Below are 72,089 nucleotides of genomic sequence, written 5' to 3'. Positions count from 1 at the left end.
ATAAAGACTATCCGTGGATATTGTTGTTAGTGACTCATCGGCCAAACTGTGGAAATTGTAATTGGGTCATTACCACCAATTACAGGCAAGTAAGACGCATTATCTGTTTTGTTGTTATGGTTACTACATTATTATCCCCATTGTCTGTGAATCCGTGAAATACTGTAAGTTGTAGAAAATTGCCCATGATGAAAGCCATTGCCAACGATACTCTAAAATGTGTAGAGGCTTGGTCATTTTCGGGGAGGGTTATTCCGTTTTAGCTATAACGTGGAGGCCCTTGATTCCACCAGCAGCACTTCCTTGCGTGTGTGAAACAGATCAGAGATTGACTTTTGGATTTGGTTTATTTAGAAGATTGATTCCTTCCTCGGGACCCAGGCCGACCTCCCCCAGTCCTCGCCTGACATCTCCATAAAGCAGAGGAGAGGAAAAAGGCATGAGTCAAAGTAACAACGCAGTCCTCCTAGTCGCCACGTTCCAGGATTTATGACCAACCAGTGGGAGAGGCCCCCCTGACTGACTCCCATCCATGGAAGTTCTGCACTCGAGCAAGTCACGCTCCCGTTCCCTGCACAGCACCTGTGTAAGCCATAGCTACACACCTAAGGCCGGCAGGTGGCTGTTTGTGATGACAGGTGTTGTACCCAGATATGCTAACGCCATTGGCTCCTATTGATGATGAATTGAAAAATTGGGTGGTTTAAAGAAATTATGCAAAAGAGGTGGCAAACAAGTCAGGCCTCTCAGCTGATTGGTTGATATACTGTAAATTGAGACATTTTGTGACTAAACTTAACAAAAAGAAGAAGAAGAAATTATATTCCAAACCAAGATAAATGACATAAAACACAATGGAAAAAGACTTTGGAGTACCTTAAATTATAACATGGGAAGAAAACCTAATTAATCGCCATCGTTCATTGAAGATGATGGGTCCTGTTGCTATTGATCATAAATTGTTATTGAAGAAACTCACTAGCTATGGCTTTACATTGCCTGTTAACCCTCGCAAGGCTGCCGGTCCAGACGGCATCCCAAGCCGCGTCCTCAGAGCATGTGCAGACTAGCTGGCTGGAGTGTTTATGCACATTCAATCTCTCCCTATCCCAGTCTGTTGTCCCCACTTGCTTCAAGATGTCTACTATTGTTTATGTACCCAAGAAAGCGAAGGTAACTGAACTAAATTAACTATATCACCCCATAGCACTCACTTCTGTCATCATGAAGTTCTTTGAGAGGCTAGTTAAGGATCTTATCACCTCCACCTTACCCAACACCCTAGACCCAATACAATTAGCATACCGCCCCAACAGATCCATGGATGACGCAATCGCCATAGCAGTGCACACTGTCCCATAGCCGCGGGAAGTAGGGCTGCTGAGGGGGCTGCAGCACCTCCTGATAAAAAACAATAAAAAACATGTAGGGGGAAAAACTTTTGCCCACCAAATTAGTGCACTGGTCCTTTATTACTCCTGTACTAACGGAGCAGAGCAAAATACTAATCAGCAGAGCGAGGAGAAATGCCCCACCAATTGAAGTGGATTTATCAAGTGACATCAATAAGGGATAATCACATGGATTCACCTGGTCTGTCTATGTCATGGAAAGAGCAGGTGTTCCTAATGTTTTGTGCACTCAGTGTGCATATACAGGTACTGACATAGGTACAGTACACTGGGTGTGCAAAACATTATGCTCTTTCCATGACATAGACTGACCAGGTGAATCCAGATGAAAGCTATGATCCCGTATTGGTGTCACTTGTTAAATCCACTTCAATCAGCGTAGATGAAGGGGAGGAGACAGGTTATAAAATGAGACGTGGATTGTGTATGTGGGCAACTCAATAGTAGGAAACTGTTCCTAGTGTTTGGTATACTCAGTGTACAGTGCATTCGGAAAGTATTCAGACTCCTTCCCTTTTTCCACATTTTGTTACAGCCTTATTCTAAAATCGATTAAATATTTGTTTTCCCTCAGGAACCTACACACAATACCCCATAATGACAAAGTGGAAAAATATTTTTTGAAATGTTTACAAATGTATTAAAAATAAAAACTGAAATGCCTTATTTGCATAAGTATTCAGACCCTTTGCTATGAGATTCGAAATTGAGCTCAGGTGCATCCTGTTTCCATTGATCATCTTTGAGATGTTAATACAACTTGATTGGAGTCCACCTGTGGTAAATTCAATTGATTGGACATGATTTGGAAAGGCACACATCTGTCTATATAAGGTCCCACAGTTGACATTGCATGTCAGAGCAAAAACCAAGTCATGAGGTCGAAGGAATTGTCCGTACAGCTCAGAGACAGGATTGTGTCGAGGCACAGATCTGGGGAAGGGTACCAAAAAATGTCTGCACCACTAAAGGTCCCCAAGAACACAGTGGCCTCCATCATTCTTAAATGGAAGAAGTTTGGAAACACCAAGAGTCTTCCTAGAGCTGGCCGCCCAGCCAAACTGAGCAATCGGGGGAGAAGGGCCTTGGTCAGGGAGGTGACCAAGAACCCGATGGTCACTCTGACAGAGCTCCAGAGTTCCTCTGTGTAGATGGGAGAACATTCCAGAAGGATAACCATCTCTGCAGCACTCCACCAATCAGGCCTTTATGGTAGAGTGGCCAGATGGAAACCACTCCTTAGTAAAAGGCACATGACAGCCCGCTTGGAGTTTGCCCAAAGGCACCTAAAGGACTCTCAGACCATGAGAAACAAGATTCTCTGGTTTGATGAAACAAGATTGAAGTCTTTGGCATGAATGCCAAGCGTCACGTCTGGAGGAAACCTGGCACCATCACTACAGTAAAGCATGGTGGTGGCAGCATCATTCCTTAGGGATGTTTTTCAGCGGCAGGGACTGGGAGACCAGTCAGAATCGAGGGAACAATGAACGTAGCAAGGTACAGAGAGATACATCCACCTCAGACCTGAGTGCTTCCAACAGGAAAATGACCCAAAGCAGACAGCCAAGGCAACGCATGAGTGGCTTCAGGACAAGTCTGTGGAAGTCCTTGAGTGGCCAAGCCAGAGCCAGGACGTGAACCCGATCGAACATCTCTGGAGAGACCTGAAAATAGCTGTGCAGAGATGCTCCTCATCCCACCTGACAGAGCTTGAAAGGATCTGCAAAGAAGAATGGGAGAAACTCCCCAAATACAGGTGTGCCAAGCTTGTAGCGTCATACCCAAGAAGACTCGAGGCTGTAATCGCTGCCAAAGGTGCTTCAACAAGGTACTGAGTAAAGGGTCTGAATACTTATGTCTGAATACTTCTTGTTTTATGTTATTGTGTGGACCCCAGGAAGAATAGCTGCTGCTTGGGGAAAAAGCTAATGGGGATCTGAATAAACCAAACCAATAGGGTTATGGAGGAGGGTGGCAGCAGGAGGATTAGGTGTTGGAGAGGGTTTGATCCTTGCCATGATTGAGAGTACTGTTTTGGTCTGCTTGGAGGAAAATGCATGACTACTCCAATATGGTTTGCATGAGTATTCTTGTTACTCCTGACCTTTTGAACTTTCCAAATGTGAGTTCAGACTCTTTCACTCTACGTCCCCTCGTCTCTTCTCCATCTTCTTTCCTCACTCATCACACAGGTCACTGTGACCAGCTACTGTCACTAATAAATAGACCAGCTACTGTCACTAATAAATACAGAGAGCCTTCTGCCCTTATCCTGAGGACGACTCTCACAAGATGCAGACAAAACAAATAGCTGGTCCCTACCATGACATCTCAAATGATGAAAACCTAGACGGTGTGCAAATAAATTGTCTTGGGATCTTCGCATAGTGTGATGGCTGGCTTCACTTCCACACACTCACTCACCTAACAGGAAGGCCATGCGGATCTGTAGCTAGCCACCTGTCTGTGACAGCTAGTGAGTCCTCCCCTATCTCACACTTTCCAAAAGAATGAGAGATTGAATAGAATCAGATCAAATCTGTCCAAGGGCAACCTATGGGAAAGTCTGAGGTTAATTTGTCTTCCCACGGTGCAGCCATTGGCCTAATGCCATGTTTAAAGTGAATCTGAACTTGTACTCAAAACGTCCTCTCTCTCTCTTTATCTCTCTTTGTCCCTCTCGCTTTCCCCTCCACCTTTTTTCTTTTAGAATTTAGGGAAGGGGAAACGCACAGCGGATACAGTTGGTTTCCCTCAAACTGGGCAACCAGGAGATTGGCAGTGACAAAGCAAGCCATTAATGATTGCAGAGGAAATAGAGAAAGTCCAGAAATGACTTCAAAAAACAAGCTGCTGCAAGGGCTTCCAATTTGATGTTAAAATATTTACTTTTGTCCACCCGTGGGAGGTCTCGGTTTCCCGTCCTGTTCTCTCTCTGCGCACCAGCGGTAAATTAAATCCTTGTTTGTTGCATTAATCTGGAACCCCAGACACATTAGAGCAGCCTGGTAACTGTTTTCAGTCCTCATGCAAACGCAGGGGGTCACGCACCACATGTCAGATGGTGTTTATGTTTCGGGGAGACAAATCTAGTGAACTGTTCTAATGTGGGGTAATACACTGGCCTGACCATGTGGCGAGGCCATGATGATATTACCATAGCTCTGAAATTTTGTTTTAAACTCATTCATGTATATAGTACTCTATATCTTGCATAGTAACAGACATTAGGCAATACTTCTCAGCACCTCTCCGTTAGAGTTGTCTGTGTTGAGTTCAGAGCTTCACACTGGTAATGGTCCAGATGATGTGAGTCAATATGTGAAGCTCTAGGGGGGAGCTTGTGAAAAGCACTTCAGAAATGCATTCCATTATTAATAACCGATAGATGTAGTCCCCTGTCTCTCACTTATAAATCGATCTGTGGACACCTTAGATCGAAATGGCTTGTATTGCGCAATAGCCCTGGTTCCCATGGACACAGTAGTATATTTTTTTTAGCCTGGGTGACACACTGTAGGATGTGAAATCTGAAACGACTTGAAGCTGGGATGTCCCTCCTACCATTTCATTCGCTCTTTCGACTGTCCATCGACTCCTGGCTGAACCCTACTTCACGGCCACTGTCAAAACACATGCCTGCAATCATTACATCATAACGTAGCAGCTTCGTCACTAGCACATTCAGAGATCGATTTACAGCCATTAATCTAAAATAATTCATAGATTTGAAACAAAAAAACACTTTCTGTTTGTTATAGACGAACAATAATATGAGATGAAAGGCGAGTTCCTAACGAGTTCAGGAAGCCAAGCTAGAGCTCTGTGTGACATTCACAGTGACGGAAGCAGATGTTTTGATCGAGAAAGGCCTTTACAAAATATGCACATTTTCTAATTTTCTCTAAATACGGTATATTTTACAGTTATAAGGAAGGTGAAATCTTAATTAGTTGTTTTATAATTTGATTATACTGCATTTCAAGCATTATTCTTACAGTTTTTGTTTTATAGGAAATATAAAAATATTTTTAATGTTCATATTTGTATCATATTTGTACTGTGTACTTGAGCTTGCAGCATCTGATTTGGAATTACACACAACATGAAAAAGGTAAAAAAAGCCATGAGTGGAGTATGTGTCTGTAGTGTCCTAATATATTAATTAATTAGGCTACATAAATCCACTTTCACCATAAATGTTTCTTTCTTTTTCTTGGCATAAAACCGCCCTGTTACTTACTGCCCTCTTGTGTGAGGATTGGTTAACACACAATCATTCTGCTGTCAGGGTGGTCGAAATAAAACTACTGGTATAATGTATTTGTATTTCAAGATTAATGAGAAAAGTTGGAACAAAATGCAGGAAATGTTTCACATACAGTTGTTTGTGTACCTTGACACTGTGTAAATATCTCAAGAATATGCACACCTGTCAATCAGGGTTGGATAGGTTACATTCTTCTATAAATGTAATCCATTAGTTACTACTTACCTTTCCAAAATTGTAATTAGTAACGTAACTTCTGGATTACCCAAACTCAGTAACATTATCTGATTCCATTAGTTACTACTTACCTTTCCAGAATTGTAATCAGTAACATAACTTTTGAATTACCCAAACTCAGTAGCATAATCTGATTACTTCTAGTTACTTTTGGATTACTTTCCCCTGAAGAGGCATGAGAAGACGACAAAAAAGATGCATCAAACGCATTTGTTGTGTCATCATAGCGCGGTTGTGGGTCAGACTTGCTCAGGTGGAACAAACTTAAACTTGCATTTTTGTTTTATGCCGAGTTGAATGTCAATGAGAGACAGAAAGGAGTCATAATGTATTTTTTCTGCTTTATGAAGAACCCTACACTTCCTACTGTGCACACCACGTCATTTCAGTGTGGATAACTGGGTACCATTTGGTTGAGACATTGGATCAATGACAGTACAACCTATGTTCACCCACTCAAAAAAACAGCTAAAAGTTTGTTGAATTTCCAATGTGCTATCACTATGCTTTCAACCATCTAAATGCACAACAGAATTCCAATGGTAAAACCAATGTCTGATTTTTGGTTAATGCCTGTCAATATGTTAGGCAGATTATTGTATCAATTGTCAAGATTTCCACAAACCTGTTACAACCTATGCATGGCATGCTATCATGAACATACACTCTTTATATGATTTACATGCTGTGAGAACACATTTTTAGTTACAGTAACCTCAATGTGACCTGGATGTGTTACTCAATTTAAGGTTAGACGTTACATTAGTTTGTTTAAAGGTACAAATTCAACCTATTTTATACAAGGTTTGTCTATTTTATACATGGTTTGTTACCATGATAACATAATGCTGTGTTTGAAATTTCACTCTCAAAACAACAGTTGATGACTTTTTTCAAATCCAATGTATTTTCCACGTGGTTCCCACGGCACAATACATTGACAAATTACATTAAAACAATGCTGATTCAAACAGTTCGTGCCCAGTGGTTTAGAGGTCTTCACGGGTCCACCCGAACCTGAATACCCAATACCTGAACCGCAATAGTGGTGCGTGGGTAAAATGACTGGGGAAGCCAAGCCAGAGAAAAAAGCCATATTAAAACCTATTTGTTGTGATAATTGAATTGTTAACCTGTTAGTTCATATGCCTTGACACCGTGATATATAGGCCTAAGGCCGAGACAATAAGAAGATAGTGGAAGAATACATTTAACCACACCTTTGTTTCATCACAAAACCGGATAGCAACCTCTGCCCTATGTCAAGTCCACAAAGCATTTTACATGTAACAAACAATTACATGACCTTCAGCATGGTCAAGCAAGTTAATGTTTCTGACATTTACAGACCACGAAACAACTATTGATTTAGAACCACAGAGAGTTACCACAAGTCGGAAAGAAAACAGGAGCTGCCTCAACTATTCCAGCACCATTTCAACTTCAACATCTCAACATCAAATCACCTCTGCTTAGTCTAATACAGTGACAACTAATAGATACCAAAAACAATTTAGTCCAATCAACGTAAGCTAAATATGATGTGGCTATCTGTGTGTGTGTGTGTGTGTGTGTGTGTGTGTGTGTGTGTGTGTGTGTGTGTGTGTGTGTGTGTGTGTGTGTGTGCGTGTGCGTGCGTGCGTGCGTGCGTGCGTGCGTGTGTGCGTGTGCGTGCGTGCGTTCATGCATGTAGAAAAAACATGCTAACTCACCCCTACTTGTAGAGAAATGGGAAAGCCATCCTAATTCATGTTGACGAAACGGTCATAGGGTACATGCTTTTATTTTTGTTGTTGTCCTAGGCTACCTGGCTAAAATGCTTGCTCGCTAGCCTAACTTCCTTTCATGGACAAAGTTAACTATTTAACATTAGCCTTCTACATCTAGCTACGTATCTAGCTTCCATCCTCTCAGGCCAGGGGCACAACAATGTATGAATTTATGGATAGATCCGAAAGCGTCTGCAAAGCTGTCATCAAGGCAAAGGGTGGCTACTTTGAAGAATCTAAAATCTGAAATATATTTTGATTTGTTTAACACTTTTTTGGTTACTACATGATTCCATATGTGTTATCTACAATGTAGAAAATAGTAAAAAATAAAGAAAATCCCCTGAATGAGTAGGTGTTTCCAAACTTTTGACTGGTACTGTATATGTTTTCTTTTTTCTTGGTACATTTTTTGTGGAGGCTTTGCTTCCCCTGGCACCTATGAATACACGCCAATGCTGACCCGGTAACTGAGCGGGTCCTGGTCCAAAAATGTAACTTTTCCATCAGGGTTGGGTCCTGTTTGATTGTCATTGGGTGTAGGGTCTATGTAACTACAGCTGATAGACCTGATTGTCGTCGGGTCCATTCGGAGTTTGGGTCTGATTGTTCTACGGTCCGTTTGACTCTGGGGCCATCTTTTTTTATGATAGGTCCTTTTGAGTCCGGGTCTGATTGTCCTTGGGTCCGTTCGGGTCCAGGTCCAACTTTTAAGACCTGATAAGACCTCCACAATGGGTTGCTTAGGTTACATGCTTAGGTTCCGTGATTGCCATGGCACCGTGAGGTTGTGTAGGCAGAGAGCTCTGCAAAATATTTTACACATTTTCATTATTTGTTTATATTATGTATGTTTTTAATACAAAACATTTGAGGGTTGAACTGAAATATCTGGTGGTAACTAATGAAGTTTAAGGCATCTTTTTAGCATGGCACCTTCATGGCACCTTTTTAGCATGTTTTGGTGTTAGAGTTAACATTCCCTAAATGTCAAAAATAACTTTAAATAAAATAATGTTCTCAGAATATCCAAGACAGGTTTCACTGGAAAGTTGAAAGAACATTCCTGTGTCCAGTTTTCTGAGGGTTTGGTATTTTGCTATTTTATTAAGATCCCCCTTAGCTGTTGCGAAAGCAGCAGCTACTTTTCCTGGGGTCCACACACAACATGAAACATGACATATTACAGAACATTAATAGACAAGAACAGCTCAAGGATAGAACTACAAACATGTAAAAATGGCACACAGCCTACATATCAATATATACTGTACACACAAAATATCTAGGTCAAACTGGAGAGAGATGTTGTGCCGCGAGGTGTTGCTTTATCTGTTTTTTGAAACCAGGTGTGCTGTTCATTTGAGCAATATGAGATGAAAGGGAGTTCCATGCAATATTGGCTCTATATATTACTGTACACTTTCTTGAATTTGTTCTAGATTTGGGGACTATGAAAAGACCCCTGGTGGCATGTCTGGTAGGGTAAGTGTCTGAGTCAGAGCTGTTTGTAAGTTGACTATGCAAACTATTTGGAATTTTCAACACATTAATGTTTCTCATTAAAAGAAGTGATGCAGTCAGTGTCTCCTCAACTCTTAGCCAAGACAGACTGGCATGCATACGTTTTTGGTGTGTATGGAACATTTTTGGGATCTTTTATTTCAGCTCATGAAACATGAGACCAACACTTTTTTTTGTTCAGTGTGTATTTATATTCCCTAACTCTGACATTGCTCATTCTGATATTTCTTAATTTATTTAATAACATTTTGGGGATTTATGTGTATTGTTTTATATTGTTAGGTATTACTGCACTGTTGGAGCTAGAAACATAAGCATTTCGCTGCACCTCAAAATAGGTTACATGACAAAAAGTATGTGGACACCTGCTTGTCGAACATCTCATTCCAAAATAATGGTCATTAATATGGAGTTGGTCCCCCCTTCGCTGCTATAACAGCCTCCACTCTTCTGGGAAGGCTTTCCGTTAGATGTTGGGACATGGCTGCGAGGACTTGCTTCCATTCAGCCACAAGAGCATTATTGAGGTCAGGCACTGATGTTGGGCGATTAGGCCTGGCTCATAGTCGGCGTTCCAATTCATCCCAAATATGTTAGATGGGATTGAGGTCAGGGCTCTGTGCATGCCAGTCAAGTTCTTCCACACCGATCTCAACAAAACATTTCTGTATGGACCTCAATTTGTGCACGGGTGCATTGTCATGCTGAAACAGGAAAGGGCCCTCCCCAAACTGTTCCCACAAAGATGAAAACACAGAATCGTCTAAACTGTCATTGTCTGCTGTAGCATTAAGATTTCCCTTTACTGGAACTAAGGGGCCTATCCCGAACCATGAAAAACATCGCCAGACCATTATTCCTCCTCCACCAAACTTTACAGTTGGCACTATGCATTGGGGCAGGTAGTGTTTTCCTGGCATCTGCCAAACCAAGACCGAGCACGCCCCCATTCTCAGCTTCAAGGTCCTTGGTGTCAACATCACCAATAAACTATCATGGTCCAAACACACCAAGACAGTCATGAAGAGGGCACGACAACGCCTATTCCCCCTCAGGAGACTTAAAATATTTGGCATGCTCGGCCTCCAACCGCAAGGCACGACCGCTTAGTATAGGACCTCTATACTAAGCGGTGTCAGGGGAAGGCCCAACAAATTGCCAAGGACTCCAGCCACCCTAGTCATAGACTGTTCTCTCTGCTACTGCACGGCAAGCGGTACCGGAGCGCCATGTCTAGGTCAAAAGGCTTCTTAACAGCTTCTACCCCTCAAGCCATAAGACTCTTGAACAGTTACTCAAATGGCTACCCGGACTATTTGCATTGTCCCCACCCCACCCCCCATTTGTACACTGCTGCTACTCTCTGTTTATTATCCCTGCATAGTCACTTTACCTCTACCTACATGTACATATTACCTCAATTACCTCGACTAACTGGTGCTCCCGTACATTGACTCTGTACCGGAACCCCCTGTATATAGCCTCGCTACTGTTATTTTATTGTTGCTCCTTAATTATTTGTTAGATTTCTATTTATCTTTTTTTCTTAGAACTGCATTGTTGGTTAAGGGCTTGTAAGTCAGCATTTCACTGTAAGGTACCTGTTGTATTCGGCACATGTGACAAATAACATTTGGTTTGATTTGATTTGGTGAATCGTGATTCATCAGTACAGAGAATGCGTTTCCACTGCTCGGGAGTCCAATGGCGGCGAGCTTTACACCACTCCAGCCAACGCTTGGCATTGCGCATGGTGATCTTAGGATTGTGTGCGGCTGCTCAACTATGGAAACCTATTTCATGAAGCTCCCGACGAACAGTTCTTGTGCTGGAGTTGTTTCAAATTTGGTATTTTTTCAATCATTTTGTCTTTTGACCAATCAGATTAGCTCTGAAAAAGCTCTGATATGAAAAGATCTTATGTGATTGGTCAAAAGACCAATTAGTAGAAAAAAATGCAGAACTGGGCTGCCTGTGTAAACGCAGACGTGTGGATTTTAAGAAGACAGTGTAGAGATGCTCAGCTATATAAAATTATTAAGTACTGATATTGTATGAGGTAGTGGAAATGTGGTCATAATTCATGCTCAAGGGGTAATCCTACAGATTCCCATCTTTCAATGAGAAACAGATTTTAATTTGATCAGTTTGGGGTGTTGTACCTGTTGCCATACACCGACATTAACATATATTGCTTAGAATGCCTGAGTAGTGTGAGTACCCTAGCAGGTCTCAAACCCAGGCCACTAGCACCAATGACAGATGCCCTAACCACTGTCCCAATAAGGGATATCCCTAGGAAATGTGCTTATCAGGCCAGCATAGTAAGGTCCTGAAGCAAACACTAACCCCTTCTCCCTAGGCACTTGTGTAGATCTGAAACAACTGGATAGGTGTAAGCAACATGGTGAATGCGCATTGAAGTAAATCTCAGCTGTTAAAAGTACTCAATAATTATTTTTTATTGATCATGGTGATTCAGGATTAACATTAAAACAGGGTAAAAGGCCCCACCAACATTAGACCACTATACAGAAAGCCCTAAAATTGTTATAATAAGTCAATCAAATCAATGATGAGAGAATAGTCAGATGAACTGCTAACTGATGCAGACATGCAGTAAGATCGGAATGCTGTGAACCTAAGAAGTTGTGAGTTCAAATCCCATGTGAAGACATACTGAATAATAATTACTGTATAAATGAACATTTCCAGTCATTTAGCAGACACTCTTATCCAGAGTAATTTAGGTTTAAGAGCCTCGCTCAAGGGCATATTGACAGAATTTTCACCTAGTCGGCGCAGGGATTTGAAACAACAATCTTTCGGTCACTGGCCCAACACTCTTAACCACTGGGCTACCTGCCACCCGCAATGCAATCATGTATGTCAAATAAGTCAATTGAAAACACTGTATGTTAAAAGCGCTGCGTGTGTCCCTAACCTTGGCAACAGACTGAGCACTATGAATGGATCAGTGGTTCACTAATCAGGGCCTTGATGGGCTCTGCAACAGTAAGAAGGTGTGATGTGTAAGAAAACAATTTTTGGGGGGGAGAATGTTTCTTTGGGACCATCAGGTGACGTGTTCTGAGAACATTGGCAACCATGTTCTGTGTATGTTTGGTGGGACGTTGATGGAATATTCTCCTAACCCTCAGAAAATTGGACACAGGAATGTTCTTGCAACTTTCCAATGAAACGTGTCAAGAACATTAACGTTGGCTAGGCTATTCTGAGAACATGATAACCCCATCCTGGGTAAATTCTGTTTGACATTTAGGGAATGTTATCCTTACTCTAATGCCAAAACATGCTAAATAGGTTCTCAGGATGTTTTTGCTAACATACATAGAATGTTCCCTTAACTAACGGAAAACTGGACACTCAAACATGTGGGGAACATTACGGGTAACATTACAAAAACGTTCTCTTTCCCTAGAATTGTTAGCTGGGTTTACAGTGGCTACAAATATCAACATGCTGATATTTAGGCTATTTATTTTTGCCTCCACTTCAGATGTGTTAGAATCGGTTTCAGATGCTAATGAATATCCATGAAGAACAAGTTATTGATCATGTATTATTCAGCTCTACTGATCGTACAATATCATTTCATGAAGTTAATTCATTTAGGTGCCATTGAAACTGTTCAATTCCAGTAGGTGGAGATGTTTCTGTCTCACCATTATATACACAGAGTATACCAAACATTAGGAATACCTAGAAGAAAGCGTTCCACAGGGATGCTGGTCCATGTTGACTCCAATGTTTCCCACAGTTGTGTCAAGTTGACTGGATGTCGTATGGGGGTGGATCATTCTTGATACACACGGGAAACTGTTGAGCGTGAAAAACTCAGACGTTTTGCAGTTCTTGACACAATCCGGTGTGCCTGGTACCTACTACCATACACCCTTCAAAGGCACTTACATTTTTTGTCTTGCCCATGCACCCTCTGAATGGCACACATACACAATCCATGTCTCAATTGTCTCAAGGCTTAAAAATCCTTCTTTAACCTTCATCTACACTGATTGAAGTGGATTTAACAAGTGACATCAATAAGGGATCATAGCCTTCACCTGGATTCACCTGGTCAGTCTATGTCATGGAAAGAGCAGGTGTCCTTAACGTTTTGTATAATCAGTGTATATTTTTTTTAAACAAAGACCATACAGAAATGAAAAATTATGTTTCATTCAGTATTCTGATTAAGTGCATAAAGAACTGTTCACACAAATAACACCTGGAAGGCAGTTTGCCATTAGTTGTTCTTTTTTAAATTTCTGTCATTTCATTGTGTTCACATAACACTGTATGTCATAAGGACACTGTAAGTGTGATCCAACAATCTAATCAATTAATTATTGTGAGGCTGTCCCAGAAAATTAGGAATTAGACTAGTAATGTAATAGTATCTCTATGGTCTGTCCCTTTTTAGGGGGAGATAAACAATTGACCCATTGATCTTCCCATCCCGGTGTTCTACTGGTAGGCCTATTCAGAGTTCACCAACACTACCATCTGAGTCTGTATGCAATGAGTTGAATTGGGATTTGTAGGTGGTGGAACTGAAAACAAAAAAGTTTTTCTCAAATCAAATGAATCAAATTTATTTCAATCAAATGTATTTATAAAGCCCTTTTTACATCAGCCGATGTCACAAATACAGAAACCCAGCCTAAAACCCCAAACAGCAAGCAATGCAGATGTAGAAGCATGGTGGCTAGGAAAAACTCCCTAGAAAGGCAGGGAACCTAGGAAGAAACCTGGAGAGGAACCAGGCTCTGAGGGGTGACCAGTCCTCTTCTGGCTGTGTCAGGTGGAGATCAGTTCAATTATCACTGTTGTCACCCTTGATGGTACATGATGCAAATATGAGGATATTTTCAAAGTTAGTTATATCGTAATTACAGAATTGTCTGTCATCATTCTGTACAGTTGTGTGGTGGTCATTAGCTGCCACAAAGTCATAAACCCCGCCTATTTCGACAATTTCTCTCTATTTTTACGATAAAGCCAATGTTGACTTAGTGGCTGTGTTATCTAGTGGAAACCTAGTTGTGTCTACATGTCACAATTTGACTAGGTTGATTGCAAGGGCCATGGGACGGTGATTTGCCAATGTGCATCACACTTTATTGTCAGACAGCACATCAGCACACAAATATTTGTAACATATATTGCGACAGTAAATATCTATGATTCAACTGATTATGTTTTTATGCGAAAGTACTAACACCAAATGACCAGCAAGTGGCATAATAATTTTAGCATTTTAAAACGCTGCAAATAGAAATAGAATATACGAACTAGAAGTGTTCTGTGTCAAACGTATTAGCGATCCCACGACCGTTCTATGTATTACATTTCTATTTGCAGCGTCCTGCGACGTAACGTCTACTGAACATGCCCCCCCGGTCGTCACTAGTTACCCCAGCCACAAAGTAATAAAACCTGCCTATTTCTACAATTTGTATTCTTCAAATATGATGTTAAACCTAACCACACATGCCTACCTTATGCCTAACCTTAAATTAAGACCAACAATAGAATTTTGGTTTCAATGTTTTCGACATAACTTTGTAGCTGTGGTAACTAGTGGAAACTCCATGCCCCTGGATATGCGATGACGTATGGACAACAAACAGTTGTTGGACTTGAGTAAGCTAACGTTAGCTAGCACAAGGACGAGGAGAAAACAGCATCTTTACATTCAAGCGCTTCTCGGGGAACGTCAATAAGCGGCATGTCTTTGTTTTAAAATAACAACCAAAAAGGAGATTATTGTTCAACAGTTAAATCATTTGGGCACGAGAACGAAACATGCTCCGGACTATGACGCTTGTTTTTTTCCTTGCCTAGTCGAGGATTGTGATGCGAGGTGCTCTGGTGAGACCGCGAACGACATTCGGAAATTATTTTTCTTGAAATAGAATGATTGACTCGAAAACAAAGCATTTGGGTTTACCGAAAGGTGCATAAAACTACACCGGTCTAGATGTCATTGTTGGGCAACTACTTTAGCTAGCTTCATGCACATGAAATAGTATTTTGCTAACGTAATGGAGGCACTGTGGGTACAGTTTTAGCTAGCTGGTCACCCAAAATATAGCTATAACGTTAGCTAGCTTCCACATCCACTTTTAGAGTGTGCTGACCAACAAAATACAGAATACTGTAACATAAAACGGCTATCTATGCACTTTGTTGATATCTATCGTGGTTACCTAGCGTGAAGTTAGCTAGCCAAACAAGTAAACTAGGTTGAGACTAGCAGCAGAATACATTGTTTCTTGGTTACGAGGATTTGTCACGGTCGTTTGACACGAGGTGTTGCCTTTACCTCTTGGTAATTTCACAACAATTTACCGTTCCTGGACATGTGATATGGTCAATTTATCAAAGGTTTTCTGAAATTACAATTTCAGGCTATAAATATTCTGAACTGCAGGCACGCATCACGTGTCAAACAGTTACATTTGCTTGCTTGAAAGTTGTCAATAATATGCGAAATTATCTATTGAAATAGTTGTGTGTGTGTGTGTGTGGGCACAAATAGCTGTTTTGTCAATCAATTACGTTAACACTCAAAAAGCACTTATATTGTCATTGACAAAGTTGTAAACATTCTTGATGAAAGCACTTATTTGACAAATTATGTTAGCTATTGAAGAATCAAAGACCAGCATTCAAAGGCTAGACTGACATCTACTCAGAAGGCATCACTTTAAATATCTTGTGTCAAGTACAGAGTTCTCGAATCCAGTCAATTGCCAACACTATCTTCCTGGAAATGAAAATATGAATGTCGAGGAGCAAGCTCTAGATTTGTGCAATGTCAAAATGAAGAATAATGTTGGTGACAATACTACCAATAACTCGCAAGAGATCCTACCCCGGCTCTCGGAACTGATGGATGGAGATTTGTGTAAGCAAGGCATTGGCAACGAGGCTGCCAACACGTCCTCTCTAGCCAAGCTCACAGACAACCCACGAAGGGAGGACAACCACCGGTCAAAAGAGACACTAGAAATCGACGAAGTGAATGGGAATAAGAACAACAGCGTCCCAGATACCCCTGCAATAGTCAGTTCTGACTTTGAGGTTTATCATGACGACCAACGCCAAGAAGAGAGAATCAAGGATACAACACCATTGGCCCTTATGTTTGCTATTGAGGAAGGGGATGATGGTGGGGATATGGACATTGGTGTGGATTTGAGTCTGGATGAAAGTGGCATCTTGGAGTCAGAACCTACTGACCAGGGACCATCCCTAGCAGAGGAGACATCCTCTAGCAGTACCAATCCAGATTCATCAACTCCAGATGCTGTCACCGACAACGAACCTGAGAAACCCTCAGAACAGAAGGACTCTCCACCTGTCACTGCCCCGGGAGAGGTCCTCTCTCCAGCCCTGGATGAGGGGGATGATAACCACAAAAATGGCAAGAGGGTGACTTTTCCTTCAGATGAGGATATTGTCTCTGGAGCAGTGGAGCCCAAGGACCCTTGGAGACATGGTAATTTCTAACACAGTTTTCTAAGCTATATCTGCTTATGTGACTCATATTTTTAGGCCTTGTTTGTATGGCGTCCTTAGCCTTGCTGTGACCTCAAGCTGGGGATGCCATACAGTGCAGGCTGGTGCTCTTGAACTCTGACTGGCAAAGAGGGACACTGTCACGGTGTAACTTTCTGTTGTCCCTGGCCTAATAGAGGGTTTTGACGCTCACTAGACTTTGCACTTTTAGTGTTGGATTGTAGGGTTGGTGCGATACTCTGAAACATGAAGCGAAAGTAGTTTATTGATGAAAAGAGTCTTAATGTTAAAAACAAACAGTATTATTGTCATCACCTAGAGTTACATTTGTTTATTTTGCAAGCTATAGCACCCACAATTTAACAAAGTAGGTTTTTATAGGGCCATAGAGTTCAGTCTAATTTGGTGTTTTCTTCTGCCTTCCATAGCAACCATTAGACCCCAATCTGCAGTCATACCATTGTCAATTTCATCCCCAGGCAATACATTTCAATTTGAGTCATTTAGCAGACGCTCTTATCCAGAGAAACGTACGGTAGTGAGTATCTAGGGCCTATACAATACCTAGGGTCTATATAAATCTATCAGTCTCCCTTGTCAAAATGAAGAATTTAATCATCTTACACAGATGGCTTGACATGTGAGAATACAAGGTGGGTAATGGTTCCACATGGGTTTCTCCACCAGCTCAAGATGATGTGAGTTCCCTTAGACGTCTCTGTGTGTCTTCCTCATGAGTCAGACCAGGCACTCCTTAAATGCATGCCGTTTTAGTAGTGGGCACTGTTAATTTAGGGAAAACGCCTCAGTATTAGCCTGTGTTGTTGTATGTGGCTTGTAGTGATATTCCTTACATCTGCTATGGGGATGGGGGTGTGTTAGTTCTGAATGGACAATTTGTCTTTCTGTTTTGCATACAGAACAAGTCAAGTGTTTGTATGCCTGTGGGTTTATTTTTATATGGATGCTGCAGTTTGTCTTAATTGAACATTTCCTGTAGGCACCACAAGCACTTGCAGACTAGGGTCATTAATGTAGGAGGGTCAGGTGTGGGTGGGGAGATTTCAGGGGATGCAAAAAAAAAGCAGCAAGGTTGACATGCATTTTCAATCTCAATGTTCAATTGAATTGAAATGATCTGGATAGCTTCATAGTACTTTAACACCAAAATAAACCTACTCCCACCAAACCTACTCAGACAGTCGTGTCCAATGAGGGTCAAGTGGGTGACATTTACCATGTCGCTAACTGAACACAGTTCAATTTGTTTTACACGAGTGTCCAGATAGGGAAACATGAATAGAAATACCCTAATTCGTGCAACTAGATTTCACATCAAAACAGAAATTATCTCGATGGGTTTACTCATGGGGATAATCCACGGCGAAATTGAACTTCATCAGACTGCAGGCGACGTCTCTCTCCCCCCCGTTACATCACGTTAGTTCCTGAGGTTACGGCCATGGTCGACAAGAAGTTATCGGTTTCAAAGGTCCAGTGGCCGGAGAGGGAGGGTGCCCGGGATATCACATGATTCAAGATAACGTTCTGCCATCTAGGGTAGAGACATGACTGATATCTTGATCAGTGTGTGCATTCCTATATTTCTATCAATACAATACTATCAGTCATGTCAGTTACACTGCCAACAGTAAATAGGACAAAATGGTGGTAGGGCTGGGCGATATGGACAAAATATCACATCACGATGTCTTTGACATTTATGATGTTTTTTTAATAATCGTTGTAAATATGCTTTATGCGTAGTTCATGGCCCTAGGGGGGTAACACATAACTTATAAGTGATTTCAATGAGCCTTTCTCCGTTTACCGTGTTCAAGCCTACTCCAAGCAAAAATAATTTTCATACATTTCTGCATTCCCTGCACTTTAATTATAATTCCCACGCTGTGCCACGAAGCATGATATGGGCAAACAATATAGGCCTAGTTAATTGGTGAACTATTGGAATCATGGAAATATAATAATTATTCTTATTCTATAGTGTTAGGTTCTAAATAAACAGAGTAAAACTCACGGACGACTAGTAAAGCTCAAACCAAGTTTATTCACCCGCTGGGCCATGCAGCTGCATAAGACAAAGACATATTTACACAAGCACTGGTATTTAAACTTTCCTCCTATGCGGAGTCTCCTCACAAATCTGGACAGCCAATACATATCTGTTGCTAGACAGGACTTTAGCGATGCCTGTTCTTTCTCACTTCATCTGACTTGACCTCGGCCTAAATTCCTCACTCTTCCGAAACTCACGGCTGTCCTGTTGACTTGTACCCGACTGTGGCCCTTCTCCTCTCCATAGGATGTCTAACAATAACATGTTCTTGACAATGTAAATGTTCTGCATTTCCGTCTCCCACAGTAACATGAATAAGGATATTTCAAGTTTAGAAGTCAGAAACCATCAATGGTTAGAATATAGTGGTCAGCATCTTGAATAAGCCCGGGAGGAATTATTGACAGGGTAAGAACGAATGTCTTGGTCAGTGTTTCCATGTGACCCTAATTAATGTTACATGACATGTTTTCTTACTTTGTGTAGCTAGCTAACATTCATGCTTCGCCTATTCCTCTCTAAGATAAGATACCGTTGTACAAACATGCTTATCTAGGCCTACACCAGCGCTGGTACCAGACAGTATTAGTTAGCTGCGTTTGCTCTGTCTCTTGGAACATTTAGCAATCTAGCAAGCCAGCTAACTAGTGATTAGCATAAGTGGCTAACACTATTTTTAGCAACACCTTGCAAAGAAAAGACAAACAAGCAGATAGTTTGCAGACCGTAAGATACACAAACTAATAGTGTATAGCAGTGGTTCCCAAACTTTTTATAGTCCTGTACCCCTTCAAACATTCAACCTCCAGCTGCGTACACCCTCTAGCACCAGGGTTAGAGCACTCTCAAATCTTGTTTTTTTGACATCATTGTAAGCCTGCAATACACACACTATACAATATTTATTCAACACTAGAATGGGTGTGAGTATTTTTTTCCCCGGGAAATTCCTGCGTAATTGCGCACCCAGCTCACTCGGGTGCCTCGCTATATCACATTTGACATTGTCCGTAAGCTTGAGTTCATTTGCACACAACAAATCATACATTGATGGAAAGACCTGTGTATTGTCCTTGTTAATGCAGACAGAGAAGAGCTCCAACTTCTTAATCATAGCCTCAATTTTGTCCCGCACATTGAATATAGTTGCGGAGAGTCCCTGTAATCCTAGATTCTGATCATTCAGGCGAGAAAAAACATCACCCAGATAGGCCAGTCGTGTGAGAAACTCGTTATCATGCAAACGGTCGGACAAGTGAAAGTTATGGTCTGTAAAGAGAACTTTAAGCTCGTCTCTCAATAAAAAAAAAAGTGTCCATATTTTGCCCCTTGATAACCAGCGCACTTCTGTATGTTGTAAAAGTGTTATATGGTCGCTGCCCATATTATTGCATAATGCAGAAAATACATGAGTTCAGTGTTCTTGCTTTAACAAAGTTAACAATTTTCACTGTAGTGTCCAAAACGTCTTTCAAGCGGTCAGGCATTTCCTTGGCAGCAAGGTAGATGCTGCAGTATACCCAAGTGGCGTACGTGTGTTACCATTCCACTATGTCTCCCTGTCATGGCTTTTGCTCCATCAGTACAGATACCAACACATCTTGACCACCAAAGTCCATTTGATGTCACAAAGCTGTCCAGTACTTTAAAAATATCTTCTTCTTTTGTCCTTGTTTGCAGAAGAGGATGTCTTCCTTAATTGACTCCACATAAACATAACGGACATATACCAGGAGCTGTGCCAGGCCCGCCACGTCTGTTGACTCATCCAGCTGTAACAAATATAATTCACTGGCTTGTATGCGAAGCAGTAATTTTTTCAAAACATCTCCTGCCATGTCACTGATGCGTCGTGAAACAGTGTTGTTTGATCTAGTTTTTTTTTACCTTATCCACCAGCATTGTCCCAGCCATATCTGCGGCAGCAGGAAGAATCAAGTCCTCCACAATAGTATGGGGCTTGCCTGTCCTAGCCACTCGGTAGCTCACCATTTAAGACGCTTCTAGCCCCTTCTTATTAATGGTATGTTGCATTTATACATGTCTTACTACTCGAAAGTTGTATTAAGTCTCGCTCAAATAAACTCCCGTGGCTTATTTTTCAAATTGGCATGTTTCGTTTCAAAATGTCGTGAGAGAGTAACGGTCAATGTGATTGGATGTTAATTGTTTGACTAGGCTACCTGTATTTGACATTGTTGTTATTTCGCTGAACACTAAATGGTTTAATTTTATTTTTGGCAGGGAAACGAGTCTAAAAAAACATCACCCAAATGTATAGCCCCATTGGAAAATCTAAATGGACTTTTTGAAAATGTGTATCAGTTTTATTCGGTGTACCCGCGACGGCATTGCGTACCCCAACTTGGGAATAGCCGGCGTATAGAAAGAACCCTTGTGGAAAGTAGCACGCCACCAACATTGTTTTGTCTTTTTTTATTTTTATTATTTAACTAGGCAAGTCAGTTAGACCGCTGCGCAACTCGGGAGCCCGTCGGTCTGACCATGCAGAGTGAACGGAAAGAAAGTGCTCCTTACTCCGTTGTCGAGCAACTGCTCTCTCCTCGAGTGACAGAGGGCTTGGTGTGGTTAGTGGCATGCAGCAGGAGAGAGAGAGAGATGACTGAAGTAGCAAACAGCGTAAACTATAGAGACTGACATACACGCCAGAGCTGCGTATCACATTTTACAAACCAAACATTGAAATACCGTTATAGAAGGTAAAGTAAAAACTCAAAGCTGTCAGTGCATCAATACCGGTATAGAGTAAAATACGGTATACCGCCCAGCACTAAGTGGTAGATAACTCAGGGCAATGTTAAATGAGTTTTAATCAGGATGATAACCCATCTATAGTAAGTGCTGCAGAAGACTGAGTGATGTTGTCTACTGATGTTTTACTCCCTCAACACGTTCATTATTTCCATTTTCACCATCTGACACATCCAGATCTAGACATCCCAGGAAGTTTGAAGCCTAGTATTCATAACAAGCGTGCAGTGTGCTCAATCCCCATCCAGTATCCTTGTCTGTCTTTGTCTTTCCTTCCTCTTCTTTGATACTGCTTGAAGGAGTAGGCATAGCCCAGATTTCTCGCTCTGTCTCTGTGTGTGTCTTGGTTCAGCTGTCTTTCCCAGGGTCATGTTCACCCATGGAGAAGTGTGTCTTGAGTGGGTGTGATGGGCAGTGACTGAACCAACCGAGGCCCAGGAAATGAAACGCATCTCCCATCCCCGCCCCCAAGCCTCTTCATGGTTCACTTGGACTCATCATCGTCACAATGTCTCCGGCCTGGAGACTTCCTTGACTCACAGGTCTAGGATCAGCTCTTCACTGCCCAAACCTCATCTAAGCAGTCAGGAGGAATAAACTTGGCCTCAAACGGGTGTTTAGTGCTGCTCTCTCCACCTGGAGCAGACCCAGAGACAGGATGCTTCTCCATGTTATTCACACTGTGCTAGACTAGAGGTAGGCATGAGATGAATTCACTAGGTGTTATATTTTCAGTGTTAGACTAAACTGTAGCCTGTTGTTTCCATAGTGGTTTAGGCCTGTTTGTAGTAGTAGCTACAAGTCATGAAATTGTATAGCTTTTCTTTGTCTCACATGCTGACATGTTCAGAATGGTCATAGTTTGTGGCCTCTAGGATAACAGCCTTACGAGGTGGTGTCTGTTTAGTTTCTGCGGCGCTTGTGGATAGATGTCACGATGTAGTTTGCCATTGAAATACACGTCCACTGGGTGTTGTAGAGACTAGCCACGATAACATTGAAGGTGATTTGTAATCTGAACAAATTGATAGATGACACTACTCCCTGTATAGTGTCACCCTGCAGTGAGATTGTACAAGAAGTCCTAGACTCTTGTCCTGTGGCACTTCCCCAGTCCTGGCTGGGGACTGAATGTTGCATAATTTCCTCCAGATTCCTGAACTTCCCATCATGACTCTTAGCAGCTTTGCTTCCTCTCCTCCCTTCTTATTCCCCCTCCCTTTCCCTCTCATCCTTCCCCTTTCCCTCTCTCGTCCATCCCTTCTCCTTCTCTCGGGCATTCGTGGGAAAACCATGTGCTGACTCCTTACATCAGTGGTTCCCAACCTTTACTGTACCACCAACTGAATTTAGCTCTGCCCGGAGTACCCCTGAAGCACCACCTCAAGTGCATTAACATTTTTTACCAGTAAACCTACAGTCTCATTAGTCTTCTCAACTACCCCTGTGGTTAGGCCAAGTACCCCCAGGAATCCTAGTAACCCTGGTTGGGAACCAGTGCCTCACATTATGCTAGAAGCATGTGGGCTATTGTTGGTTCTTCCATTGACGTATCAAACAAATGAGATTAGTTGATATTTGTAAATATTCTGATTCTGTTAGCTACACTGCGTTTTGTTGTAAGTGGAAGCATTTTTCCCTGAAGAAAAGAATAAGTCGAATGCTGTATCATGTCAAAACAAAGAAGGCCCACTTGGAAATTGGCACCAGTAATGACCTGACCCTTGAAGTCTGATTATCCTCTCTAGTGACGTTAGGCTATGTGATGTGCCTCTGGACCAGAGTTGGACCTGACAGGCTTAAACGCTTTGTTGTTGAGCTTGGGCCAACGCTTTTACTTGGCTGCAGTTTGTAGTATGTTTTGTGTACTGTTTGTACTGTCTGTCCTGCTCTGCCCCTGCAGTTTGGGGTCATGGCATGAACCCTGCCCTTTTAACTGTGTGTCTGTCTGAACTTCAGTCATGGATATTGGGACTGTAGCCAGTGTGCTCAGAGGCCACCATTTTGAACAGCGTGTTTACAGGGGGGAGCTGCTCTCCTCCACTTATGAAAACAACATACCTCTAGGAGTTTGCAGTGTTTAAGATGACGACCTTGTTATTGTCCCAAAAACTGTATTCTTCAGCCACCTCCATCCTTCATTATTTGTACCTATTACATTTTTTTGTTGTTGCCTGAGGGATGACTAGCTTCCCACATAAAACACTTATCACCCCTCTTATCTGTTTTAAACAGTGCTGGCCGGCGCTCGTCACAAAATGCCTGCTCACTTATAAATAGACAAATCCTGTGGAGAGCAAGTTCATTTGTTCTGTTTTAAGCCTATGATATCACAATCCCTCTGTGCCTGACAATGCCTCAGCGGCATCACAATTAACGTGAAGCCGTCTTTAAATTGAAATGTCGCTTGTTGTCACCACAATTAATGACAGATCAACACGTCACTAAGATGGAAGAAAAGATTTCTCTTGCCTCCTCAGGAGGAGATGGCTCTTATGACCTGTTATAATGACACATGTTAATTCACTTATAACGGATGTTATGAACTTTAAATTGATGTTAAATGCAACAGTTTGCCTGCATCTGAAGGTGAATTCGCCCCATATGGGCACTTTCTCACTCAGGCAGTGAGAGAAACAGAGGTTTGTCCATTTCCCTCGCATTAGCCTCTCCGTTAAGTGCCCTCTGTTAATTATTGACCAGCAGGCTAGCTCTAAATTAGCACGGAATCGTTTCATAATCACATTCCATGTGATTCTGGAGCACTTGATTCCCTGCTATTGCTAGATTCACATCGCTACCAAATCCAGGACTGCTGACTTCTCAGGCCCCCCTCCAACTTTCTCCCTCCTGAGGCACCATTGTGGTTGTGTTGGTTTCTTCTAGACAGCCTGGCCTGGACATTCTGTTCTTGTTTCTCACAGTCATGTGTCCCTGAGTGAGTGAGTGGGGCCAGACCTGGTCCAGGGGGAAAAGCAGCACTCAGAGGTGGTCAGTCAGCTGCTGGCCTTGGATCAGCCCGGGGATGGCAGTCCAGGTGTGTGGGGGGTGGGGGTGTGTGTGGGGGGGGGGGTCATCTTCCTCATTGTTAAGCTTGGATTAACATAACCTAAACAAAATGATTATATGTGTGCTGGGTGGGTTCCTACCGGGGTATTTGGAAATAGCCACAGGATGGTTTTTCAATACACGCAATACCGTTGGAACTAATTTAATACATTTTCAATAATTTTTTATATTTGTTGCTTATTTTTAAGTAAATAACTTCAGTTGTGCAATACGATGAAGCAGATCGTGTTCATTTCACCTGTCACGTTATTTTACGTTATGAAGCGTACCGTAGTACTCCAAAACGGTTGAGCCCAGTCACGTGTTTGTTTGTAAATAACACAATTGGATGAAGTGGGAGCATGTGAGTCCAGCTGTTTATTGAATGGTTGCGTTTTATATTGAAAACCAACTATGTATTTTTTTCTTCAATTGAGTGATCAGGGACGTGCAACTATAGTTTTCCTTCACAGAAAATACATTATCAAAACACATTCGCCAGAAAATAGCTTCGTTTTCATCAGATGACAGCAGAAGTGCAATGAGTTTACAATGGAAAATCAAATATATTTTTTGCAAAAACGGCCTTACAACCGCAGACCACGTGTAACCACGCCAGCCCAGGACTTCCACATCCGGCTTCTTCACTTGCAGGATTTTCTGAGACCAGCCACCCAGACAGCTGATGAAACTGTGGGTTTGCACAACCAAATCATTTTGCACAAACTATCAGAAACCATCTCCGGAAAGCTCATCTGTGTGCTCGTCAGCCTCACCAGGGTCTTGACCTGACTGCCGTTCTGTGTCGTAACCGCCTTCAGTGGGCAAGAGCTCACCTTTGAGAGCCACGGGCGAACGGTTTGCTGATGTCAACGTTGTGAGCAGAGTGCCCCATAGTGGCGGTGGGGTTACGGTATAGGCACAATTGCATTTTATCGATGGTAATTTGAATGCACAGAGATACCATGACGAGATCCTAAGGCCCATTGTCGTGCCACCATCACCTCATGTTTCAGCATAATAATGCACGGCCCCATGTCGCAAGGATCTGTACACAATTCCTGGAAGCTGAAAATGTCCCAATTCTTCCATGGCCTGCATACTCACCAGATGTCACCCGTTGAGCATGGTTGGGATGCTCTGGATCGACGCGTATGACACTGTGTTCCAGTTCCCGCCGCTATCCAGCAACTTTGCACAGCCATTGAAGGGGATTGGGGCAACATTCCACAGGCCACAATCAACAGCCTGATCAACTCTATGGGAAGGAGATGTCTCGCTGCATGAGGCAAATGGTAAGCACACCAGATACTGACTGGTTTTCTTGTCCACACCACTACCTTTTTTTAATGTATCTGTGAACAGATGCATATCTGTATTCCCAGTCATGTGAAATCCGAGGCATAGTGCGTAATACAAGTATTTCAATTGACAGTTTTCTTTATATGAACTGTAACTCAATAAAATCTTAGAAATTGTTGCCTGTTGCAGCATTTATATTTTTGTTCAGTGTACAGTTCCTATTGTTTGCCTTAAAGTTAATATTGCATTTTACTGGAGAAATGTATGCTGGCTACACCAAGAAAAGTAGCTACACCATCAGTCAGAGCGCTGTCTGCTGATGGAATGCCGTTAGTGAATTCTCATCCGAATGGAGAGGTGCAACTGAAGCACAGTTTGTCTGATGTCTAGCAGAAATGACAATAAGAAGCATTTTAGATCTGCGTCTACAAAACGCAGCAAGATATTTCTTATGCGTTTTGTCTTTTTTTTTTTTTGCGGAATTCTGCATTAACGTGACCCCTAAGTTTAACTTGCTAGTTTTCTAAGTAAGTGGCAGAATTTAATAAGGTGACGGGGCATCATTGTGTTATCTTTCTGCAGTGTTTGAGAAGTCAAATCCCTTTTGCATGAGTTATCTGTATCTCGATTTCCTTTTTTCTCCTCTGTTCTTGGCCCGTCTGCTCCTCCCCCATAGTCTTCGAGCAGAGCAGGCAGGCCCGTTGCCCAATCGACTCCAGACTCCACACAGACACAGCGTGTACACATGCTGCTCTAGAGCCAGTTCTTCCGTCATAAAGCATGAGTCAAAACTTTGTTCATTTGCACTATGTGTCTCGTTCACATTCACTTGTAAATGTCCTAACTCACCAAAAATGACATTCGGTATCTCCTGTGTTTGGAAAGTATTCAGACCCTTTTTTCACATTTTGTTACGTTACAGCTTTATTCTAAAACAGATTTTTTTTTAAACATCCTCATCAATCTACTCGCAGTACCCCATAATGACAGGTTTTTAGACATTTTTGCAAATTTATAAAAAATCAACTGAAATACCTTATCTAAATAAGTATTCAGACCCTTTGCTATGAGACTTAAAATTAAGCTCAGGTGCATCTGGTTTCCATTGATCATCCTTGATGTTTCTGCAACTTGATTGGAGTCCATCTGTGGTAAATTCAATTGATTGGACAAGATTTGGAAAGGCACACACCTGCCTATATAAGGTCCCACAGTTGACAGTGCATGTCAGAGCAAAAACCAAGCCGTAAGGTCGAAGGAATTGTCGGTAGAGCTCCGAGACAGGATTGTGTTGAGGAACTGATCTCGGGAAGGGTACCAAAAAATGTCTGCAGCATTGAATGTCTACCTAGAGCTGGCCGCCCTGCCAAACTGAGCAATTGGGGGAGAAAGGCTTTGGTCAGGGAGGTGACCAAGAATCTGATGGTTACTCTGACAGAGCTCCAGAGTTCCTCTGTGGAGATGGGAGAACCTTCCAGCAGGTCTGAGGGAAACCTGGCACCATCCCTACCGTGAAGCATGGTGGTGGCAGTATCATGCTGTGGGGATGTTTTTCAGTGGCAGGGACTGAGTGACTAGACAGGATTGAGGGAAAGATGAACGGAGCAAGGTACAGAGAGATCCTTGATGAGAACCTGCTCCAGAGTGCTCAGGACCTCCGACTGGGGAGAAGATTCACCTTCCAACAGGACAACCACCCTAAGCACACATTCAAGACAACGCAGTAATGGCTTCGGGTCAAGTCTCTGAATGTCCTTGAGTGGCCCAGCCAGAGCCCGTACTTGAACCCAATCGAACATCTGCCTAGAAGAATGGGAACATCTCCCCATCCAACCTGACAGAGCTTGAGAGGATCTGCGTAGAAGAATGGGAGAAACTCCCCAAATACAGGTGTGCCAATCTTGTAGCGTCATACCCAAGAAGACTCGAGGCTGTAATCGCTGCCAAAGGTGCTTCAACAAAGTACTGAGTAAAGAGTCTGAATACTTATGTAAATGTGATATTTCAGTTTTTTATACATTTGCAAAAAATTCTAAATGTCTTTGCTTTGTCATTATTTGGTATTGTGTGTAGATTGAGGGGGGAAAAACAATACATTTTCGAATAAGGCTGTAACGTACATTTTTTGGGATAAGGTCAAGGGGTCTGAATGCTTTCCGAATGCACTGTATGTATAACTTCATGAGTTTGATTACCTGTCTTTGCAGTTAGTTTTTAGTTTTCACCCGTTAGCATATTTCGCTAGCAGCCTCATAGATATGCGCGCTTGCGTTCATTTTGTTAGCATTCTTGTAGTAGACGTCCAATGGGCTTTTTCCCTGTTTTAACCAATAGATTGGTCAAAAGAACAGACGACTCTAGGTCGACCCAAGATTTAGTTTAGTCGGAAACAGGCCTATCCAGCAGGCATCCGTCCAGGCCACTGTCAGTAGAGCTCTGCCCCGTAGCATAGGCCTTTCTCTTTTTCATGGACCATGCGTTCCTCGCCCCCTGTGACCAGTGTCAGCTGTCATGTGTGAATGACGCTGCTGCCACCCTGTGCAGCGTGGTGGTGTGAAATGGCAGGGATGGGGACGGGGGAGCAGGGCGCTATTTAAGACTGTCTTAACACTCAGTTGTTAAGTAGGCGGTCAGGTCCAGTCCCGGCTCCGCTCGTCCAGAGGGCTCCCCTCATTCCACACAGTCAATGGCCTGTGACTGCTGACTGATTGCTTCACCAGGCCCAGTCCTCCTGTCGCTTCCCTCTGAACCCTACGCCCAGTCCTGGGGACCTCTCAACCCTACAAAATGGCTGCTTTGCCATTTCTACTTCTCCTTGTCCCCTCAATGTGGGGGCCGATCGATACAGGTCACAGGATTAAATGGAGTGTCTATTAAAGAACCTGTGATGTTACATGCCGCTGTGTTGCATGGGTTTTCTTTGAGTGACAAGTGCAGTTCTTCATCAGATGTGCATAGCTCTACTCTTCCTTTCCTCGTCTCCTTTTCGTCCTTTGTCAACCTTGATCATTAAAGACCACCATGCCGGTTGGCATGGCTTAGCATGTTTGTGTCACCATGTCATCAACACCCTGAGTCACAGTCAGTGTTCACCCTTCAGCCACAAATGATTAGCTCAGGTGACTTTCACTTTCCATCGTGCACTGACTATCAGTCATTCATGCTTTGTCTGCCACGCTAATTTGTCGGTCATTGCAGAACGGTAATATTAATTGACATCCAAGATCAAAGTTATCTTTCAGAAGAGATGATTTACCACAGAACATCAAAAGTAATATGATGTTATCGTCAAAGCAGCATTGTCGTACCCCCTCCCCCTCGCTTTCTTTCTTTCCTCCTCCTTCCTCCCATTTGATTGAAAACAACGCTATCCTCTGAAGTCTCAGTCCTACATGCGGTCCGCAGATGACTCGGATGCTCTTGCTAGTGCAGACTATGTTCATCTGTGGTGGCTTGGCTGAGTCAGGGACACCTGAACCCAGTCCTAGTCCCTTCACAGACACCGTGCCCAGCATAGAATTAGAATGAGTAGAATGGACATGTCTCTAAAAATCTACAGGAGATTTCACTGTCTGCTCAATAGAAATGCATTGCTCCACGTGTAGAACTCTGAGAATCAGCCCAGTTCTTACAGGTGTTTGATAAACGAACATTCAAACATTGACACGGCCGGTCCACCTACCACAGAACATTGCTTTGAATCTACCAAATTGAATTCTATGGCACCCAGACTGCTTTCCCTCTCTAACCCAGAGACTGTCCCTCTCAGCACTGAAAAGTGTCTCCACACTCCCCTCTACGCTCCTCCCAGCCGCTGTGGTGAAAGCGGGAAAACTCACAGCACCGATGGCCAGTGTGTGTTTGCATTTTGTTCCCTGTCAACGAGAGAGTGAAATAGAGGAGGAAGGAAGGGCAGAGGGAGATTGACACACAGGGAGAAATTGGGGTCAGACTGCACTTGGATTAATTTAGGATGCAGCTAGCTTGCGCAGTAAACCCTTCTGAAGGAGTAGTAACGTAGACGTACTCCAGAAATGCCATTTTCCCCTCTGTAAAAATATTCAGTAGGGAGCTTTAGGCCGTATCTAGAGGTAAAAGGAGGCATTACTGTCAGCTTAAAGGTCAAATTTGTTTACAGCCTGATTTAGATGACCGCTACAGTGCCATCTGAAAGCATTCACACCCCTTGAAAAAAAAATTTTAAGCCTGAATTAAAATAGATTTAAATTTAGGTTTTGTGTCAGCGGTCTACTCGCACTACCCCATCATTTCAAAGTGGACATATTTTTGGGGGAAATGTTTACAAATTAAAAGTTGAAATGTCTTGAGTAAAGTATTCAACCCTTTGTTATGGCAAGCCTAAATATGTTCAGGAGTCAAAATTGGCTTAAGTTGCATGGATTGTTGAATAACTACCTCATCACTGTACCACATACATACAATTATCTGTAAGGTCCCTCAGTCGAGCAGTGAATTTCAAACACCGATTCAACCACAATACAAAGCGTTGTGTTTGGGGAAAATCCAACACATCACTGAGTACCACTCTTCATATTGTCAAGCATAGTGGTGGCTGCGTCATGTTATGGGTATGCTTGTCATTGGCAAGGACTAGGGAATTTTTTTCTAGGATAAAATTAACCGGAATGGACCCAAGCACAGGCAAAAACCTGGTTGTCTGCTTTCCAACAGACACTGGGAGACAAATTCACCTTTCAGCAAAACCGTAACCTAAAACAAGGCCACTGGAGTTGCTTACCAAGAAGACCATAAATGTTCCTGAGTGGCCGAGTAACAGTTTTGACTTAAATCGGCTTGAAAATCAATGGCAAGACTTGAAAATGGCTGTCCAGCAATGATCAACAATCAACTTAAGAGCTTGAAGACTTTTTCCCCCTATAAAATAATGTACAATTATTGTACAATCCAGGTGTGCAAAGCTCTTGGAGAATTACCCAGAAACACTCACAGCTGTAATCGCTGCCAAAGGTGATTCTAACGTGTTGACTAGGGTGTATTTCATGTTCAGTAAATTTGCCAAAAATAAATAAAACCATGTTTACACTTTGTATTTATGCGGTATTGTGTGTAGATGGGTGAGAAAGAAAAACACTTTTTCATTTTGAATTCCGGCTGTAACACAATGTGGAATAAGTCAAGGGATATGAATACTTTCCGAAGGAACAGTAGGTTTACTGCAGAATATAAAATGCCCACATAGACTGGCCCAGAGCCATGTACAGTGCATTTTGAAAGTATTCAGACCCCTTGACTTTTGACATTTTGTTACGTTACAGCCTTATTCTAAAATGGATGCGAAAAAAAGTATATTTAATCAATTTTAGAATAAGGCTGTAACGTAACAAAATGTCAAAAGTCAAGGGGTCTGAATAGTTTCCGAATGCACTGTGTTTAGATTGGCCCTTCCCTGCTGCCCTACCAAGACCAGAAACACAATAGGGACGACGACTTCTCCGTTCAGGCCCCAGGAGAAGCGAGCGGGTTCTGCCTGTTTCACCAGGGCTCAGTTTAATGGCCTCTAATTCTTTGTCCTCTTCATATGTCAAGGATTATCCCCAGCTAAGGTGTGTGCGCGTCAGTGGATTGGCCTACTCATAAGGTAGCCCTTACCATATGATCGGATGGTTATGATTTGATTAGGATCCCCAGTAGCCGGCGCCAATGGCGACGGCTTGTCTTACTGGGGTCCGACAACAAAAAAACTGACAAAAATACCTTTAATCCATTTCAAACATTAACAGATACAGTGGGGAGAACAAGTATTTGATACACTGCCGATTTTGCAGGTTTTCCTACTTACAAAGCATGTGGAGGTCTGTAATTTTTATCATAGGTACACTTCAACTGTGAGAGACGGAATTTAAAACAAAAATCCAGAAAATCACATTGTATGATTTTTAAGTAATTAATTTGCATTTTATTGCATGACATAAGTATTTGATACATCAGAAAAGCAGACCTTAATATTTGGTACAGAAACCTTTGTGTGCAATTACAGAGATCATACGTTTCCTGTAGTTCTTGACCAGGTTTGCACACACTGCAGCAGGGATTTTGGCCCACTCCTCCATACAGACCTTCTCCAGATCCTTCAGGTTTCGGGGCTGTCGCTGGGCAATACGGACTTTCAGCTCCCTCCAAAGATTTTCTATTGGGTTCAGGTCTGGAGACTGGCTAGGCCACTCCAGGACCTTGAGATGCTTCTTACGGAGCCACTCCTTAGTTGCCCTGGCTGTGTGTTTCGGGTTGTTGTCATGCTGGAAGACCCAGCCACGACCCATCTTCAATGCTCTTACTGAGGGAAGGAGGTTGTTGGCCAAGATCTCGCGATACATGGCCCCATCCATCCTCCCCTCAATACGGTGAAGTCGCCCTGTCCCCTTTGCAGAAAAGCATCCCCAAAGAATGATGTTTCCACCTCCATGCTTCACGGTTGGGTTGGTGTTCTTGGTTGTCCTCATCCTTCTTCTTCCTCCAAACACGGCGAGTGGAGTTTAGACCAAAAAGCTCTATTTTTGTCTCATCAGACCACATGACCTTCTCCCATTCCTCCTCTGGATCATCCAGATGGTCATTGGCAAACTTCAGACAGGCCTGGACATGCGCTGGCTTGAGCAGGGGGACCTTGCGTGCGCTGCAGGATTTTAATCCGTGACGGCGTAGTGTGTTACTAATGGTTTTCTTTGAGACTGTGGTCCCAGCTCTCTTCAGGTCATTGACCAGGTCCTGCAGTGTAGTTCTGGGCTGATACCTCACCTTCCTCATGATCATTGATGCCCCACGAGGTGAGATCTTGCATGGAGCCCCAGACCGAGGGTGATTGACCGTCATCTTGAACTTCTACCATTTTCTAATAATTGCGCCAACAGTTGTTGCCTTCTCACCAAGCTGCTTGCCTATTGTCCTGTAGCCCATCCCAGCCTTGTGCAGGTCTACAATTTTATCCCTGATGTCCTTACACAGCTCTCTGGTCTTGGCCATTGTGGAGAGGTTGGAGTCTGTTTGATTGAGTGTGTGGACAGGTGTCTTTTATACAGGTAACGAGTTCAAACAGGTGAAGTTAATACAGGTAATGAGTGGAGAACAGGAGGGCTTCTTAAAGAAAAACTAACAGGTCTGTGAGAGCCGGAATTCTTACTGGTTGGTAGGTGTTCAAATACTTATGTCATGCAATAAAATGCAAATTAATTACTTAAAAATCATACAATGTGATTTTCTGGATTTTTGTTTTAGATTCCGTCTCTCACAGTTGAAGTGTACCTATGATAAAAATTACAGACCTCTACATGCTTTGTAAGTAGGAAAACCTGCAAAATCGGCAGTGTATCAAATACTTGTTCTCCTCACTGTATATATATATTCATTTAATTTAAAGACAAATGGTGAGGTAGGTGGTGTGGGAAAGGCCGACCTTTGGTTGGTTTGACCACTTGGGGTTTTACGTCAGTGCAACATGACAAGCTATGTCCCATATTCGACACAGTATATTTGATTTTCAGCTTGACTCTTCACTGTGTGCTTTATGTCTCCTCTTCAGTTGTGTTCAGAGGCACGTTTTCAAAGCCACATTTTCCTGTGCTTGTTGAAGCCTAATCGTAAAGTAAAAGAAGAATGTTATGAGAATGCTCTCCCTTTTGGCCTGTGCTTTCGTTCTAGTTCTCCCAACCTGGCTAGTTAGTGCAAAGGCAGTAGTGGAAAAAGTAACCAATTTGTCATACTAGTAAAAGCTTACGATACCTTTTTAATAGATACTGACTTAAGTGAAAGTAACCCAGAACTACTACTTGAGTAAAAGTCTAAAAGTATTTAGTTTTAAATGTACTAAATGTAAGTATCAAAAGTAAATATTATTGCAAAAATATAGTTAAGTGTAAATTATTTCAAAGTCCTTATATTAAGCAAACCAGATGGCATCATTTTCTTGTTTAAAAAATGTATTTACGGATAGCCAGGGGCCCGCTCCAGCACTGACATCGTTTACATCGTTTTCATTTACAAATGAAGCATGTGTTTAGTGAGTTTACCAGATCAGAGGCTGTAGGGATGACCAGGGATGTTCTTTTGATAATTGTATAAATTAGACCATGTTATTGTCCTGCTAACCATTCAAAATGTAGTGAGTACTTTTGTGTGTCAGGGAAAATGTATGGTGTAAAAAGTACATACTTTTCTTTAGGAATGAAGTGGAGTAAAAGTCAGAAATATAAATAGTAAATTACAGATACCCCCAAAAACTACTTAAGTAGTCCTTTCAAGTATTTTTACTTAATTGCTTTCCACCACGGTGCGAAGGGATCAGGGCCAAGTGTCTAACCCTTTCTAGGCTAATTCTATGCCGCACCCTCAGTGGAAATGCCTGCCTTCTACCCTCTTTCTCAGTGCCCTGCCTGTATTCCCTCCATTCTTCACCCCTGCCTCACTTCCACGTCTGCTTACCCTCTGTTTCCCTTCCACCTTTTCTGTCTCCCTCCTTCCCCCTGTTTTTCTCTCCCTGAATTCTGTGCTGTCAGTCAGTTTAGCGGAGCTCCTCGGTCTCTATCCTTCGTTCCTTCCTTTCTTCTTCCCAATCATCCATATCTACCTTACACACCTGCCTGACTGACTGTCGTTCAGTCCAGCCCTCTCCACCCAGTAAGTGGTCATACTGTTTTTCATTACTCCCATCCTCCCTCGTTCCCTTATCTGGTTTCTCTTATTCACATCTGTACTCTGCCATGTAGGCCTACAGTGTGTGTGTGCCCGGACAGACAGTGAAGTGATGGTACCATGTCTCTATGGCAGTGTAGAGTGCCTTCAGAAAGTATTCACACCCCTTGACCTTTTCCCCAAAAATGTGTGTTACAGCCTGAATTTAAAATGTATTAAATATAGATTGTTTCTGTCACTGGCCAACACACAATACCCCCATAATGTCAAAGTGGTATTGTGTTTTTGGAAATGTTTTGATGTGGGTGCCATCTTGCTCCGTTCGTATTTGTGAACCCATTGATGAACCTATTGATGGCAAAGAAACCCCTTTGACTTCAACTTGTTGTGCGATGGTGTTTGAAAAGTGGTATGTTAGATCTTTTTGCTGATGATTTCATCCAAAACGTTGGCTCATCGAGGGCTGTGAGATGCCGAAGGGCAAGTTCCGGCTGAAAAGTGCCCGTTGCCAAACACCCGAGGGTGGATAGCACTTGGATGTGAACCAGAATGACATGTTTGCCTTTCTAAAGTAGGTCTTTCATCCTCGCAAAAAATTGTATGAGATTGGTTTGGAAAACGATATCTGTTGAGCCAGTCTGTATTTTCTGTAAAAAAATAAAAAATAAGTCTCACCTGTCTCTAAAAACATGCTCTCTACTAAATGCATCGTGTGCCAAATCTCCCAGTTGAGCAAGATCAGCCATCTCTCATTCGATTTCCCATTATCCCAGTCTCTTATAGTATTTCAACAATGGTTTCTCAATCACACATACTTCTAATTTAACAAATTACTGGACTTTATATGGATTATTATAGTAACAAATGCACTGATGTGGTCAAATTCTATTGATATAGCCTGCCAATATGTTCCATGAATTCACAATGAAATTGCAAAATTATTGAATTATTACTCTCACATTTTCAACATATCTACACTTGACAAGCAGTTCCCTTATTCCACCACTTGACACTGTGCGGTACGCATTGTCATGGCTATGTGTAAATTTACACACACTCTCAAGCAAATGTTCATATTGATAAATCTCACACTTTGAGTGGAAATGATCCCCAGCATGGTTACGCACATACTTGTGCCTTAGCATGATTGATAAATGAGGCCCCAGGTGTGCAAAGCTCTTAGAGACTCACAGCTGTAATCGCTGCCAAAGGTGATTCTAACGTATTGATTCGGGGTTGAAGACTTATCTAATCAAGATACACTATATATACACACAAAAGTATGTGGACACCCCTTCAAATGAGTGGATTCTGCTATTTCAGCCACACCCGTTGCTGACCGGTGTATAAAATCGAGCACACAGCCATGCAATCTCCAGAGACAAGCATTGGCAGCAGAATGGCCTTACTGAAGAGCTCAGTGACTTTCAACGTGGCACTGCCATAGGATGCCACCTTTTCAACAAGTCTGTTTGTCAAATTTCTGCCCTGCTAGAGCTGCCCACTAAGTATTGTGAAGTGGAAACATGTAGGAGCAACAACAGCTCAGCTGCGAAGTGGTAGGCCACACAAGCTCACAGAACGGGACCGCTGAAGTGCATAGCTCGCTTAAATCGTCTGTCCTCGGTTGCAACACTCACTACTGAGTTGTAGTGACTGCCTCTGGAAGCAACGTCAGCACAATAACTGTTTGTCAGGAGCTTCATGAAATGGGTTTCCATGGCCAAGCAGCCGCACACAAGCCTAAGATCATCATGCGCAATTCCAAATGTCGGCTAAAGTGGTGTAAAGCTCGCCGCCATTGGACTCGGACTCTGGGTTTAGCGGATTCCAGGAGAACGCTACCTGCCCGAATGCATAGTGCCAACGGTAAAGTTTGGTGGAGGAGGAATAATGGTCTGGGGCTGTTTTTCAAGGTTGGGCCTAGGCCCCTTATTTCCAGTGAAGGGAAATCTTAACGCTACAGCATACAATGACATTCTAAATGATTCTGTGCTTTCAACTTTGTGGCAACAGTTTGGGGAATGCCCTTTTCCTGTTTCAGCATGACAATGCCCCCATGCACAAAGCGAGGTCCATACAGAAATGGTTTGTTGAGATCGGTGTGGAAGAACTGACGTCAACCCCATTGAACGCCTTTGGGATGAATTGGAACGCCGACCGCGAGCCAGGCCTAATCGCCCAACATCAGTGTCCGACCTCACTAATGCTCTTGTGGCTGAATAGAAGCAAGTCCCTGCAGCAATGTTCCAACATCTAGTGGAAAGCTTTCCCAGAAGAGTGGAGGCTGTTATAGCAGCAAAGGGGGGGGACCAACTCCATGTTAATACCCATAATGTTGGAATGAGATGTTTGACGAGCAGATGTCCACTTACTTTTGGTCATGTAGTGTGTATTAGTGTTTAATAAAAACAAATTTAAAAGATTATTCTTCCATTTTGACAGTGTTTTTTTCCCCGTGTAGACTAAAAAGACATCCATTTTAATCCGAATTCGTAACACGAGCTTCATAAACACAACCAAATTATTATTTTTGCATATATGAAATCATTTTTTGACTGTTTTGAATGTTGACGTCCAAAATATGTCCATGGCTTGAAGGGGTCGCTCAAGGCCTTTTCTAGTGTTAATTTATGTGTTGTAGGCCTATTGATTAGAATCAGCAAGCTAAGCTTACGAGCTGGGAGAGGAGGCTCGGCAGCAGCACTTGACAGCTTTATGAAGGCTGGCCAATACCTACAGTAGTGTTGTAATCGCATAGCAGCCCCAGAGACTGACTGTACGGGTTCTCTCATATCTTTTGTTCACGCCTCGCCTGGCCACCTCACCACCGAGGTGAATTCTGTCATTGTTTTTAACATGTAGCCTAATCAGGGACCGTCTGTTGATGAACAACGGTAGCTTGAGCTCATAAAATATGGGTCAATGGCTCAAACACCTGCATTTGTGGTGAACATTATAGGCTACATTGTTCCTGGTGGCATACATTTAAATAAGCCTAACTGCATAACAAAGAAAAATAATGAATAAGAACGCAAATGTCTAACCTTGAGCATTGTCATCATTTTTATTTATTTTTTACAAATAACTTCTGTTTCACAACAGCGCCAACAAGTCCCACAGGTATTTTTTTTATGGCCTTTGTGCAAACAGGTTATTAATGTCAGCTATAGGTAATCCTGTTTGGGTTGTGCCTGCTGCCTGCACATTTTTTTGTCTTTAAGGAGGGGTAAAATGGTGTATTTGGCACAGTTTGGCTTGTCCTCAGAGCTCAGACAGACAGCATCTCCCTTTCAAACTGTTTGTTGGTTTTAGAAGTCTTGTTTAGATCCAGGAATTGTGCAATACAGCTCACCCCCACCTTCTCCATACAGTAGGGTTTGTGCTGTAGGATTGGACGATATTACGATATAATTGGAAATCAACTATGTTTGACAGACATCGTTGACTGCAATGAATGGAAGCAAGTCCCTGCAGCAATGTTCCAACATCATCTAGTGGTGATCATCTAGTGGTGATGTTGGAACATATTATTTTTTAAATGTTTTTTTTCGTTTTTACACATGATAGTTTAACCTATGCAGCAGGCAGCGCACAACAGGGCAGCTCACAGCTGGGCGACATGCCAAATGGCCTACCTATTCCTATTTGCCAAAGCCCTTTTCAATAAATATGTAGGTAGACTTAGCCAACTATTAATGCAATAAGTAGGCCTACAATGTAGGTTGTAGACAGCGAAGAGTACCAAAAGCTGCATTGTCCCTTGTTGTCGCCATTTTATTTGAATGTGACTTGTTGGTCTAAGCATATCTTTCATGATCAACTTTCAAATGAATTTGGAGGACCGTAACAAGAGTTTTATATCTCAGAAAGTTATGTTTGTGAATAGCCTAAATAAAAACATGATATGGTAATAATGAGAGAGAACCAACAATTGCAAGATCGAATGGAAGTTTAAACAAACGTGACAAGTTCCTGGCCTCCACCTGACCAATGTTTTAGGAAAAACAAATTGTGTGCAGCCGGAAAATCCTTGCAAACCAAACAGCCAGAAATATAGGCCTAGACTAGACTACTGTCAATAAAATGTGCGGTTAACGTTACTTGTACAAGTTAAACAGATATGGATATATTGTGGAAGTGTTTTATTAATATCCTTGAATTGTGCGACGGGCATTACATAAGCTCTCACAGCAGCGCTTATGGGAACAAATTAAAATAAAACATTTTGGATAGGCTACAAAATAAATAAAGTTAACAAAATATGTATGACAAACTTATTTTCACTGTAATTTATTTGGTTAAGACACACAACAGAATATTCTAGCCTGGCTACATTTATTTTGAATAAGACGCATCTGTGAATACAGGCTTTGAAAATGAAACCGAAAGTGCAATAAAGAACCATTTGGGCTGTTTTTCTTGTCATTTTATATTAACCTACCTAAAGGTTTCTGGCAAGGAACACAAGAATGTTCACCTTTTTCTAGCTTTAATAGACTGCGGAGTGGGGTAACAATATTACCTGCTGTAAGGTCTACTGAAAACAAGTTCAGACGGAACGCTTTTTGCACATATGTAGAGGTATTTGAGGGCGACGCTGGCCAAGAGCGGAAAGCGACCCTCATTCCCTCACTACCCTGCCAGTGGGTCATCATCTCCTCCGATTCCATTTTAGTGTAACTTTGCTTAGCTCTCCCAATAGACTGCCCAGTGATGTCTTCTATGGTCGACATGCACGCTCGATCTCAGTTGAAATTGTTCTTAATCACCACTGAAAGGGTCTTGTATCACACTGTAGGCCTACAACGTTTGGTACCAAATTATCATTCAAAGTTACCGTTACCACATATCACCATATGATTTATTTATTTGCCCACAAGAAAATACAATATTGGATAAACGATTTCCACATTGTTGTCTATTTAGACTTTAATCGGTGGTTTGAGTGACAGGCTGCATTACAGATCGTTTACTGCGTTGCTAGGCAAGGACGCTCTACCCCCGCCCTGGGTAATAAAAAAAAAAGACGATACAATCGTATATCAACGATGTTTGGACAGGTCGATGGGATGACGTGTCATTCCAGGCATCAACCAACCCTATTGTGCTGCTTAAAGGTGAATTAGTGCTCGTGCTGTTGCAGTAAAACTCTCAGATTACTGTGGGACGGGAACAGCCCAGACTTTATGGCCCTGTAGCTTTTATTGCACATCTTTACCTGCTTCTATTTACCTTGAGCTGTATCCGGCCAGGGAGCTGTATGGTACACAGTGTGGCCCTGGCTTCTCAACAGAACACACTCTCCCACTTTTACTTCAGTTCCTTACTTGCTGAGAACTAGTTCTCTAGAGTACTGAGAATAGGTAACAAAGTGATGATATCGTGTGTGTGTCAGGCGTGCTCTGAGAACCAGGGGAGTTTCTCCACCTCTGGGCTGTTGGAATGTGCTACCTTCCTGCGACTCACGTCTCTTTCCCCCCTCCAGAAAGAGTGTACACTCCTGCTCGACAACAACCCTGCAAGCTAGGCCTAATGCTTTCCCAAGGACACGGTGTACACCTAAGCATGCACACACACACAGAGCGTTGACAGGAGCTGACATGAGCCTCAGGGCTGTTGCAACAGGAGCCACAGGTAGAGCGGAACTGAAAGGGTTTGTGTGCAGGGTGTAATTGGGGTTAACAATTGAACATTAAAAGAAGCATGTAGCAGTAGTAAGTCTACATGAAAATGTTCACTGTTCTGACCATTTGGAGGATGCGTGATATGTCTTTGGATCTCCTGTAACTATGTTGGGGGGGGGGGGGGCACGAGGAGGCTACACTTTGTAGAAGGAAAGCAAGCGATATGTTCTACGGTGAAGTTGAGTGTTTTGGGTGTGTTCTGTTTAAGGAATGGTCTTAATGTGAGGGGGAGGGATGGTGAAGGTGATTTCACAATCTGCTTCTGGATATTTCTTTTTGAAGGGAGATGCTCGATCTCCGTCAGTTTGAGGAGATCTCATAATAGACTTTGTATTGTATTTTGGAGACGGGCGACTATTGAGACTGCTTTATTGAGTTGCTGCCTGCCCTGGATGTCCAGCCAGGTGATTCTAATACAATACAGCCCCTCCTGGATCAACAGGTGTGTGTGTGTGTGTGTACACACACACACACAGAGAGAGGTAGACAAGGCAAGCACACGCACGCTCTGTCACACACACTCACTCACCCTCTTTTCAGACGCATTTTGTTTCGACTGCTTTTTAAAGCCTTATCCCTCTGTCGGCTGCTCCGCCGTATCCAGATCAGTCCTGATATAGCACAGCCTGGGCCTAACAGTTGATGCCCTGACCCTTTTTATCAGTGTGTGAGTGAGTGGTAGGTGTGTTGCATAAGCAGCGCAGCCCTGGCTCTGTCTGTGTGCTTTCCAGGGCCCTTTTAGAGCAGCCTGCCAGGCTGTTGTTCATTCAGTCTGCGTCTGATGGCAGGCAGAGCAGAGCCTCATGATGCTGATCACTGGTTGGGCCTGTATGGCCTGCAGGAGAGCTTTAGTTCTGCTTCTATCTGAAATGGACTATCTGTTTTGATTGCATGCGTTCGTGGGAAAGCTTAACAACTGCACTATTTAGTGTCGAGAAACGCACACACACACACATACAGTTGAAGTCGGAAATGTACATACACTTAGGTTGGAGTCATTAAAACTAGTTTTTCAACCACGACACAAATTTCTTGTTAACAAACTATAGTTTTGGCAAGTCGGTTAGGACATCTACTTTGTGCATGACACAAGTAATTTTTCCAACATTTGTTTACAGACAGATTATTTCACTTATAATTCACTGTGTCACAATTCCAGTGGGTCAGAAGTTTACATACACTAAGTTGACTGTGCCTTTAAACAGCTTGGGAAATTCCAGAAAATTGTCATGGCTTTAGAAGCTTCTGATAGGCTAATTGACATCATTTGAGTCAATTGGAGGTGTACCTGTGGATGTATTTCAAGGCCTACCTTCAAAAATTGTAGACCTCCACAAGTCTGGTTCATCCTTGGGAGCAATTTCCAAATGCCGGAAGGTACCATGTTCATCTGTACAAACAATAGTACACAAGTATAAACACCACGCAGCCGTCATACCGCTCAGGAAGGAGACACGTTCTGTCTCCTAGAGATGAACGTACTGTGGTGCGAAAAGTGCAAATCAATCCCAGAACAACAACAAAGGACCTTGTGAAGATATTGGAGGAAACAGATACAAAAGTATCTATATCCATAGTAAAACGAGTCCTATATCGACATAACCTGAAAGGCCGCTCAGCAAGGAAGAAGCCGCTGCTCCAAAACCGCCATAAAAAAGCCAGGCTACGGTTTGCAACTGCATATGGGGACAAAGGTTGTACTTTTTGGAGAAATGTCCTCTGGTCTGATGAAACAAAAATAGAACTGTTTGGTCATAATGACCATCGTTATGTTTGGAGGGAGAAGGGGGAGGCTTGCAAGCCGAAGAACACCATCCCAACCGTGAAGCACGGGGGTGGCAGCATCATGTTGTGGGGGTGCTTTGCTGCAGGGGGGTCTGGTGCACTTCACAAAATAGATGGCATCATGAGGTAGTTAAATTATGTAGATATATTGAAGCAACATCTCAAGACATCAGTCAGGAAGTTAAAGCTTGGTCGCAAATGGGTCTTCCAAATTGACAATAACCCCAAGCATACTTCCAAAGTTGTGGCAAAAGGACAACAAAGTCAAGGTATTGGAGTGGCCATCACAAAGCCCTGACCTCAATCCTATAGAAAATGTGTAGGCAGAACTGAAAAAGCGTGTGCAAGCAAGGAGGCCTACAAACCTGACTCAGTTACACCAGCTCTGTCAGGAGGAATGGGCCAAAATTCACCCAACTTATTGTGGGAAGCTTGTGGAAGGCTACCTGAAATGTTTGACCCAAGTTAAACAATTTAAAGGCAATGCTACCAAATACTAATTGAGTGTATGTAAACTTCTGACCCAGTGGGAATGTGATGAAAGAAATAAAAGCTGAATGAAATCATTCTCTCTACTATTATTCTGACATTTCACATTTTTTAAATAAAGTGGTGATCCTAACTGACCTAAGACAGGGAATTTTTACTAGGATTCAATGTCAGGAATTGTGAAAAACTGAGTTTAAGTGTATTTGGCTAAAGTGTATGTAAACTTCCGACTTCAACTGTGTGTGTGTGTGTGTATATATATATATATATATATATATATATATATATATACACACACACACACACGTACACTTTCCCCAGTGTCTGTGTTTCTATCTCTGTAACACACAGCGTCGACGTCTGGTGGTGCTCCCTGGTCATGAGTTATTTGGGCTGTGATTTGGAGAATATGGACACACACGCCGACTAACATGTTTGCACACATCCATGCTCCTCGGTCTCTTAAACATACACACGCTTGTAGACACAGTAAGCCTAACTGTGGGATGTCCCCTGGCGACTCATTGCTGTTAGAATGACTGATAAAAGCCTCAGGTTTCCTCAAAGCCACTAAGGACAAAGGGTTATCTGTGTCTTGTGGATGCGTTTCAAAGGGCTCTGATGGGTGAAGATCCCACGCTACAAAAACACCACGGCAGCGCCCTGAATGTCTATGGTTGAACCATACTGTATGGAGTCAAACCGCACGGAGTCTCTGTGCATTTGAATTTCTTTCTTCAGCGTTCACCGTCTTCAACAATCCGTAGCCTGGTCCCAGATCTGTTTGTGCTTTTGCGTGATCCATCGTCATTGGCAAGGTGAACATGACAATTCCTTTATGAGTTGGCAGGAGAGCAGAAACAGACTGGCACCTAGGCTAAGAGGATGACTGGCCTGTCACTCGGGAGCGGGGCTAGAATGACAGTGCGAGATTCAGCTGAAGGGTGGGGAAGGAGAGCGGGAGGAAGGCAAGAGAGGGGACATTTTGTCTCACCTTAGCGTAAGTAGCCAAACTGCTGATGGCAGGACAAAATATCAGACCTTTATGACTTGTGTGCGCACACAGACTCACAGCATATGCATACACTTGAGACACACACCCACACCTGTCCCTTTTGTCTGCGTTTCTCTCATTAGTCTATATGAGCTGAAACAACTGGGCTGAATCTGCACCACAGTCATCTGACCAGTTAGCCCTGAGAGAGGGTCTCGGGTGGCAGTGGGTTTCTCACACACACACATACGCGTGCGCGCTGGACTCTTTAGAAAGCTGCAGTACAGAGGCACCCCGGAGGGTCTCCACGGTGTGGCCCTCGCTCCACTGATGAGCCAGATGCAGTCTGAACACTCACACCAGCCATTTATAGCGAGGGGATCCGGTTGGCTTCGTTTCCTGTCCATTAGCTAAGCAGATTGCAAATCCCATATACTTACTGTGCCTCAAAATACCTCATGCTCTCCTTGTGTATGACTCACTCAGCCACCAAGGGAGATGTTTTTTAATGTGTGATATCGCTGAACGTTTTTGACTGATTTTTACTCGCCAGTGGCATGTTTTTTTTTTATATAGAGGTGAGAACGTAGCCAGGTAAATGTGAGAATGTTATGTCACCATGTTGTCAATCGTACTGTGCTATAATGTCTGTGACGCAAACTGATGTCGTCAACAGGCCACCTTTAGAGTATCGACGTGTGTGTAATCATGTTGTCACCTTGTTGGTCTAACTCTCTCTTGTTTTTCAGCCCAGAATGTGACGGTGGATGAGATTCTCTCTGCCTACAGACAGGCCTGCGTGAAACTCAACTGTAAACCCATCCCCAAAGTGCTTAAACAGATGCAGGTAAACTTGAATGAAATACACTTACACACACACACACACACACACACACACACACACACAGAGAGAGATAGACCTCATATCCAAAGAAGAAACTGACACAGGTTAGCCCGAACAAAGTGTAGGCTTTTAATAGTTTGTGGATCCACAGTAACACACACACACACACTCACTCATTCTCCATGCCACTATTTCAGTAGCCTAATAACAGCACTGAAACACTAGACTTAATTCAGGCTTTATTAGCTTTTAGTCTTGTCGTGGAGCTGAATTAAGCCTATATCTGGACTTTTAAATCCCCAACACCACCTCATCAAAATCGGGTACCAGTGGAACCCTCTCTCACCCTGGCACCCAATCAAACACCACCTGACCTCAAACCACCCTGCTGGGGCAGCTCACTCACACCCACCGTGGGGATTGTCATGGAGCTAGCTGGGCTTTGCTGACAGCAGCAGGGGGATTGATGTGCTGTGTCTGTCTGGTTTGTTGATGTTTGTTGTTTTCCGTTTGCGCGGTCTTGTGCTCTAATCCCTAATAATAAGTAGCTCCTGGGGTCTGATAGGGAATGCCTCGACTCTGTTTTCTATTTTGAAATACCGGTGCCGTGTGTGTGTGCACACATTAACGTGTTAATGCAAGAGTAGGCATTGTTTGTTTTTCATTCAGTTGAAAGCCTGTTATGCAGACACTTTGTCTTGGCAACAGGAATGAATGGAGAAACCCGTGAAAGGCCTATTTCACCTTAAGTGTCTGGGCAGAACAAGGGGAGGGCTCATGAATGTATAACAGATTATGACACGGGCCATGGCTGTTTGTACTGGGCTTATCACTGTCGTTCTACTGTCCAATAGTCTTTCTTCCTTTCCGTTCGCGTGAGAGGTCGACCAATGCCGTATTGATACCATGATATTTGCTTGTGAAGAACGAGAGAGAAAATGGACAAAAATGCAATCACAGATGGAATGGCAGATGGAAATGAAGAGCCAGACCCAGGCACAGCCATAAGTAGCATAAGAGAGGGTGTGTGTGACTCCTACTGTAAGTTGCCACGGTTTCCTGCCCAGCGACCGCACACTCCAGCATGTCTCTGTCTGCTGTGCCGTGTCATTGGAAAGTTTGAGTGTTTGCGGAAGTGCTTGGTTAAATAAAGGTTCAATTTAATTATACAGAACTCTTTCCGCCCATCCACCTTCCCTTAACACACTCGCGCATACACTCACACATGCACACAGACATTCTCAAACACACACCCTTGCACAGTACAAACACACACACACGTACACACACACACACTCTTAAGCTAAAGCAGCCTACTGTAAACATTCTGTCGATGGTCAATAGACACCCTGTTGATGGTCAATAGACACCCTGTTGCTTGCGTACAGAACTATGGGCATGTTTTTTTTTTAATACCCACAGTAGCTTCCTGAAGTCTCCTGAGCAGGTTTGTCCTTCTCTGTTGTATGTCACGTCTTGGGAAGACAATGGGCGTCAGGGTGTGTGCGTGTGGGATGGCGGTTTAAATCCGCAGTTGTGTGAGGATGAGCTCATAGGGACGAGTCAGAGGGTGAGTGACAGAAGGGCTGGCGGCAGGATGGGGAGTGCAGCTACACGTGATCAAATGTTGTCCTATTTGTCACATGCGCCGAGTACAGCAGGTGTAGACCTTACCGTGAAATGCTTACTTACAAGCCCTTATCACTGTTGGATGTTTGCGGTTCGCACTGCCCACACACACACACACACACACACGTACTGTGCAAACACACATGTTCTTGGTGGAAGAATTGCCTCCCTTTCCTTCTCTCTCAACCCCGTGTACTGTCGCCTGTCTACCTTTCCTGCACCTCTCTACCTCGCGCATTCCTCGCAAGAAAAACCTTGCTCAATCCGCCTCCTCTTTCTCGTGTGTGTGTGTGTGACGGAGGCTCAGGGAATCTCCCGTCACTCCACTCAGGCGGTGTTTAGTCATTGGTGAGAGAGAGGGTGACATCGCGCACACTTGTGGAAAGACTCATCACTGCGCTAAGCTGGCCTTCTGCTCGGGCCTTAAATAAAGGCTGGGTAACTTTCCACTGTGGGGTTAACAGCCAGTGAATACACCGTCGTCAGTGTGTTGGCTGCTGGTCTGCTCTGATCCACGGCCCGGTTTTTCTGCTTAGTCATCCTTGAAAGAAACGGCTGTATAAACATACCCGTCAAAAAAAAATGGCTGCCAAGAAAGATTTTGTTTCCCCCCCCTTCCCTTTAAATACACTTTTTATTTCGTGTGTACTGTGCACGTGGTGTTCGGCCAGGGGCCTACAGGTTACCTACATTAAGTGTGTGTGTGTTTAAGGGGCTCTAGCCTATTCAGCATCTGTGTGTGGAATACCTGAGCCTCAGTAGCCCCAACCAGAGCCCCGGGGCTTAGACGCTTGGCAGCCCTGTGTCACATTTCTGTCTCCGCTGCTCCCCCTCGGCACAAGGACATTCAATCTCCCCCTCTGTCACACACGCACAACTATAGATGTGTACGCACATGTCCACACACGCTCAAGAATACGCACACTCATAAGGATACAGATGTTCACTTTGGCATACTCGTTAAGGTCTATAGGACTACACTCATTATTCAGGGACAGACATACCTGCGGCCAAACAGTCCTATTATATCCTATTGTGGAGGCCTGTGCAGTGCCGTATCGGGTTCCTTTTCCGTAGTTTCTCGCTCGCCCCTCTGAGACACACACACACACAATCACCCCAGGTAGAAGAGTGGAGGACCTGCCAATCCCAGAACGCCACGGAGGGTCACACACCATCAGCCCCAGAAAGTCATTCACTCAGATGAATGTATCTGTACCTGAATGGGTGACACACACACACACTATGCAGTGCCTCAGTGGGTCTTACGCGTCTTCACTGTGTGCTGCTCACATGCACTCTCACACACCTGAATAGGTCTGTCTTTCCTCTCACACCGTCACATTCACATGCATCTGCTGTAGGCTTCTGGCAACATAGTATATTGTGCTAATGGCTGTGTATTCTTCATGGCAAGTGACTAAACAAGCTGTAGTTTAAAGTACAATGACTTTTTAATTTTCTCAAGAAGGGTGTGTTTGTCTGGGCTGAAGTGTCTGTCAGTATCGCCTGCAGACAGTCAAAACCACCTGAAGGCTATAGGGCCAGGGGACTATTTGCTTTAGTCTGTTTTCCAAAACAAACAGGGAGCAAATGGAAAGGTCATTGTTTTTCTGCGGTCTGTTGTTTCTTACACGAATGGCTGTCTGGCTGGGCTATATTCAGATCCTAGCAGAGCTTCAGGGCCGTGATCCATTCTTAGCTATCTATCGCTGCTGATCTTGAACAGACTTGGCTGTATTTCTCATCTGCAATTTTTAAGTATTGACCGTAACCTACGAACGGATGGCCCTAATTTTGCTCTTGGTTGTGTAGATCACATACCCTGAAAATACACTCCGGTGTACTTTGCTTTTGATATGAGGACATAGGTCTGTTTAGCTACTGTTATCAGCGATGACTATCTGACAAGCAGCCGGTGGTGGGGGAGGTGAGGTTATTGAGTTCATGTTCACCGTGCCGTGTAGTGCAGCGCAATGGGATTTGCTGGGGGGGGTGGTAGGGAGGGCGACGGGGTTGGAGGTGTGCTGGGGTAGGCTGGATTGGAATAGCCCCCCCTTGAATGCATCGGCGTTATGACACTAACTGTGCAGAATAGAATTGGTTGCTGTGGAGTGAGGACACATGCGTCACGTAAACAGACTTGTGGGTCGTGTAGAGATGTGACTGAGGGCAATTCCCGCCACGGGCCTCTATAACACGCTGTAATCGCAATGTGTCCAGCTCCGGTTTCATGGACCTGCTACATTTCAGATGACACTATTTTCCTTGTCCTTTTGATCTTGCGCATCTTATTGGCACAAAATGGCTGCCGTGCGTCAGCCAGGTGTGTAACAACACACAGACACACTGAGCGGGAAGAATCAACCTTTACCTATATAGGGATCTGGGACGTTCAACAGATAAAATGCTGGATATTATTATTGGCATACAATCATACTGTCACACTGGTCCAGATAAGAGAAGAAATGCTTTGTCTGCCGTTTTCCTGTCTGTTCAGGCAGGTCTTGGCTTGATGTTGTATTCTTCTGACGCAAGAGCGTGCGCGCACACACACACACACACACTTTAATCCCATTGAGCAATCGTGTCCTGCCGACCTGTTCTTTGTATCCTGTGTACACAGGAGTTTTTTTCTCCATTTACATGGGTTCATATTGGTCCCCTTTTTATGTGATGAATGTCAAAGTCTGTCTCTATGGTGACATTGACCTACTGTGTTGTCTCTCTGAGGGATTGGCTTTGTGTGTCTTACTGAGGGTTGTTCTGTTTCCCTGTGTTTTCTTAGGAGCTGAAAGACCTAACTCATCGAAATGAATGCCTGGACCTTAAAGGTAAGTGTATCCTGAAACACATGCACCGCGTACAACAGACACGTGCACACAGGTCTGTCTTCAAGGCGTGACCGCTTGTGTCCCTCCAGGTGAGAAGCTGGACTATAAGGCGTGTGAGTCCCTGGAGGAGGTGTTCAAGCGGGTCCAGTTTAAAGTGGTGGACCTGGAGCAGACCAACCTGGATGAAGATGTACGTTTATCCACACCCCTTACTCTCCTTTCCCCTCTTCTCCCTTCCCGGTTTTACCCTCCCCTCCTATCTTCCTTTTTTACATTTTTTTAAATGTTTCCTTCTTTCCTCTCTTCCACTCCTTTCCCTTGCTCTCATTATTTCCCTCTTATTTCCCTGTCCTCTCGTTCCCCCTGTCTGTTTTCCTGTCCCTCTCTCCTCTGACAGGATGTGCAGTGTCTCCCAGGGTCGCGCGATTACTCTAAGAGCTCTGTGAATGTAAACACCATTAGATGGGGTTGGGTTGAGACGCGGACAGACAGGCGGTCAGACGCAGACAGACAAGGCGGTCAGAACCGGAGCTCTGCTGTAGGCCAGAGGGACACAAACCGACGCTGCCTAGTCTGACCACTTCTTATTTCCTCAAACACACATTTTGTAGGCTTGGTGCTACTCAGTCAAGTGCTGTAAATGCACACACTTTTTGTCCATGCTTGCACAGACTATACTGTAGACCTATACGTGAGTGCAAATTCATGCACGCAGAGAGGACAGTGCATGCACCCATTTGCTATCCACATAAGCATGTTCATGCATGCATAGATACACCGACAGTACTAAACAAATACATCGTGGTATGAATGCAGGCGCATCCCCCCACACTCACTGACTGCCCTGAAAATGTCACTGAACTGACTTGCAGAGCTCCCTCACACTCGCTCATTAAAGACCTTCTTTTTAGTGGCTCTCTCACGGAGTCGTCTCCCCCCCCCCCCCAAGGCAGGGGGGTCATTATAGGGGAGTTTAGATGGGGACAGTGGGTTTGCCGGGCTGGATGTGGATGGCCCTACCTGGGCGACAGAGGGAAAGGGAGCGAAGGAGTGGGTGAATGAGAGAGGCAGTGGATGAGACAGCCATGTATCAGCCCAGTCTCTCTGTAGTGGGTTGTGTTACCCTTTTCCAGCTGCCTCACTTCATCAGGCTCTCTGGACTTACTGTAGCTACACCAGCCAGCCAGGGACATCCGTCAGGACTTATTTGTTCAGTTTCTTTACTTTTGGATGGTCATGGTTCTGGTCAGATTACCTCAGATTCTATCTCGACCGGTTGTCTACTTATTTAATCGAAGACAATGTTTTGTTTGATTTGCGTGAATTAATTCCAAAGGCACGGTATTATTTGCATGAATGATTCCACAGTTTCTAATGATTTCTGGAGGGTTGAGGAAAGGTTCCCTGTGCAGATTGTGCTGTCCTGGCCCCAGTCATGTGGTGCTTCCTAGACTGAGGTCGACATGCAGATTCTGCAGCCAGCCAGATACTTACCCACCGGACTCATGACTTGACTATTTCTGCTGTTTCAGGCAAATGGGGCCTATGCCTGTGTGTGTAGATTCCCTTCTACTCACAATACTCGCCTGCTCATGAGTTTTCTGGGTGTAGGTTTCCTGGGTAAAAATCCCGGACCTTTTGGAGTGTTGATGTCTGAGCCGTAGTATCAGCTTCTACCATATAGGCCTATTTCTCTATTTTCCTTTGGTCCGTCTCTCACGCTCACTCACCAACCAACCAACCAGTGGTATGTTCCAGCAGGTCTCACCCCCCCCCCCCCCCCCCCTACCCTTGAGGCGGTTGGTCGTTTCCATAGTAACAGAGGTTGTGCACAACACTGTCAGTCCTTCCTCCCATTTAGAACGTATGGCAACACTTGTATGGAATATTTCTCTTTCGTGATCTTATCTTAGTAGTTGGGATGTAAGGCCAGTGTAAAGTGTTGCCTAACATTTGATCCTCCTCTGTCTCTCCTCTCCTCCTCCCAGGGTGCGTCCGCTCTCTTTGACATGATTGAGTACTATGAGTCGGCCACACACCTCAACATTTCCTTCAACAAGCACATCGGCACCCGCGGCTGGCAGGCCGCAGCCCACATGATGAGGAAGGTGAGAGGTCTTGACCTCTGGGCAGGGGGTCACTGGGGTCGGGGGGGGGGGGAAGCAATGAATCAATGGCAAAACAGTGGATGTGATGTTATCACCACTAATTGATAGGGATTTTCTAAATATTTCAAGTTTTATTAGTCGTATGTACAGGATACACGTGGTATACATCGTCCAATGAAATGCTTACTTGCAGGTTCCTTCTAGACAATGCAAACAACAATAAGAAGAAATAAAATAAAATAGCAACATAAAGTAAATGGCTCAGTAGAATAGAATACATTTTATGGCATAAGTATCGTACAGGAAGGCACAATTTACAGTCCAATATTTAGACTTTTGGGGATTAAGGGGCAGGTGTTTAAATTGTGCAGTATTTAGCCATCATAATAAGCAAGTGATGGGCGTTTTTAAAATGACAATGCGTAGAATCCAGTGGCATGTTTAGGGTATTGAATGCATTTAGACCAACTGGATTTGCAACGTAGCCTATCCCCCGTTTCATTAACACTAAACCCTTGTTGGTTTAGAAAGACATCTCCCCGGGGTATGTATCAGGATGAGACATGCCTGCGGTCTCCACTGAAGCACCCCCTGGGGCTGCAATCGGGCACTGAGGCATGCAGGAGGTTTAGTGTACGTACACAAGTATGCTTTTTGGCTTGTGTGTTTGTGTAGCAGATGGGGATATGTGAAACTCAGTCCTCAGCCCCTTGCGCAGTTAAAAGGCTTTTTTCAATAGCGTGACGGGTAGAGACAATTCAGGAGGGAGGTCATGTGTTTGCAAGGCAGAGGTCCTGACTTCCGAGGCCTCTTTGAGCCAAATCACAGGGATGCAGTACTCTCGAAGCAAGCAGCTTGACGTCCTTTGCGTTTGCAGAGGTACTATACATGCCTGGTTGTGTGTACAGGTGTGTCTGGATATGGCTATGCATCATCGCTGGCTGGACGTAGCACGTATTTGTTAGAGAATAATGTCTCTTTCCAGTGACAGCAAGGTGTAATGCTCTTAACTGGCGCTGTGACGTGAGTCATCACTATCAGAGCTCCGATTACAGATTACGGGAAGTTCCTGGATTATGGAAGAGAGGTCAGGTCACAGTTAAACCCGGTGGGGGGGGTTGTGTGTGTGTGTGTGTGTGTGTGTGTGTGTGTGTGTGTGTGTGTGTGTGTGTGTGTGTGTGTGTGTGTGTGTGTGTGTGTGTGTGTGTGTGTGTGTGTGTGTGTGTGTGTGTGTTCCCATTCCCAGGGATGCTGGGAGGATTATCCAATATATTTTCCAAAGACATCCTCTGTACAAGTCTGTTTGTGCGCACATGGATGTTCAGATATAATCATTTGGTGGGCACTTATAATTGTCCTATTTCACAAGTGTGTATTATGTGCAAATTTGAAATGTGATTTATTTTTTGCATATCCCAACTCTCTGAGACACCCTTAGAGAATGGGGTCACGGCCAGCGCCCCTGGAGCAATTAGGATGAAGTGTCTTAAGGGCACATCGTCATTTTTTCCACCATGTCATCTCGGGGATTCGAACTAGCAACCTTTCGTTTACTGGCCCAATGCGCTAACCGCTAGACTACCTGCCGTCCATATTAGCCACAGCTGACAGTACGTGGGCTGCAGATCGCAGGCCTCCCGAAGGCACAAACAAAACTGTCTGCTGTTATGGGTTAGCATGTCTACACAGAGGAGACCATGTTTTTTCTACCTTTTGATTGTAAGAAGAATGTGTCAGTGACTCATGACGACGTGGGTATGAGATCTAGAGAATGAGTCTCCTTCTCAAATCATACAAATAAAGTGGTTTTAGGCTGGGTATCTGTAAAGCACTTTGACAACTGCGGATGTGAAAAGGGATTTATAAAATAAATTTGACTATAAATTTTATTTAAACATTACTGCATGTGTTTTTTGCCCCCAGACGAGCTCTCTGCAGTACCTGGACGCCCGCAACACACCCCTGCTGGATCACTCTGCCCCGTTTGTGGCACGGGCGCTCCGCATCAGCGGCAGTCTTGCTGTGCTGCACCTAGAGAACGCTGGGCTCTCTGGACGACCACTAATGCTGCTGGGTAACAGGGCGGGAAGACTGGGGGCAGGGAATCATCACTGTGTTAACCAATAAGTTTTTGCCTCCATTTCCTCATCCTTCTCTCATTTGTCTCTCCTTCCCTCTCGCATCTCTCCCTCTCTCCAGCCACGGCTCTGAAGATGAACATGAACCTACGGGAGCTGTACTTGGCTGATAACAAGCTGAACGGCCTGCAGGACTCGGCACAGCTGGGCAACCTGCTCAAGTTCAACTGCAACATCCAGATACTGGACCTCCGCAACAACCACATACTGGACTCTGGTAGGGATACAGCTCGCTGCTATCATCTCACCAGCCTCTTCACATCAGCATCTTCATTTCAGCATCTTCACACCAGCCTCTTCACTCTGTTTCTCTCCCAGTCCTCTCTCTCTCTCCCTGTCTGAACCTTTCTTTCTCACTTTCTCTCTCTCTCTCTCTCTGTCTCTGTCTCTCTGTGTTTCTCTCACCTTATCTATCACATCATGACAACCTCATAACCCAGCGTTGAGTTTTTCATCTTGCAGTCCAAAATACTAAAATAGTTCCACTCCGACTCTTGTTTCCTTGTAACAAATAATCTGGACGTGTTTTAAAGAACGGAAGAACCGCATTCTCTAACCACAAATGTCATTTGAATCACAAACTAACCCCACGCTCAACCATTACCCTTAACCTCTTTCTCTCTATCCCCCCCTCTGTGTGATGTGCAGGTCTGGCCTACGTCTGTGAAGGCCTGAAGGAACAGAGGAAAGGCCTGGTCACTCTGGTGCTCTGGAACAACCAGCTAACGCACAACGGCATGGGCTACCTCGCAGCTGCACTGGTAAACACACGCCGCAAAGTGAGGTGCTTCGGCTCAGCACTGATGTACATTCACACACGCGCACACATGTCATGCAGCCATGGGGTTGAGGAAACTGTGGTTTGCGTGTGCTCCCTGGACTCTGCTGATTTAAGCAGTCTTGTGTTTTTGTGTCTGGAGCCTGCCTCACATCTCTCCCACAGAAACGATGTATAAAACAGACAATGAATCCCTATGGGATCCCTGTGGAACCATAGACATGCGTTGGCAGTTACATTGGACCCCATTCTGTACATGAAGTTCATAACACTGCAAGATCTACAGTTAATTGAAGTCGCTCTGAAGAATCCCACCCGTATGGCTAATGTGACTGATGTCCAGTCACGTTTTACTTCCAGTGATGTCAGCAGCTTTCCCTTTCCCTCCCACTGCTATCTCCCCCTTCCCAGCCGGTCTCGGCTTGTCCTATCAGGACAGAGAAGCTGGGTACAGGCCATTATCACCGATCCGGTTGCCAGGAGAACTGGGCCTAGCTTTAAAGGCCCAGTGCAGTCAACATTCCGAGATCGAAACGGCTGTACTGGGCCTTTTTTAGTTAAGCATGGTGGTGACGTCTATATCCAGGCCTGTCGGTCAGTGGGAGGGTGGCTCATGCACATAGTAGTGGTGCTCCAACAGTCCGTTTATCCTTGACATAGAGAATGATACTGTTTTGACCGCGTGGAGGACTTAGTCAGCAGGCCTGAGGGAAAGTGTTTTTAGGGCTGTGTGGATGATATTCTGAATGTACTGTATATCACCCAACTGGAATGAAGCCTAGTCGGACCCCCAGGTGGACAGGTTTGGTACGACTGATACTTCCTCGCCATATCAAAATACAGAAATGAAATCGCAGCTGTCGCTCTTTAAGAACTGAGGAACCTAGAATGAGGTCCCTTTTTAGATGTCCCTTTGTCGGGACGTTGAGGGGTGTTTGGAATACTGGCCTTCTGAGAATGTTGGCACATACACACGAGATTCCGGGTCTTCAGAGAGGCCTGTCGGCTAGCGTTCCCATCACGGGCTGGATCTAGTGGTGCAGAACACACGCTCTGGACATTCATCTAACGCTCATGCACGAGATCCCATGACTGCCTCCGCTGCACTCTCATAATAGGAGAGACGTGTACATGTAGGCACCACGTACAATGCATTTGTTTTTACTATATATATATATATATATATTTTTTTTTTTACTATATATATATAAGTATCAGTCAAAAGTTTGGACACACCTACTCATTCCGGGGTTTTTCTTTATTTGGACTATTTTCAACATTGTAGAATAATAGTGAAGACATCAAAACTATGAAATAACACATGGCATCATGTAGTAACCAAAGAAGTGTTAAAAAAAATCTAAATATATTTTATGTAACCACCCGTTGCCTTGTTGACAGCTTTGCACACTCTTGCCATTCTCTCAACCAGCTTCATGAGGTAGTCACCTGGAATGCATTTCAATTAACAGGTGTGAATTAGTGGAATTTCTTTCCTCTTAATGTGTTTGAGCCAATCAGTTGTGTTGTGACAAGGTAGGGGTGGTATACAGAAGATAGCCCTATTTGGTAAAAGACCAAGTCCACATTATGTCAAGAAAAGCTCAAATAAGCAAAGAGAAATGACAGTCCATCATTATTTTAAGACATGAAGGTCAGTCAATCCGGAAAATGTCAAGAACTTCAAGTGCAGTCGCAAAAACCAAGCGCTCTCATGAGGACCGCCACAGGAAAGGAAGACCCAGAGTTACTTCTACTGCAGCGGATAAGTTCATTAGAGTTACCAGCCTCAGAAATTGCAGCCCATATAAATGTATCACAGAGTTCAAGTAACAGACACATCTCAACATCAACTGTTTAGAGGACACTGTGAATCAGGCCTTCATGGTCGAATTGCTGCAAAGAAACCACTACTAAAGGACACTAATAAGAAGAAGAGACTTGCTTTGGCCAAGAAACATGAGCAATGGACATTAGACCGGTGGAAATCTGTTCTTTTGGTCTGATGAATCCAAATTTTAGAATTTTGGTTCCAACCGCCATGTCTTTGTGAGACGCAGAGAGTAGTTGAACGTTCCAACCGTGAAGCATAGAGGAGAAGGTGTGATGGTGTGGGGGTGCTTTGCTGGTGACACTGTCTGTGATTTATTTACAGCATTCTGCAGCGATACGCCATCCCATCTGGTTTGGGCTTAGTGGGACTATCATTTGTTTTTCAACAGGACAATGACCCAACACACCTCCAGGCTGTGTAAGGGCTATTTGACCAAGATGGAGAGTGATGGAGTGCTGCCTCAGATGACCTGGCCTCCACAATCACCTGACCTCAACCCAATTGAGATGGTTTGGGATGAGTTGGACTGCAGAGTGAAGGAAAAGCAGCCAACAGCATATGTGGGAACTCCTTCAAGAATGTTGGAAAATAATTGCACGTGAAGCTGGTTGAGAGAATGCCAAGAGTGTGCAAAGCTGTCAAGGCAAAGGATGGCTACTTTGAAAAATATAAAATATATTTTTTATTTGTTTAGCACTTTTTTGGTTATTCCATGATTCCGTATGTGTTATTTCATAGTGTTGATGTCTACAGTGTAGAACATAGTAAAAATAAAGAAAACCCTTGAATGAGTAGGTGTCCAAACTTTTGACTGGTACTCTGTATACATGCATACATACATGCATACATGCATACATGCATACATGCATACATACATATAGTGCTTTCGGAAAGTATTCAGACCCCTCAACCTTTTCCACATTTTGTTACATTACAGCCTTATTCTGAAATTAAATTGTTTTTTTCCTTCATCAATCTATACACAATACCCCATAATGACAAAGCAAAAACAGATTTTTAGAAATATTTGCTAATTCATGGAAAATGTTAAACTGAAATATTACATTTACGTAAGTATTCAGACCCTTTACTCAGTACTTTGTTAAAGCACCTTTGGAAGCGAATACAGCATCGAGTCTTGGGCATGACGCTACAAGCTTGGCACACCTGTATTTGGGGAGTTTCTCCCATTCTTCTCTGCAGATACTCTCAAGCTCTGTCAGGTTGGATGGGGAGCGTTGCTGCACAGCTATTTTCAGGTGTCTCCAGAAATGTTTGATCGGGTTAAGTTCGGGCTCTGGCTGGGCCACTCAAGGACATTCAGAGACTTGTCCCGAAGCCACTCCTGTGTTGTCTTGGCTGTGTGCTTAGGGTCGTTGTCCTGTTTGAAGGTGAACCTTCGCCCCAGTCTGATGTCCTGAGCGGTTTGGAGCAGGTTTTCATCAAGGATCTCTCAGTACTTTGCTCCGTTCATCTTTCCCTTGATCCTAACTAGTCTCCCAGTCCCTGCCGCTGAAAAACATTCCCATAGCATGATGCTGTCACCACCATACTTCACCGTGGGGATGTTGCCAGGTTTCCTCCAGACGTGACGCTTGGCATTCAGGCAAAATAGTTTTCTCTTGATTTCATCAGACCAGAGAATCTTGTTTCTCATGGTCTGAGAGTCCATTAGGTGCCTTTTGGCAAACTCCAAGCGGGCTGTCATGTGCCTTTTACTGAGGAGTGGCTTCCGTCTGGCCTCTCTACCATAAAGGCCTGATTGGTGGAGTGCTGCAGAGATGGGAGAATCTTCCAGAAGGACAACCATCTCCACAGAGGAACTCTGGAGCCATGTCAGAGTGACCATTGGGTTCTTGGTCACCTCTCTGACCAAGGCCGTTCTCCCGCGATTGCTCAGTTTGGCTTTGCGGCCAGCTCTAGGAAGGGTCTTGGTGGTTCCAAACTTCTTCCATTTAAGAAAGATGGAGGCCACTGTGTTCTTGGGGACCTTCAATGCTGCAGAATTTTTTTGGTGGTACCCTTCCCCAGATCTGTGCCTCAACACAATCCTGTCTCGGAGCTGTACGGACAATTCCTTCAACCTCATGACTTGGTTTTTGCTCTGACATGCACTGTCAACTGAGGGACCTTCATATAGACAGGTTTGTGCCTTTCCAAATCATGTCCAATCAATTGAATTTACCACAGGTGGACTCCAAGTTGTAGAAACATCTCAAGGGTGGTCAATGGAAACCAGATGCACCTGAGCTCAATTTCGAGTCTCATATCAAAGGGTCTGAATACTTATGTTAAGGTATTTCAGTTATTTAATTTTTTATACATTTGCAAAAAATGTGCTTTATCATTATGGGGTATTGTGTGTAGATTGAGATTTGTTTTTGTTTAATACATTTTAGAAAATTTGCTGTAACGCAACAAGATGTGGAAAAGGGAAGGGTTTTGAATACTTTCCGAATGCGCTGTATATACATATCCATTTTCAAAGTGATGGATACAGCCATCTGTTTGTAGTGTGTTGTACTTTGCATCATACGTCACAGTATATTTGCTGCCCCCTATCCCATGCTATGTGTAAAACCTGTTCCTCTCTCTCTCCCTCTCTAGCCCTGTACCCAGAGTTTGGAGACCCTAAATCTGGGCCATAACTCTGTGGGGAACGAGGGGGTCCACAAGCTGAAGGACGGTCTGATCGCCAACCGCTCGGTGCTCCGGCTGGGCCTGGCGTCCACCAAGCTGTCTTGCGAGGGTGTGTGTTTGTGTGTTCTTATTTACAGTGAGGGAAAAAAGTATTTGATCCCCTGCTGATTTTGTACGTTTGCCCACTGACAAAGAAATTATCAGTCTATAATTTTAATGGTAGGTTTATTTGAACAGTGAGAGACAGAATAACAACAAAAATATCCAGAAAAATGCATGTCAAAAATGTTATAAATTGATTTGCATTTTAATGAGGGAAATAAGTATTTGACCCCTTCTCAATCAAAAAGATTTCTGGCTCCCAGGTGTCTTTCATACAGGTAACGAACGGAGATTAGGAGCACACTCTTAAAAGGAGTGCTCCTAATCTCAGTTTCTTACCTGTATAAAAGATACCTGTCCACAGAAGCAATCAATCAATCAGATTCCAAACTCTCCACCATGGCCAAGACCAAAGAGCTCTCCAAGGATGTCAGGGACAAGATTGTAGACCTACACAAGGCTGGAATGGGCTACAAGACCATCGCCAAGCAGCTTGGTGAGAAGGTGACAACAGTTTCTGTGATTATTCGCAAATGGAAGAAACACAAAAGATCTGTCAATCTCCCTCAGCCTGGGGCTCCATGCAAGATCTCACCTCGTGGAGTTGCAATGATCATGAGAACGGTGAGGAATCAGCCCAGAACTACACAGGAGGATCTTGTCAATGATCTCAAGGCAGCTGGGACCATAGTCATCAAGAAAACAATTGGTAACACACTATGCCGTGAAGGACTGAAATCCTGCAGCGCCCGCAAGGTCCCCCTGCTCAAGAAAGCACATATACATGCCCGTCTGAAGTTTGCCAATGAACATCTGAATGATTCAGAGGACAACTGGGTGAACGTGTTGTGGTCAGATGAGACCAACATGGAGTTCTTTGGCATCAACCCAACTTGCCGTGTTTGGAGGAGGAGGAATGCTGCCTATGACCCCAAGAAACCATCCCCACCGTCAAACATGGAGGTGGAAACATTATGCTTTGGGGGTGTTTTTCTGCTAAAGGGACAGGACAACTTCACCGCATCAAAGGGACGATGGACGGGGCCATGTACCGTCAAATGTACCGTCAAACCCTCAGCCAGGGTATTGAAAATGGGTCGTGGATGGGTATTCCAGCATGACAATGACCCAAAACACACGGCCAAGGCAACAAAGGAGTGGCTCAAGAAGAAGCACATTAAGGTCCTGGAGTGGCCTAGCCAGTCTCCAGACCTTAATCCCATAGAAAATCTGTGGAGGGAGCTGAAGGTTCGAGTTGCCAAACGTCAGCCTAGAAACCTTAATGACTTGAAGAAGATCTGCAAAGAGGAGTGGGACAAAATCCCTCCTGAGATGTGTGCAAACCTGGTGGCCAACTACAAGAAACGTCTGACCTCTGTGATTGCCAACAAGGGTTTTGCCACCAAGTACTAAGTCATGTTTTGCAGAGGGGTCAAATACTTATTTCCCTCATTAAAATGCAAATCAATTCATAACATTTTTGACATGCGTTTTTCTGGATTTTTTTGTTGATATTCTGTCTCTCACTGTTCAAATAAACCTACCATTAAAATTATAGACTGATCATTTCTTTGTCAGTGGGCAAACGTACAAAATCAGCAGGGGATCAAATACTTTTTTCCCTCACTGTAGCTATTTACAGCTATTAAAATACTTTTGGTTTAAAATAAAACCCTCATTGACTAAGTAAATGGAGCTGTTAGTGTGTGAAACGGCATTGAGCTGAGCCCTGTATCTCCGCTCCCCCTGTACTGTATGTCAGGTGCCGTGGCGGTGGCTGAGTTCGTCGCCGAGAGCCCCCGGCTGCTGCGTCTGGACCTGAGGGAGAACGAGATCAAGACAGGGGGCCTCATGGCCCTCTCCCTGGCCCTCAAAGTCAACACCTCCCTCCTACGCCTCGACCTGGACCGAGAGCCCAAGAAAGAGACTGTGAGAGAGAGGGGGGAAATGGGGAAAGGGGGAAAGGGAGGAGATGGGGAGAAGTACAGAGAGGAGTGGGGACTGTATGCAGGTTGTCCTTTGTAATACATTGTCAAGATGAATTTGTAGGGTTGGGGGGAGTAGGGTTAAAGTAGACAGGGAACATCAATGTAGAAAGCCCCGATCTCAACTAGTTCTCATGCATTTGTGTTTTCCTTCTGCCTCCCAGGTGAAGAGCTTCATCGATACGCAGCGTTCCCTGCTGGCTGAGATCCAGAACGGCTGCAAGCGGAACTTCATCCTAGCCAAGGAGAAGGAGGAGACCGAGCAGCAGATGCATTCGGCCTCCATGGCCGAGATCGCCACCGAGGACAGAACCATAGAGGAGGACGGAGCTGATTCCGGCGAGCATGTTGATAACGATGGGAAAGACAGTGAGTGTGAGGGAGGAGAGGAAGGAGTGAAAGACACTGAGCGCCTGACTGAAAGCCAATTGGCAGCGAGCTCTGAGGGAGTGGTGTTGCCTTCGCTTTTGGAGTCCGACTCGGACACGGACGACGAAGAGGAGGAAGAGGTGGTTCTCTCTAAAGCTCCCTCCGTCTCCCCCGCCCCCAAACACACTGGTCCTTCAGTCCGAGCGGCGACAACTCAGCACCCCCTCAGTGCCTCACAGACGCCCCCCGCCCCCTCTGCCTCACCAGCTACGGGGTCTGTCATTTCAGGGATCACCGTCACAGAGTCCACGGGGGCCCCCGGTACGCCCCCCTCGCCGGGCCGCTGTATCTCTGTGTCGAGCCCCGGGAGGGGCCACAAGATCTTCATGGTGACCAGAGTCGAGAGTTTCTCTGACCAGCAACAGGTCCTGGGGGAGATTGGCCTGACCAAGCCCCAGGTCTCCAAAGAGCCGGTGGTGTCACTAGTGAAGGAAACCACACAGCAACCACATCCTCCTTCACAACCCCCACAGGAGGAGGTGAGAACACAACCCCAGACCACGCCCACACCACTGACACAGGAGGAGGTGACACAGAGCCTGCCAGAACAGACACAGCCCCAGGCCACGCCCACACCACTGACACAGGAGGAGGTGACGCAGAGCCTGCCAGAACAGACACAGCCCCAGACCACGCCGACACCACTGACACAGGAGCTGGTCCAGAGTTCAGACGAACCACAGACGGTCGATCCTAAACAGACGGAGCAGAGTCCTGTTGCGCCAGAGCTACCCCCTTCAGAAGAGACCGTAGTAGAGACTCCTAATGACCTGTCGGAGACGCTAGAACTACCATCCAACCTCCTAACCCAGCCCACAGAGGAGGAAGTGGAGGGAGTTCTAGACCGTTCACAACCTGTACTGGCGGAGCAGAGCCCATTAACAGCAGCCCAGCCATCACACTCACCCTCCCTTCCTACAGAAGTAGCAGCAGCAACACTAGCATCACCCCAACAGACGGAGCAGATGGTAGAGACAGCTACAGAGCCCCAGCTAGAACAGTCTGCTGTTGAGCAGCAGTCCACTGAAGCTGCGCTTGAAGGAGAGGAGGTGGTGGTTGTGGAAAAGGAGGAGAGTCAGGACCCAGTAGAAGAGACACTTTGTGAACAGGCGGAGTCTCAAACCAACACAGAGGAGGAAGATGAGATGCAGTCAGAACGGCTTCCACAGCAGGACCAGAGTCCGGAACAGGCTCATGACACAGTTCAGCAACCGTTAGCGCCGCAACCGTTAGCACTTCAGCTAGCTACACAGACTAACACGAAGCCCCTGGGGAGTCTGCTTCTAACAGCACCGCTCCAGTCACAGCCTGAAACAGTGCAGCCAGACTCTGAGCTTCTGCCCCCGCAACAGGAACCGGTAGAGACACTTCCATGGGCACAGCGACAGGTGGCGCCAGAGAGTCCCTCTGAGCAGGGAGCCACGGAGAGTGTAGCAGAAGCGGAACAGGAACTGTATCTGTCGGAGGAACAGCAGCAACTAGCAAAACAGGCACTTCCTGTGCAGGTGGAACAGCAGCAACAACAACATCCTGTTCTAGAGGAACTACAGAAGCAGCAGCTTCAACCACAGGGGCAATCACAGACCACTCTTCCCGCTGAGCCCTCACCTGTTCCAGCCGAGACAGACACTTCCCTGGAGGTGGAGGGCCATAGCTCCCCTCCCAAGGCAGAGGAGTCCCCAGACGAGAGCTCCACGGACGAGGGGGAGAGAGTGGAGGAAGTGGTGGGCTCAGCCCTTCCCAACGGCCTGAAGCCAGAGTTCGCCCTTCACCTGCTGGACCCCGAGGGCCCCAAGCCTGGGCCTGGCAGCTGTGTGATGGAGCACGGTGAGTCACAGGCTCTGAGGGAACACCCTGTCTGTAGTGGGACAACGGGTGTGACCGACACATGCATACGGTATACACATGGTACACTCGCAGACACACACACAGTCTGACAAAGTGTGTGTATTTTGCAGTGAGTGTCACAGCAGAGCTGAGCTGTGGTCAGGACCTGGAGGAGCTGTTGCTGGAGGCCAGCCTGGAGACTGGAAGAGACGCACCATAGCTGTGTCATGGTACACCTACACTTACTAATCTCCTGGATCTCTTTACAATGTACAGTCCACACACGCTAGACACATTTGTGGTAACACACCCCAAAAATAGATTGGCCGATCTATATCAAATAATACAATGTGTGCTCTAATATCGGTCCTATCTGTTTGTTCTGCGGTGGTTCTGTAGGAGAGAGGTACACAGGACTCGTATCGTCTCTGTCTCTGTGACTCGGCTTGTTGCTCCTCCAATTTGGTTGTTGTTACCACCAACTCCTCACCACCCCCTCTCTGAAAACAGAGGACCAGTTGTCATCTAAGTCAAACAAAAAATACACAAAACAATAATCATTGAGCTTCGTCACAGCATATAAGGAATTCACTTCAATTGAAACGCGCGCACACTGTATTGTAAAGAAAAAACAAGAATGGACACTAAGAAAATCACACTAACCATTTGCCTGTCACTACATTCCGTCAATCAGGAAACCACGCTCATGCTGGGGGGGAGGGGGGTGAGAAAGAGGTTGAGAGGGACGGAGGGGGTGTATCACTGCGCTAACCAAAGACACAGGACACACACTGCTCACCCACTGCTCCACCCCGACGTGTGTTCTTCATAGTGTCGTGGGTTTGCACACTGACACAAAACCATACTATTGCCCTCTGCTGGACGAAAGAGAGTGTGCACAGCTGTGTGTGACAGTGTGGGACCCAGACAAGAGGACCCACTGGCTTTGTGTGTCATTCTCTGACAATGACAGTGGGGAAACGGAGGGTTTTTATAACCAAGGAATGTGTGTGTTACAGTTTTATCTGTCCCCCCCCACCACCTCGTAAGGGATCTCTGCCAAAGTGGCCGTTTTTTTCTTTTCTGTTCCCTCCGTTCGCTTTGGCCCCCTCAGGAATCGTCCCCTGCAGTGTCTCCAGCAACGCTCTGGAACACCCAAACCATCTGTCATCTGCCAAAAGCACACGGTCTCAGTCACAAATGATGTTGGGTTTCCTTTAAGAATCAGATAGCGGAGTTACTCCAATCTAAAGCTTTCTGGTAACCTCTGTAAATGTTGGATAACAAAATGTCTGCCTTTGACGGAGTGATGCCGTTCATTACGGAGAAAGTCTACCGTTTTTTTTTCTCTTGTCTTTTTCTCGACTGGACAGTTATCAGACGATCTATTCCAGGTGGATTCTTTTTGTTTGTCCGACCCAGAGTGATTAAATGTAGTGTGACACTCAATAGGAGTATAAATAAAAAGCAGTCCTCCATCTTTCTTTGTCTTTTGTTGGTACAACACTGTGCCATCTCATTTCCCAACTCAACACAGGATAAATGTTGCCTTCGACTCGACTAGGTTTAATTTAATCTCTTTTTGTTTTACTGCTTGGAGAAATCAGTCATTTTGTATTTATTTTATAGTTGTATGAGCCTTCGTGTGATTTATTTTTCTCCCCTTCTCTTCCTCATTTTATTAGTTATTTTCCATGGGGTTTGCTTCTAAAGATTTCCCCATTTTTGGTGTATATTTCAGATTCAAATTAGAGCAATTATTACGTTTATTTTAATTTTTTGGGGGGTGGGGGTATGGGGTAGATGAGATTATGGTGGGTGGCGGGATCAACGGATATGGCAATAGGGAGGGGGGGGGGGGGGGGAGTGCAGTTGTGAAAATGAACGTTTTCCTAAGGAGGAGCTATGTGAGTGATGGTTCACATCACTCTGATAAAACGCTGACTGAGAGACTTCCTGTGTTGAAACTGTACATCTTAAACAGCGCTGTGCTAAGACCACCAGGGAGCGCTGGGGATATTGGGGTTTTCCTTGTAGGCCAGGAGGACATTGATATAAACAGGTGGGTGAACGTTTGAGTGAACACAGGGGTCCCTCTGTCTTATACCATCTTGGGACATATGTGAGCCTGAATGCCCAACACTGTGAACCTATGGCCCAGGTACCAAGGGCCCTATTTAACCAGTATCTAGAAGGTTCCAGGGTAAGGCAAAAAGGTGCTTTCTTACAGTGCAAGAAGAATACAGGTTTGTCTCAGCTGCGGGATCCTCTGGATATAGGTTTTGGTTGAATAGAGCCCCTTGTCTCAATCCCACTGTTCTGTCTCCCCTGGTCAACCAGGTTGTGTCTCAGCCCAGGTAATCATGTCTGTGCTGCCCCCGCTGTTTGTAATGCTTTAATTTTTAGTTAGTAATTTTTTATTATTTGTTAAATTAATTCGAAATGTGCTGGTAATCACAGATATGTATGGCAAAACATTTTTGTTCCTCTCTCAAATAAATGCATGTACTGACTAATGAAGTGACGGAGTGTTTCACTGAAAATACTCTCTTTGGGAACTGCATTGATTTATTGGATGTTCTGCATGGAAATTATTTGGAATTTTTGGAAAATATTTAATTTGACGGACCATCATTTAGGACAAAGTACTGTAGGTCTGAAAGTCTATTTTGCACTGCTATTCCGCTGGTTAGTACCATCCCATCAACAAGCAAATGAAATGCTGCTAGTGTTTCCATGTTAATCTCTTTTTTCCCCCTTTTTTTTGTGTATGTTTTAAGCGAATTAGCCAATGGCCATATTCCATTTATTCAGATGTAGAGAAGAGGAATTTATTGGTCAAGGTGACATGGACCTAAAATGTCTTTCTATACGAGGAAGGAAATGGTATGGCTTTAACTGACAATGTCACAGCACATCAGTTTTAGAGACTCAATCAAGTTAAAAAAGGTCTTTGTAGGAGGCCTTTGGTAGTGTTTCATAAGCCTGCTCCAAGAGTGTTCTAACCCACATTTTAACAAATTCTGGAGCTTTGAGACATTAGAACCAGACTAGAGAGAGAAGGAAGGAAGGAAGGAAGGAAGGCAGGGATGGATGGATGGATGGATGGAGTGAGAGACTGCCTATGCAAAATGACTATCACCTTTGTTGGTATCAGGTTGGTATGATGATCTCTGGTGCGTCAGAGATATGGAATAAGAATACTGTGTATCTCAATGGGTGTTGTCCTGTCGTCTTTCGTTCTGATGGGATGTGACCTGGTCTGAGTTGTATTAGGCAAGGTGATACTGCTTTGTATTGAAGGAATAAAGAGGCTTAATGTAATGTTACCTGTCAGAGATCTAAAAGACAAAAGTAGTAATCCACTTCACACAGAATCCACGGACACAATGTGGAACTGCAATAACAATGGTGGAAATCTGATTCGCATACCAGGTCCAAGGCCCAGTACAAGAGCTGACCGATAGCTTGGCCAGGCTAGTGACCCCTCTTTCAAGAGAGGTATTGAGAGAACAGGATCTGTTTTGGATACTTGCCATTGTTTTATCTCATTTCAATGTATTCTATGGATTTCTATCATGTTTTTTTCTCTAGTTTTTGTTTTGCCAATAGGACATGTGTACTGATATAGAGATGGTTCTAAAAAAAAAAACATTGACTCGGACCAGCAATTGCGTACTACTATGACATGGCATGCTTGAAGTATGAAGTGGCATCTTGGCCAAGCATTCAGTACTATTCTGGTATGGATCTTATTCTCTACTATGTCAAGACTCAATAGGTCCGTCTTTGCATCAGATTTCAGGAGATGGCATGGCTCAATCTGAACTTTCCAAAAATGTGACCAAACTTTAAGATGGGACGTTGAGGGGTGAGGCGGTTCACCGCTCCCCTCGGAGACAGGCTCATGGGGCGAGGGGATTGTGTGTGGGGGGGGGATTCTGTTCTCTTTTTATTAATAATTCTGTTCTGAAGGAATTCCAGCCAATACTAATCCAACCCCACCCTCCCACCCCCCAGGTGCTTTAATGAAGAAAGATCATGAGAGAGGAAAGGAGAGGGGGCTAGAGAAAGCCTTAAACATAAACGTCATAAGCGAAACTCAGCATCTGCAAAGCTCCCTGAATTACAGAGAGTAAAAATACATTTAAGGACCATTCTCTTTCTGTACAGTAGACATGTGTGATCTGATTGGATAGAGAGACTAAGGGCAGGACCTTCTGGAATAAACTTAACTCAACACCCATGCTAACATTAACATGTAATAGCTCATTTTCCTTCATGTTTATTCCCTTTCCTACTGTATCTATGCAAGTATTTCTTTTGTTCTACTTTTCCCCAGCCCAAACTGCCACCCATGAAAAGGCTTAAATCCACAAGGAAAGCAACACTGAAAACTAATTAAAAGTGACCTTCAGTTCTAAGTCTGCTTTTCTCAGCTTCCCCGTTCACCTTTTAATTTCAGTAAACTTAGAAGTAGTGCAGTGGCTTTCTGCTCCCAGTACACCTCACCTGAAATACATTAGTGTTGTCTTTAGAGTACATGCAGACTTATGAGGTGGATCATATAAGCAATGATATTGTGCAATATTGTGACCTGTGGTGTTTTGTAGATTCACCTACATCTCATAATGTGTTCTTCTAAACTATCTATGAAGGTACAATATCTTGTTTTTGTTTATTTGGGTTAAAGTTTTACTGCATTTATGGATTTTGTGTATAATCTTGGTTGAAATAAAGGGTTTCCTAATTTCTCATGTCTCTTGGTTTCATGTTTGTTGCCTTGCCTGACCCTTCTTTTGAGCTAGGTTCATATACACGTCTCCAAACTATGGGAGACCGAGCCTTCATGCTCCCTTGCCCCTCGTCTATGGAATGCTCTCCCTGACCATCCGAGAGCCACTTCATCCATGAGAACTTAAAAAATGGCCCTTAAAACCTACTACTACAGACTGTCATTTTCATAGCCTATATTGCTGGACCACTGTTGTTTTTATTGTATATTGCATCTATATTTATTTTCCCTGATTTAGAGTTTCTGTAATGAAAAGCGCTATACATATTTCAATGTATTCATTATATGTTCTGTATATGCCACAGTTATTGTGTTGGTGATGAATTGTGTGGCATTTGTAAGACAGAAACCCAATTGACCACCTGCACAGTGTCGACCGTGTTCCTCAGCTGTGTTTAGTACAATTTTTGTGGTTGACACTGCTGTAGTTTTCTGTCCCAGCACACTAAGTGAAACCAGAGGTCGGACAGAGAAGATGTGCCATAAACATTAACAAGTTAACAATCTGGTGTCTAGTTGATAAACTAATGTGGTTGTCTTGGAAAGTTAATGGTCAGCAGTGTTAGCTATTAAACTAACTGTCAGTGGACAGACCAAACTCATTCAGTCTTGTGTGTCCGTTCTGGCAAATTTTTCCCTTTGGCAACCAGTGGCGTAAAGTACTTAAGTAAAAAATACTTTAAAGTACTACTTAAGTAGTTTTTTGGGGGTATCTGTACTTTACTATTTATATTTTTGACAACTTTTACTTTACTACATTCCTAAAGAAAATAATACGTACAGCATGGTTTATTTGTAAATTATGTTGGTGTGCCCCTGGCTATGCTTAAATAAATAAAAACAATGAAATGGTGTCGTCTGGTTTGCTTAATATAAGGACTTTGAAATGATTTACACTTATATTTGAATACTTTATATTTTAGAAATTACGTTTACTTTTGATATTTAAGTATATTTAAAACCAAATACTTTTAGACTTAGTCATATAGTATTTTACTGCGTGACTCACTTTTACTTGAGTCATTTTCTATTAAGGTATCTTGACTTTTACTCAAGTGTGACAATTGGGTACCTTTTCCACCACTGCAGACAACATACCCAAACATCACTGTCATAACTGTGATGACATGCAGAGTGAGCACAAGACGTTGAAAAGAGGGTAGAGGGAAATTATGCACATCCACAGATATCCCATAGAATCGACAGGTGCCGGGAAGTAATATACTGTGTAGGTTTATAGATGAACAAATACTCCACATTGTTGATATTATATATTATGCTATGTCTTGTAATATGTAATATTTTGCAAGTTGTCAGTCAGCCAACCTCTGGACACACATTCAGTTTGAATTTTTGCAAAGATTGGATTGAGTGTGACTGCAATGCTGAAAGAGCAGCTCTAACCTGAGAATGTATGTGAGGGATAACATGCTACCTAATTACCTGCTACTCTGGCTGACGTCACGCATACCTTATTTTCTTTTATTAAAGGATCATAAAATCTGTAGGATCCAACTATTCAACCTTTATAGGGAGTTTATTTTCTAAGGACAGTGGCAAGTGATCAAATGCTTCCTCGCCAGGCCTTTCCCTGGGCTTAGCAGGGCCTGAGGAATGTGCAGGCGTGTTGGTATAAGGGTGAAAGGGACTTTTCTGTGGTGTCAACCCTCATCTAGCCTGTTGGCTCACTGTCCACTGGACTGCACGTAGGCAGGGAGGAGCTGTCTGAGATGGGGCTCTGGCACCGCTGCATCTACACTGGCATGGATGGAGGGGAAGAAAAGGGTTGTGAGTTTGCACCCAGGTTGGGTTGGAATTCCCAACTCTGTTACAGAGGGATAGGTTTGTGTAGTATGTGGTGCTCATGTGGGTTAGTATGTATCCAGTATGGGTTGCTCATGGGATGGTGAGTTGATCTTCTCAATCTAAGGGTTCTCCTTTGTTTGTAATAGCATAATATGTCCAGGGCACGACTAAGCCTCCTATTTGTGTATGATGGGATGATGGCATGTCAGCATGACCATCACAAGACAAACCTGGACAATCCTGTATGAAGTTCATAGGCTGAGACCAAGGAAAGTCCCTAGCTTGCTGAATGTAAGATGTAATCTAACATGTATTTAGAAGATTGTATGCTATTCATATGCTTCTCTTGCTGACCGGTTGTCAATAAATCTTGAGTTGGACTCGGACTCCCGAGTGGCGCAGCGGTCTAAGGCACTGCATCTCAGTGCTAGAGGCATCACTGCAAACACCCTGGTTCAATTCCAGGCTGTATCACAACCGACCGTGATTGGGAGTCCCATAGGGCGGCGCACAATTGGCCCAGCATCGTCCGGGTTTGGCCGGTGTAGGCCATCATTGTAAATAAGAATTTGTTCTTAACTGACTTGCCAAGTTAAATAAAGGTTTTTAAAAAATAAAAATGTTTTTAAGTGTCTATCGTTTATTTTCTGTCTCATCACGACCATCAAAACGTAGAACCCTAGCAGAGGGATGCCATTTGTGTTGCCGCAAGACTCCACTCATGTCTTGGAGAGCCAGATGTGGTCGCTCAAGCATGGTTAAGTATGACAATGAGTTTTTATGATGGATATAACTTTATTAGGAACTTTCCCCCTGACGTTATGACACAGCTTTATTCTTATTGATACTACAGTGGGGCAAAAAAGTATTTAGTCAGCCACCAATTGTGCAAGTTCTCCCACTTAAAAAGATGAGAGAGGCCTGTAATTTTCATCATAGGTACACTTCAACTATGACAGACAAAATGAGATTTTTTTTCTCCAGAAAATCACATTGTAGGATTTTTAATGAATTTATTTGCAAATTATGGTGGAAAATAAGTATTTGGTCAATAACAAAAGTTTCTCAATACTTTGTTATATACCCTTTGTTGGCAATGACAGAGGTCAAACGTTTTCTGTAAGTCTTCACAAGGTTTTCACACACTGTTGCTGGTATTTTGGCCCATTCCTCCATGCAGATCTCCTCTAGAGCAGTGATGTTTTGGGGCTGTTGCTGGGCAACACGGACTTTCAACTCCCTCCAAAGATTTTCTATGGGGTTGAGATCTGGAGACTGGCTAGGCCACTCCAGGACCTTGAAATGCTTCTTACGAAGCCACTCCTTCGTTGCCCGGGCGGTGTGTTTGGGATCATTGTCATGCTGAAAGACCCAGCCACGTTTCATCTTCAATGCCCTTGCTGATGGAAGGAGGTTTTCACTCAAAATCTCACGATACATGGCCCCATTCATTCTTTCCTTTACACGGATCAGTCGTCCTGGTTCCTTTGCAGAAAAACAACCCCAAAGCATGATGTTTCCACCCCCATGCTTCACAGTAGGTATGGTGTTCTTTGGATGCAACTCAGCATTCTTTGTCCTCCAAACACGACGAGTTGAGTTTTTACCAAAAAGTTATATTTTGGTTTCATCTGACCATATGACATTCTCCCAATCTTCTTCTGGATCATCCAAATGCTCTCTAGCAAACTTCAGACGGGCCTGGACATGTACTGGCTTAAGCAGGGGGACACGTCTGGCACTGCAGGATTTGAGTCCCTGGAGGCGTAGTGTGTTACTGATGGTAGGCTTTGTTACTTTGGTCCCAGCTCTCTGCAGGTCATTCACTAGGTCCCCCCGTGTGGTTTTGGGATTTTTACTCACCGCTCTTGTGATCATTTTGACCCCACGGGGTGAGATCTTGCGTGGAGCCCCAGATCGAGGGAGATTATCAGTGGTCTTGTATGTCTTCCATTTCCTAATAATTGCTCCCACAGTTGATTTCTTCAAACCAAGCTGCTTACCTACTGCAGATTCAGTCTTCCCAGCCTGGTGCAGGTCAACAATTTTGTTTCTGGTGTCCTTTGACAGCTCTTTGGTCTTGGCCATAGTGGAGTTTGGAGTGTGACTGTTTGAGGTTGTGGACAGGTGTCTTTTATACTGATAACAAGTTCAAACAGGTGCCATTAATACAGGTAACGAGTGGAGGACAGAGGAGCCTCTTAAAGAAGAAGTTACAGATCTGTGAGAGCCAGAAATCTTGCTTGTTTGTAGGATGTAAACAAATTTGTGCACAAAATTTGAAATAAGCTTTTTGTGCGCATGGAATATTTCTGGGAACTTATATTTCAGCTCATGAAACCAACACTTTACATGTTGCGTTTATATTTTTGTTCAGTATATATACAGTGGGGCAAAAAAGTATTTAGTCAGCCACCAATTGTGCAAGTTCTCCCACTTAAAAAGATGAGAGAGGCCTGTAATTTTCATCATAGGTACACTTCAACTATGACAGACAAAATGAGAAACAAAAATCCAGAAAATCACATTGTAGGATTTTTTATGAATTTATTTGCAAATTATGGTGGAAAATAAGTATTTGGTCACCTCCTGTTAGTGAGCATTTCTCCTTTGCCAAGATAATCCATCCACCTGACAGCTGTGTCATATCAAGAAGCTGATTAAACAGCATGATCATTACACAGGTCCACCTTGTGCTGTAGACAATAAAAGTTCACTCTAAAATGTGCAGTTTTGTCACAGAGCACAATGCCACA

At 43.9% G+C, this 72,089-nt stretch overlaps 1 protein-coding gene across 4 annotated transcripts; it reads left to right on the top strand.

Annotated features, from left to right (window-relative positions):
* Nucleotides 1–14,843: 14,843 nt before the first annotated feature.
* LOC139547687 (protein phosphatase 1 regulatory subunit 37-like) lies at nt 14,844–67,486 on the top strand. 4 transcript variants are annotated; one of them, XM_071356682.1, is made up of 13 exons: nt 14,844–16,743; nt 44,334–44,431; nt 48,846–48,891; nt 48,981–49,081; nt 50,880–50,999; nt 52,923–53,073; nt 53,199–53,354; nt 53,786–53,898; nt 58,357–58,498; nt 60,254–60,420; nt 60,641–62,732; nt 62,864–62,962; nt 66,753–67,486. In XM_071356682.1, the coding sequence occupies exons 1-12, from the start codon at nt 16,023–16,025 to the stop codon at nt 62,950–62,952; spliced, it is 3,996 nt and encodes a 1,331-aa protein (XP_071212783.1). In that variant the 5' UTR covers nt 14,844–16,022; the 3' UTR covers nt 62,953–62,962; nt 66,753–67,486. The 4 variants fall into 4 exon arrangements, with proteins under 4 accessions (XP_071212783.1, XP_071212782.1, XP_071212781.1 ...); XM_071356681.1 differs by having other exon boundaries at nt 63,847–67,486; XM_071356680.1 differs by having other exon boundaries at nt 63,132–67,486.
* Nucleotides 67,487–72,089: the final 4,603 nt, after the last annotated feature.

The sequence above is a fragment of the Salvelinus alpinus genome, chromosome 21 (genome assembly GCF_045679555.1).
Source record: "Salvelinus alpinus chromosome 21, SLU_Salpinus.1, whole genome shotgun sequence".
Taxonomy (NCBI): domain Eukaryota; kingdom Metazoa; phylum Chordata; class Actinopteri; order Salmoniformes; family Salmonidae; genus Salvelinus; species Salvelinus alpinus.
Note: the sequence above shows the minus strand (reverse complement) of the source record. Positions and strands in the feature narration are given on the sequence as shown.

Bases quoted from the DNA above. Each gene is read 5' to 3' on its own strand.
- LOC139547687 (XM_071356682.1), top strand. From the start codon at position 16,023: ATGAATGTCGAGGAGCAAGCTCTAGATTTGTGCAATGTCAAAATGAAG. The intron at 16,744-44,333 runs GTAATTTCTAAC...CTTGTTTTTCAG, and splicing joins CAAGGACCCTTGGAGACATG to CCCAGAATGTGACGGTGGAT. The intron at 49,082-50,879 runs GTACGTTTATCC...TCCTCCTCCCAG, and splicing joins AGACCAACCTGGATGAAGAT to GGTGCGTCCGCTCTCTTTGA.